Source organism: Rhinoderma darwinii, chromosome 3 (assembly GCF_050947455.1).
Source record: "Rhinoderma darwinii isolate aRhiDar2 chromosome 3, aRhiDar2.hap1, whole genome shotgun sequence".
Classification (NCBI taxonomy): Eukaryota; Metazoa; Chordata; class Amphibia; order Anura; family Rhinodermatidae; genus Rhinoderma; species Rhinoderma darwinii.
In genome coordinates, this window is record NC_134689.1 from 394,874,326 (window position 1) to 394,946,414 (window position 72,089).

At 44.2% G+C, this 72,089-nt stretch overlaps 2 protein-coding genes across 7 annotated transcripts in view; one reads left to right on the forward strand and one right to left on the reverse strand.

The window, feature by feature from the left end:
- Positions 1-184, forward strand: part of PDE4A (phosphodiesterase 4A) — a 473,381-nt gene extending 473,197 nt beyond the window's left edge. For all 5 annotated transcript variants that reach the window (XM_075858970.1, XM_075858971.1, XM_075858969.1 and 2 more), the window contains one exon: positions 1-184. This exon is cut by the window's left edge and continues 1,677 nt beyond it. The gene's annotated coding sequence lies outside the window, so the exon portion shown is untranslated.
- A 23,717-nt stretch (positions 185-23,901) lies between these two features.
- On the reverse strand, positions 23,902-46,888 carry KEAP1 (kelch like ECH associated protein 1). Of its 2 annotated transcripts, XM_075858975.1 has the most exons (6): positions 46,801-46,888; positions 41,338-42,258; positions 34,845-35,527; positions 32,579-32,784; positions 31,503-31,679; positions 23,902-27,824 (listed from the first exon to the last, which is right to left on the reverse strand). In XM_075858975.1, the coding sequence occupies exons 2-6, from the start codon at positions 41,878-41,880 to the stop codon at positions 27,595-27,597; spliced, it is 1,839 nt and encodes a 612-aa protein (XP_075715090.1). In that variant the 5' UTR covers positions 41,881-42,258; positions 46,801-46,888; the 3' UTR covers positions 23,902-27,594. The 2 variants fall into 2 exon arrangements, with proteins under 2 accessions (XP_075715090.1, XP_075715091.1); XM_075858976.1 differs by lacking the exon at positions 31,503-31,679.
- Between the last annotated feature and the right edge of the window lie 25,201 nt (positions 46,889-72,089).

Sequence of the window (72,089 nt, forward strand, 5' to 3'; positions counted from 1 at the left end):
GGGGCGGGATGTAACGTTCTGACCTTCCACCGGCAGTTTTCTGTTTATTGCTTTATTTTAAATGTTTTTTTATGTTATATGTTGTGTTTTTTTTTATATATATATTTGTATTTATTTTTGTTGCCAAAAAGTCTTGCAAATCTGTAAGCTGCATCTATGAAAGATGAATATGTTTTAAAAATCATTTGTGTTGTACCTAATCTTTGCACGCAAAATCGGATACATGGCAGGATCTTGTTAGAACTGATCTTGCAGGAGTTACATTAGCCCTTGGGATGTTCCTCTGCCAGGATAGCAGAAGGTCAATACATTCCTAACTCTGCTGGCTTTCTGTTAGCTCTCAGGCTGCAGAACATCACGTCTCTCTGCTGCCACCTGCTGGTTTAGTGTCTGCACAGAGAGTCTGCTTTGATGATTTGCCATGTGGAAGATGTAGTGTAGGCCGTCAGATTAGGTCATTCAACTGAAGGAGTAGTACAGGATTCTAAAAAAAAAAAAAAGGTCTGCTTTCTTCTGGAAACAGCGCCACACCTGTCCACAGGCTGTGTATGGTATTGTAGCTCAGCACCATAGCAGTGAATTGGTCTGAGCTGCAATATCACAGGTGTGGCACTGTTTTTGGAAAAAGAAGCCATGTTTTTCTAATCCTGTACAACTCCTTTAACCCTTCCTATAGCAATTAGTACTCTTTGCTAGGCTCCACTCTAGTAAAGAGGATGAATGCCCACCTATACCTCTCATCTAAATATTACTTTTTATATGGTCTCTGATTTATGTTGGGCTCTATACGTGACAGAATTATGAAGTAGAAGCCCCCCTTGTTTGTAAAGCCTGGTGGCTTATACGCCTTTATATTGGCTCCAGCACTTATTTCAACCCAATACCCACCAGGCACCATAAAGCCTATATTCACTGGATGCAGCCATGTTGTGGATTGACCCTCCTCCCACTCATAAAGGAATTAGTGACATCACTGAGGTTGGAGGCATGATTTACCTTCTCTACAGGTGGTGGTCTCACTGAATAGACATTCTCTTAAATAATGTCTACCCCAAGATGGCCGCCTCCGATGCATATTTGGATATTTACCCACCTATCTTTAGAAGCAGCTTACAGACCGCAATATGTGTATTTATTTCTTATTACATTTGCCTTAATCCAAAATTTGTTTGCCATAATCTTACAAATCATTTGTTGTGTTTATTTTATGTGAAAGGGCTGTCCGGGGCAAGGGGTGGAGAACTAAAAACAAAAAAGGTTTATTTTTTTATTACCATTTGGCACATTACTGTGTTTTTTTATTTTGTAATAGTTATTTTCTATGTGGCTTGACATAAACTTACATCTTTCCAAAGATTATCATTACAGAACATTGTACGTAGAGACTGAGGCTATGGAGACCTTCTCTGTGCCCGGCATGTTGGGTAATGTGGTTGTACGAGTGCATGTTGTTATTTTGAAAGTAGACGCAGTAGTGGCATCTGGACGGGAGTCACTAATGTCAGATGATATTGTGTGAATGACTGGACCCTCCACCACCCTAGATATGACCTCTAGATCACCCGACATCTTTTGTCCAAATGAATTATCCCCAAAGATCATGGCTATAAAAGGCGCCGATCTCTCACATCATGGCTATAAAAGGCGCCAAGCATTCAGACTTCTTATCTTTTGGCCATGGCCAGTAGTCATGTGACAGATACCGACATGATGTAGAGCCGGCCTGTTGTGCGCCTTTAAGATCTTCAATGAAGAACTTCCACAAACCTGAAAAATTGGCACCCTTATAGCCCAAAGTGGAAAGTTGTTAAAGGGGACTCACCAGATCAGGTTCACCTTAAATTTAGGGCATCTATAGAATGTAGAACCAGTGGGGTGAAAAACACCCACTAAACAGCCCTGCAAAGTACCAATGTCTGGAAAATGTCATGTGTGAGCCCTCAGCCATTCAGCAGAGTTATGAAGGATCACATGACACACTTTGATGCCGCCCTAACTCCTGGCAGGATGGTGGAAGGGCTCACTGACTGGCACTTCGAGGGGGGATTATATAGTGGATGCAGTTATGCCCAATTATTCAACTTTTGATAAAGAATTCTACAAATTCCCCAATATTGTTTTATCTTTTCAGGTTTGCAATAGTTGTCCTTTATTTTAAATCTTATTCAGATGTTTGGGGTTGTCCTCCGTGCAAGTGCAGGCTCCGTGATTCTTTCTCCAAGTAGCAGTTGTCAGTTTCCTGTCATAATTCAGGCGTTTCCTTGGCAAAAAGGTGAGAAATGTAATCATAATAAGAAAGACGGAGCTGACAACTGCAATTGGGTGTAAGATTGTCTGTACGTTCCCTTAGGATGCATCACCTCTTATAAAAATACCTTATATAATATGTTCGAATGAAGGGACTGGCGTTTCAAGGTCACTCTTTTAAGTTTGTCACCACTGGTAGCAGCAAAGACTGTACCTAGACATTAAGACAACAATGCCCCTAGTGGTGAGAGTAAACACTTCTGTTTGGAGTGCAATTACTTTTGAACGAACCATTACCTAGAAATGGCAGTCCGCTCGTTTTAGGGCTCATTCAGACGAGCATGTATCTCGTCCGTGTGACGGCCGTTAAAACAACGGCCGTCACACAGATTCCTGTAATTCAATGGGGTCGTTCACACGACTGTTTCAACGGAGCGTGTGAAGTGTCCGTGAAAAAATAGGACATGTCCTAATTTCTTGCGTTTTCACGCATTCCTCCATAGACAGATTTACTATATCCACAGATTTACTATAGATACGCTGTAGCAAAGCTAGATTCACACGAACGTGGCCAACCTCGGACGTGAAAAACCACCTGTGCGGGACACGTTGTCATGTAGCCTTACTCTACAACAGCGCATCTATAGTGAATCTGTATTTGAGAAAAACAGGTCTTCTAATACCCTTAATTCAGGCGTGTGGAGGTACAAATAATGTAAAGGGTCATTTAGAAGACCACAATGGTCTCTGAGGCAGCATGGCGTTGCCTTGTTTCTCTATATGAAAGGTCTAAGGTTTGCACTTTACACCCTCCTTATACGTTTTAATCTTCAGCCTTTCCTGTGACACTAACCTGTATCGAGGAATAGATCAGCCATGCACCATCCCAGAAGACATGTCCACCATCTCAGCCATCTCAAAGTGTCTTCACCGTCATTTCGCTTGTCGCTCCTTACATTCCAAGTGAGTGAATGTGCATTTAATGACTATGTACGAGTGTGCACAACCACTTCCAGAACTTTGCACGTCTGTGAACCTTGTCCTAAGTGTTTGGGTCGTTCCAGTGTATTACCAAGTGTCCCGCTGTCTCTCGTTGATGTCTACTTGACCCCACCTCATATTTTATCGACAGGTAACCAGAGAATCTTAGCTCATGTATAGATAAATGTGTAGTAGATTATATTACATGGATTGTTTTTGTTTTTCAGTAAAGAGTCTATTTAGACTGATCTAGCAAATTCTAGAAAGGGCTAAGTGATCATAGGATGTCCAAATGTTAGGTGAGACTGATCGGTGGTGGAAGCTTCATCCACCAACCTAAATTCTCAGATATTACTCCATATTGGACCTTAGATCCCCAATAATCGATATAGATTAGTTCAACCACAAGACATGGTCATCTCAGTGACTTCTCTTTTAAAAGGTGGCCATAGTGGATAGTTATCATGGTCAGTGACACATCCATTTGGCACTGTTGCCAGTAAGGAGGTCCAATTCAATCCTGCATCTGGTTAAGATGAGGACACTTGTTGGAGGATCTCCTTGCTTGAATATTGAGCCCTAGAAATCTCCCGATACATCCCTCTCTAAGTCCAGGCCTCCTCGTAGACTTGGGCATAAACATCAGGGAGAGCAGGACAACCTTAAGGCTAAAACTATATAGAAATTGTCATTTATTGTTGCATACCATAGTAGATGCCCGGTCATTCTTGAACCCGTTGCTTCTTTCTATGACTTAATTGATAAAAAACAAAGCTTTGGCAAGCACATCATAACACTTAACGATGAGGGCTACACGTGACCCATGTGAGCGTAGGCTCACTGATATCAATACATTTTTCCCAAAATTCACACGATGGAGATTTTTCCAAAAATAGACGCATCATTAATTGAAGGAACACTACACCTAAAACTATGATCTTAATTCACTGTGCAGGTGAATGCAATCTATTGTTTCCTTTTAGCAGCCATGGCAGACTCAAAAGAGAGGCTGAATGTAGCATTGTTTAATGAGATTACTGATAGGAAGTCTAGAAAAACCCTCTGCGTCTATGGTGACTGCTTTTATATACATGAGTGATAGGTTTAGTGGCCCTTTAAATATTGGGCTACTTGTTAGTACAATAGACTGGAAATTGCGGATGTGTACACAGTGGAATTTTCATGTTCATCTTTACATTCACCAGATACTCTCTACATGATACTTAATAAACAAGGAAGGCCCCATATACTTTCTGGCGCCAAGAGATGTTGAATGGTTTCATGGGGTCTATACATAGAACAAGGTTTCGCAGCAGTTTGTCACAGTCTCCCTTCTTATGATATTTCACTGGTGTCGCTCAGTATTAAATGCTATCCAATATAGCTTATAGAGATCATACGTCCACATCTACTCCATTGTAGTATTATATGTTCATTTTGTGTTACATTGCTCCAGTGTTGTATATCCACTCTCTGGAATTAAACGCTCAACATGGTTTTAATGTTTGTAAGATTAGTCACTTCAGGGGTCAGACATAGACTTTGTGCAAACTGAATAATGGTTACTGAGTTGCAAAAATCCTAATATGATAGTTTTCAAAATTACTAAAAAGTTTCCTTTTGCAGAATAACCAGCTCATTGCTTCAGGGTGTCCTGTCTGCTCTTCTTTAAGGCACTACATTGCAGCCATTTACATATAGACCAGATGCAATTCTTTATCTATGGGCTACACTGGGATGAAATGTTGCTGTGTGACATTATATAATCCCATAAAGATCATTTTATAGCCCCAGTCTAAGCCCTTGGTGTTCATATTTTGTTTGCTATCATTAACAAATAGAAAAAAACATTTATAAGCTTGAAAATACAGCCAGACCTGGGCTGGGGCTTGTGTTGTGCCCATGGCGGTTCCATCATTTGATATCAGGCACTCAACTGACTGACTGGCCAAGCATCAAAAATTGTTGCCCCGCTGTTTTTGAACATACAGGTGGTATGTGGTTCTCCTAAGCTGCTGGGTAATTGCCACTGATTGTCTGATATCTTTTGTCGACTCCTCCTTATAGGATCTAGATTGAAAATTTTGCTGCGGATTTACAATTTCTTCAGAGATATTAGATGTCAGATGAATGATTTTTTTGATTATATGTTTTTGCCTTTCCTCATGATTCGTGTCATTCATGTGTAATATTTGAAGCAATTAGGTGACAAGAAAATGTCCACAAGTGGAGAGGCTGCAACGTCTCCTCCCCATCCAGCGTGGGATATGAAGAGCGTCAAAAATGTGTTTTTGTTAGGAAGAACAGTGAAAAATATAATATGAGGAAATGCCATTTCTGTACACAGTACTGTAGCAATTGTTTTTCTATTTTAGCCATCACTTATTAATTAACTCTTGCAGCCCCGGAGGGACTTTATAACGCAACTTTTTCGAAGGTTTCCCCGGGGCTGTGTGGAGTTTCCCCCCCTGCTCTGCTGGACTGGAGGGGCGGAGCTTACATCTCCTGCATCCAGCAGTGGAGGGGTTAAGCCTCAATTGAATCCTTTAATGGTTCTTGTACAGTTTATTTTTGTTTTGGTTTTTTTATTCCGTTTTGCGAGTGTTTGGTTTAAAATAAATAAATGAACAAAAACAAAATATTAAAAAAAACTATGGAAATATAATGAATTTTTTTTGTACATATGTAATGTTAAGATTGTACATTTCTTCTATGGGCAGGTGCCTCACGTTTGAGAGGTGCTGATACTGTCAATGCTCCTGGTGAGACACATAGCTGCATTCTATGTATATTTATATGGTGTAATATAGACAAATTGAGAATTGTAGAGTCGTTATTTCTGAAATTGTTGTATCACATTGCACTGTCCTCTGTACCTTACCAAATCATGAATTACAGCTTCTGAACTGAATCATAACTACTCCTCGAGTCTCTGTCTCTTCCCCGCAAGTTTCTGCAGCGAACTGTAAAACAGGGCCTATTATGGATGGTTACAAGCGGTAGCTACAGGTGGAGCAGAGGTTGCCTTGGAGAATGCGTGGCCCCTCTTACACAAAGGGCAAGTATACACGTTGTGTAAATACTGCCGTTTTTCCGCAACGGAATTTGCTGTGGAAGATCCACAGCAAATACAGTAGCAGCAAAGTGGATGAGATAAAAAAATCACGTCCACACCCTGTGTAAATACGGAAAAACTGTTCAGAAATTCACTTGCGATGCACAGTTTTATTCCGCAGCATGTCTATTGTATTTGCGTAAACGCTGCTTATTTGTTGCGGGAATTCCCCATTGAATGCAATGCGGAGGTAAAATCCACAACAAATAGCAGTTGTTGCATTTTTTTAGGGCGGGTTCGCAGCGATTCCGCCACAAAAAAAACGCAACTCGGGGGGAAAACAAAATCTCATACTTACCCAGAAGTCTGTTCCTCCCTCCAGCACGGCCTCCTGGGATGACGTTTCGTCCCATGTGACCGCTGCAGCCAATCACAGGCTGTAGCAGCGGTCACATGGGATGAAACGGCCCAGGAGGCCGGCCTGGATGATGTCAGGGCCGACCTACTGGGATGATGCTTCATCCCACGTGACCTAGTGCTGCAGTCTTCCGCAGTGGACATTCCGGGCAAAAAACTGCACCACTGTTTGGTGCGGTTTTTGGCCCGGAATTCCCTGCGGCACACAGGGCGGATACACTGCGTGCTTTTACACAGCGTATCTGCTCCATGTGAACTCGGCCAAAAGGGCAGCAATACCATAATAATGTAATGGGTGGGGTAGGGGCTGTTACAGAGATGGCTACCCTACCAGCAAAGACCCCATAACGTCCTAGAAAGCTGCATCATCTAAACTAGAACAGTAAGGCAGATTTATTAATAGTATCGGAAAGTTATACGGGATAAAACTAGACTGGCTAAAAGTGTGCCAAACTTAGAATGGGGTACGCAGAATGATAAATTTGGCACAACTTCCTAGGCATGTTAGACATTTTTCTCTACCTTTTTATACGACTCGTCTTAACCGTGTCCCTTTTTCTATATCCTTTTTAAAACTGCAAAAAGTATTTAAAAAAACCCGTAATAAAACGAGTGCACGCCATTTTCCTACCTTTTTTTTTGGCGCTTTTTGTTTAGTAAATGTTTCCCAGTCGTAAAAGTAGAGTTTCACCTTTTTCCAAAGCTAAATGCACCAGAATTCAGGCTCCATTTGTGTCCAGAAAAGTGTCTTGTGCCAGATTTATCATGTATCCATCTTTGAGGGTGGTTAGAAGTTAGTGAAGATATATTGCAGTTAATTTTTACTCTTGCTGCCTGGATACCTTCAACAAGCTGCTGTTGACGGATCTGTTATTTTTATTGTGTCTCTAGTACATTATTGTGGCCTTCTGTGAATGGGCTATGTACCTGATTTAACTCTGTATACCCCTTAAGCTTGGCTTATGTGGGCATATGTTTATATGAAATCGTTGATAGAAAAGACATGAGCAACATGTTGAAGCTAGCCTGCTTGGTGATGGTTTCCAGGTAGTAACACTTATTTTTTTTCTGTACTAAAAATAGGTGAGAAGAGCCAGAAAAGGTAATGAATGGAAAAAAATGTGTGTCTGTGTGTGTGTATGTATGTATGTATGTATGTGTATATATATATATATACATACATACACGTTCTGCAGAGTGAGCGTACTGCTGAATATCGCCAGAAAAACCTAATAAAAATCTCATAGTGACATTAGAATTATACGAGTATAGGGGCTGCATATTGTATGTATCAAGTTTAAATACACTCCAAAATGCAGGATCACACAAGTGTATGGTTAAAACTGCACCACTGGATGACCAAGAAACAACTCCACACCGGTGACTACCCCGTGATTCCAGTGTGTACACATTCTGATGAGCATCTAGCAGGCAAAAATAGCAGCTGATATGGGGCCCTTCAACAGAAAGGGCCACAATCACTATTAAAGGAGCTTCAGTGGTGAGGGGAAGATTTCATCCAGCCAAAACCAATATGAATAGGGTCCAGATCTTGAAATCCTGAGCTACATAAGAGTCCATATCTCAGCAGAACAATCCCATATAGGGCTCCAATGATGTTCACTTTTTACTATTTAGATCTTGACATATGTATTTATAATAGATTACTCAAAGTAGTTCATGGGGGGGGGGTATCTAAAATTATAAAAATAGACACTGAACCTACAGGACTCTACGGGGGTAAAACGCAGTGCTGGCACTTGTAATTCTGTTTTTCATCACTGGTGGTGGCAGATACTTTTCATAGACATCAATGTGTCAGACTGTTCATAGTGAAATATCCTCCATAAATGGCATAAAAAAGCTGAACTTCTACACCCAGCCTAAATGATGATTGTTTTAGGGGAACTAAAAGTTACATAGTACGGTTGAAAAAAAGACACATGTCCATCAAGTTCAACCAAGGGATGGGAAAAGGGAAGGGAAAAATGTCTACACATAGGAGCTTATATTTTTTTTATTCTAGGAAATTATCTAAGCCTTTTGTAAAGCCATCTACTATCCCTGCTGTGACCAGCTCCTGCGGTGACTATTCCATAGATTAACAGCTCTCACAGTAAAGAAGGCTTGTCGCCTCTGCAGGTTGAACCTTTTTTTCTCCAGACGGAGGGAGTGCTCCCTTGTCTTTTGAGGGGGTTTTATATGGAACAGGATTTCACTATATTTATTGTATGGGCCATGCATATATTTATATAAGTTAATCATGTCCCCCCTTAGTTGTCTTTTTCAAGGCTAAATAGGTTTAATTCTTTTCATCTTTCCTCATAACTTAGATTCTCCATGCCCCTTATTAGTTTTGTTGCTCTTCTTTGTATTTTTTCCAACTCCAGGGCATCCTTTCTATGAACTGGAGCCCAGAACTGAACTGCATATTCTAGATGAGGCCTCACTAATGCTTTGTAAAGTGGTAATACTATATCCCTGTCCCGCGAGTCCATGCCTCTTTTAATACACGACAATATCTTGCTGGCCTTTGAAGCAGCTGATTGACATTGCATGCTGTTATTTAGTTCATGATTTACAAGTACACCCAGATCCTTCTCAACAAGTGACTCCCCCAGTGTAGCTCCCCCTAGGACATATGATACATGCAGGTTGTTGGTACCTAGATGCATAACTTTACTTTTATCTACATTAAACCTAATTTGCCAAGTGGACGCCCAAACACTTAGTTTGTTTAAATCCGCTTGCAATTCACGAACATCTTCCATAGACTAAACAATACTACATAGCTTGGTGTCATCTGCAAAAATAGAAATAGTGCTATTAATCCCATCCTCTATATCATTAATAAATAAGTTGAATAATAGTGGTCCCAGCACTGAACCCTGGGGTACACCACTTATAACCGGGGACCATTCAGAGTAGGAATCATTGACCACAACTCTCTGGAAACGGTCCTTGAGCCAATTCTCAATCCAATCACAAACTATACTTTCTAAACCTATAGTCCTTAATTTACCCATTAGATGTCTATGAGGGTCGTACGTCACCTTCATATCACTTCTCACATACAGACATAGGCCTCATTTACACGAGCGTAATATACGCGCGTGCGACGCGCATGCTTTTCACGCGTGTCGTACGCACCTATATTACTCTATGGGGCAGTTTAGACGATGCGTGAATTTTGCGCAGCGTGAGTGCGTTGCGTAAAACTCACGACATGTTCTATAATCGTGCGTTTTTCACGCATCACGCACCCATTGAAGTCAATGGGTGCGTGAAAACCACGCATGCCGCACTGAAGCACTTCCGTGCGAACTGCGTGATTCGCGCAAGAGCTGTCAAAAGGATGAATGTAAACAGAAAAGCACCACGTGCTTTTCTGTTTACAAACATCCAAACGGAGTGTCAAATTAGAGATGAGCGCACCGAACTTCACCGGGTTCGGCCGAACTCGTTTTGACCGAACCCGGCAAAAAATGTTCGGGTACGCGACGTCAGGAGACAGTCACTGCCCACGGTGCTGAAAGACTTAAACTGTTTCAGCACCATGGACAGTGACTTTCGATCACAATATACATATACGTGTAAAAAAAAACAGAAGTTCGGACTTACCGATAAGTCCCGGCTTCTTCCTCCAGTCCGACCTCCCGGGATGACAATTAAGTCCAAGTGACAGCTGCAGCCAATCACAGGCCAAGCACAGGCTGCAGCCAATCACAGGCTGCAGCGGTCTCATGGACTGCCGCGTCATCCTGGGAGGTGGGGCCGGATGACAAGAGAGGGACGCGTCACCAAGGCAACGGCCGGGAGACCGGACTGGAGGAAGCAGGAAGTTAATGGTAAGTATGAACGTCTTTTTTTGATTCACAGGTTGGTGTATATTGTGATCGGAACTCACTGTCGAGGGTGCTGAAAGAGTTACTGCCGATCAGTTAGCTCTTTCAGCACCTTGGACAGTGACGGGCGTCGACTAGCCTCATCTCTATGATGGCGGCTGCGCGAAAATCACGCAGCCGCGCATCATACACGGATGACACACGGAGCTGTCAATTGCCTTTTGCGCACGCAAAACGCAGCATTTTTTGCGCGCGCAAAATGCACACGCTCGTGTAAATCTCACATACAGACATACACCACCGCCTTCATATCATCACTTCTCACATACAGACATACACCACCACCTTCATATCACTTCTCACATACAGACCTACATCACCGCCTTCATATTACTTCTCACATACAGATATACACCACCGCCTTCGTATCACTTCTCACATACAGACATACACCACCACCTTCATAGCACTTCTCACATACAGACATACAACACCTTCATATCACTTCTCACATACAGACATACACCATCGCCTTCATATCACTTCTCACATACAGACATACAACACCTTCATATCACTTCTCACATACAGACATACACCACCGCCTTCGTATCACTTCTCACATACAGACATACACCACCGCCTTCGTATCACTTCTCACATACAGACATACACCGCCGCCTTCGTATCACTTCTCACATACAGACATACACCGCCGCCTTCATATAACTTCTCACATACAGACATACACCACCGCCTTCATATCACTTCTCACATACAGACTTACACCACCGCCTTCATATCACTTCTCACATACAGACATACACCACCGCCTTCATATCACTTCTCACATACAGACACACCACCGCCTTCATATCACTTCTCACATACAAACATACACCATCGCCTTCATATCACTTCTCACATACAGACATACAACACCTTCATATCACTTCTCACATACAGACATACACCACCGCCTTCGTATCACTTCTCACATACAGACATACACCACCGCCTTCGTATCACTTCTCACATACAGACATACACCGCCGCCTTCGTATCACTTCTCACATACAGACATACACCGCCGCCTTCATATAACTTCTCACATACAGACATACACCACCGCCTTCATATCACTTCTCACATACAGACTTACACCACCGCCTTCATATCACTTCTCACATACAGACATACACCACCGCCTTCATATCACTTCTCACATACAGACACACCACCGCCTTCATATCACTTCTCACATACAAACATACACCACCACCACCTTTGCTATTTGTCCTGTCTTTCTGAAACCGTGTAAAACCCTGTAGATTCACAGCCCAGTCATGTGAAGAGACCGGCCATGTTTCAGCAACACCAACTATATCTATATGTTCCTCCAGTACCAAGGCCTCCAGCCCCCCCATTTTGCTTGCTAGACTTTTGGCGTTTGTGAACATACACTTTAACTTGCCTTTCAGTTTTTCACTTTCAGTATCAGAAATGCGATTATTAGACATTATTTGGTCATTTTTATTTTCATTGCTGTTTTGTAACAAGAGGATCTCCTGTTGTCCAGTCCTCTCCCCACAGTCTATTTCTCCCCCACCAATATAGTCTGACCCCTCTCTAACCTAACTACCCCTTTATTTTCTACATTGACCTCCATCCTCAGCCCTAGTTTAAATACTCCGCCACCCCAGCTAGAATCCCCACCCTCCAGCACAGCCGACCCCCTTCCATTTAGGTGCAAATCATCTGCAGGATACAGTTTGTATGAAAAGTCAGCCCAGTACTCTAGGAACCCAAAGCCTTCTCCTCTACACCAAGACTTCAGCCATGCATTTAACTCCATGAGCTCCCGCTGTCTTTCCTGTGATGAGCATGGCACAGGCAGTATTCCTGAGAATAAAGTGTCCACCTCTTATCATCATGCCCCTTTTAGGTTCAATATTCTCTCCAGATTAATTTCTAAATATATCTCTAAAGGCTATGTATGCCCTTTGAAATAATTGTATGTATTATTTTATTGTATCTAACGCTGAGACCTGAACCCGTCAGTCCCGTGCCAGCAGGTCCTGTGTGTCTCTGACACGCAGGATGGGGCTATTACCGATCACATCTAAGTTCATAATTTAGATGTGATCGATAACAGTTCGATCCTGCGTGACCCGCTGACACTGAACCCATCAGTCCCGCGGACCTGACAGATTCAGGTCTCAGCGTTGGATACAACTGCTCTGTACACAGGATACAAATTCGCTATATCTCAAAAATAAAAAATAATTGTTAATAAAATTCATATTTAGGAAGTTGCACCAAACACACTGATAGATGTTTTTATTATTAAAAACAAAACAAAAACTATTGTATACTATAACTATACACCATATAGCCTTTAGGGTATGTTCACACAGCTTATTTTCAGCCCTTTTTTGGGTTGTAAATTCCCCCGAAAAACTGAAGAAAATACGGGGGCTGAATGCCTCCAAACATGTGCCCATTGACTTCAATGCGAAAAACGTAGTTCTGTTCCCACGGGGCGTTTTTTACGTGGCCGTTTTTAAAAACGGCGCGTAAAAAAACGCCCCGTGACAAAGAAGTGCATGTCAATTCTTGAGCCATTTTTCATTGGGTCAATTGAAAAACAGTTCCAAAACCGTCCGTAAAAAAAGGCAGCAAAAAACGCTTGATGCATAAAAAAACGGCTGAAAATCAGAGGCTGTTTTCCCTTGAAAACAGCTCCGTATTTTACAGACGTTTTTTGTTAATTGTGTGAACATAGCTTTAAAGTGATCGAAGCCTTGCTTTTCTGAATCCTATCCCCAGCATAGACATAGTTACATGATAACATTTTGGATGCCTGCGGTTACCACTAGAGGGAGCTCACTGCCTACTGGCTTATTATTGAGTTGAATGGCTATAGTGATGCTGCAGGCAGACAAGATTTCATTATGTAACTCTATGGCTGTGTGAAAAAAAAGCAGAGGATTTGGAGCTTTGTAACAGAAAACTGGAGCTCTGACCCCTAAAAAATATTTATTGTGAAATTAATCTAAAGATGATTGACTGTTTTTATAAAAGAGAATAAAATGGGGAAAAAATAGAGCCCGTATCACTTGTATTGTCCAACAAAGTAAAAAAGTGTTCTAGTCATTACACCCATAAATGGCCAAACTTGTGAATTGTATTTGGCCATAAAGTAGTTAATAGGTCATCAGGATAGTGGAGATCTACAGCGCCTTTGTGGTTTTCTGTATCCAGACCTCCAGCGCGGCTCCATACTCACAGCCAGTAGCGTAGCTATAGGGGTCGCGTCGGTCGCAACTGCGACCGGGCCCAGAAGCCAGGGGGGCCCGCAGCCCCCCCGCACCACATCAATGAAAAGTTACTATAGTAACTGGGGCCTATGTAATAAACTACACAGGCCCCTGTTACTATAGTAACTGACAGTACTTACCCTCCTCTTCCTGGAGCGCATCGGAGGTTGCGACGTCACAGCGCTGTGCGCAGCGCATAACGTCACGATGCTATGCGCCGCGCACAGCGTCCCGACAGTTGATGGAGTGAGGACCTGCGGCCGAAGCGGAGTTAAGTTTAATTTTATTGTTTTGCTGATGGGTTGGGGACAGACACCTGGGACCCCCGCCAATTAGCTGTTTTGAAGGGGTTGCAGCCGCTCGTACGAGCGCTACTTCCCCTTCATTCCGGTCACTTTCTCACACTGAATCGCCGACACGGACGTGTCAGTGATTCACAGTGTGAGCAAGTGAGGGAAATGAAGGGGAAGCAGCGCCTGTACGAGCGGCTGCAACCCCTTCAAAACAGCTAATTGGCGGGGGTCCCGGGTGTCTGTCCCCAACCCATCAGCTATTGATGGCCTATACTGAAGATAGGCCATCAATGTTTAGGGACTGGACAACCTTTAAAGCCTACCATGTGTTAGGCTTAGATACAGGGCCCCAGCTTATACTGCATAAGAATACGGTCTGCTGCACCCTGTATCTAAGCCTACATTAGGCTTAGATACAGGGTCCAACAAATCGTATCACACATGCACATGGGCCCTGTATCTAAGGCCCTGTTCACATCACCGCTGCCCTTCCGTTGAGGGGTTCTGTCTGGTTAACCCCTCAACGTAAAGGCAAACGGAAACCTTCGCTTCCGTTTGCATCACCATTGATCTCAATGGTGATGGAAACTTTGCTAATGGTTTCCGTTTGTCACCGTTGTGAACGGGTTTCGTTGTTTTGGCGGAATCAATAGGGCAGTCGATAATGCAAAACAACGGAACCCTGCCACAACGGTTACAAACGGAAATCTAAAGCAACGTTTCCGTCACCATTGAGAACAATGGTGAGGGAAACTAAAGCGGAGGTTTCAGTTTGCCTTTCTGTTGAGGGGTTAACCCGACGGAACCCATCAATGGAAGGGCAGCGGTGATGTGAACAGGCCCTTACTAACGTTTTTTTTAGTGTTTTTTTTACAGGTTCGGTCGTTGGACTATGTCGGATTCGAGGACTACGGTACTTCAATGACGGCTTTTTTATTCTCAATAAAATGGTTAATGAGGGTTGTGTGGGGGTGTTTTATTTCAATAAATCAATTTTTTTTATGTCTTTGTATTTTTTTTTAAACTTTATCGCTGCCAACTTACTAATGGCCGCTGACAGATTGACAGCGTCCATTACTAAGGTGGGGCTTAGTGTTAGCCAGTGAAAAGGCTAACACTAACCCCCATTATTACCCTGGTACCCACCACCACCAGGGGTGCCAGGAAGAGCCTGCTACCATCCAGTACCCAACCATCTGTAGTGAGGGTCGGGCACTGGGGTGACCGTAGTATTAGGCTGGGAAAGGCCAAAAACAGTGGCCCTTCCCACCCTGGTAATGCTAGCCTGCTGCTGCTGCTGCTGCGGTGTTGTATCTGGCTGGTTATGAAAAATGGGGGGGGGGACCCCACGTCATCCTTTTTTTTTATTTATATATATATATATATATATATATATATATATAATTGGACCGCAAGATGTTGGGTTCCCCCATTTTTATAACCAGCCAGATACAACATAGCAGCAGCAGCAGCCTAGCATTCTTAGGGTGGGAAGGGTCACAGTTTTTGGCCTTTCCCAGCCTAATAATACCAGACTGCGGCCGCCCCAGTGCCCCTCTGTCACTACAGATTGTCGAGTACTAGATCATACCCGGCTCTTCCAGGTGGTGCTGGGTACCAGGGTAATAATGGGGATTAGTGTTAACCTCTTCATGTCTAACATTAAGTCCCACCACCTTAGGCCCCATGCACACGACCGTAAAAAACCTCAGTTTTTGCGGCCCGCAAAAATGGACCCATTCACTTTCATTGAACGCGGACACCTTTCCGTAGCGCTACGGATGGGTGTCCGTGCCGTAGAAATGTGCCGGGAATTATGGAGCATGTCCTATTTTTCGGCCTGTGCTCCTATACTTTGTATGGGAGCACGGCCCGAAAATGCGGGTGGCAGTCAGCGGCCGCCCGTGCCCGCAATTGCGGACACGGTCGTGTGCATGGGGCCTTAGTAATGGCCGATGTGAATCAGCCAGCAACAATTACTAGGGCGGTAGTTATAAAGTTTAAACAAATACAAAGACATAGATAAAATATTTTATTGAAATAAAAATTCCACACAACCCTTGTTATCCATTTTATTGAGAAGAGAAAAAACGCAGTTATCGAAGTAGTCCTCGAATCTGAAGTAGTCCAACAACCGAACTTGTAAAAAACCAAACACACAAAAATAATTATTAGGGTATGTGCACACACACTAATTACGTCCGTAATATACGGACGTATTTCGGCCGCAAGTTCCGGACCGAACTCAGTGCAGGGAGCCGGGCTCCTAGCATCATACTTATGTACGATGCTAGGAGTCCCTGCCTCTCTGCAGGACAACTGTCCCGTACTGTAATCATGTTTTCAGTACGTGACAGTTGTCCTGCAGCGAGGCAGGGACTCCTAGCATCGTACATAAGTATGATGCTAGGAGCCCGGCTCCCTGCACTGAGTTCGGTCCGGAACTTGCGGCCGAAATACGTCCGTATATTACGGACGTAATTAGTGTGTGTGCACATACCCTTATTCTTACCTTTCCTGGGTCCAGCGCTGGAGCTGCAATGCAAGTGAGCTGGGCCCTGTATCTAATACAATCATGGGTGATACTGTCTGCTGGGCCCTATATCCTATCCAATCATGTGTGATACTGTCTGCTGAGCTACTGTATCTAATCCTATAATGTGGGGGGGGGGCCCAAGAAGAACCTTTGCATCGGGCCCCTGCTCACAGCGTTGTAGATCATTCACAGTCGCCACTTCTTACTGGATTCTTTTTAGCCATTTTACGGTGGAAATTGCAGATGTAAAGGGAAAGCCGTGGAAAAACAGCGACCTCATCCCTCAGCCTGTGCAGGATGTTTGCTGAAGGTATTTTCGTGCGAGTTTCCTGATTCGTCTTTCCGACATTCTATGGAAAAAAATGTGAAGAGAATTCACTGCTGAACTCTCATAGATTGTGAGAAACACTGTTCCCATGAGTGTATGACGAGCACTGTGTGCCCTTTACACAGCTACCTGGCATCATCACCACTCACCCGGAAGCCCTTCCCACAGCAGTGATAGGTAACTGGTGAGCCCTAACCATGTGGCCCCTGGCCTCCCCTCTTCTATCTGTGCACCGTACAGTGTCTCTCTGTAGTAAAATATATCATGCTCACACCTCAGAGGGTAACATTGGTACCCACACACACAGATTTTACATTCAAAAAGGTGAAAACCGCAGTGAACATCCAGAACAGATTGAGGATTTAGGGTATGTTCACATGCACTAATTACGGACGTAATTCGGGCGTTTTTGCCCCGAATTACGTCCAAAAATAGTGCCTCAATAGCATTGACAAACATCTGCCCATTGAAAGCAATGGGCAGACGTTTGTCTGTTCACATGAGGCGTATATTTACGCGCCGCTGTCAAATGACGGCGTGTAAATAGACGCCCGCGTCAAAGAAGTGACCTGTAACTTCTTTGGGCGTCATTGGAGCCGTTATTCATTGACTCCAATGAATAGCAGCGCCAATTACGTCCGTAATGGACACGGCGTTCAAGCGCCTGCACATGCCGTTACGGCTGAAATTACGGGGATGTTTCCTCCTGAAAACATCCCCGTCATTTCAGCCGTTACGGACGCTGCCGTGTGAACATACCCTTAAAAATCTGGAATTTCTGTGCAGAAAATGTTCAGCAGAATGTAAATGGAATTTTTTTAAACATCATCCACGTGCCTGCAACAGTATTCCACTCGCAAATCAAAACGGAAATTCAGCAACAAATCTACTACATGTGCAGGGGGCCTAAATAGTCACGCGCTAGCCTGTTTTTCGTGTGTGGGCTGCATCAACACTCTAAGGCCTCATGCACACCACCGTAGCCATGTGCACGGCCGTGATTTCCGGGTCGGCCGGAGGCGGAGTGCCACCCACGAGCCGCCCGCAAATCGCGGGCCGTACACATGCCCGTGTCCATTATTTTCTATGAGCCTGTACCGCATAAAGAACGGACATGCTTTATTACAGCCGTGTTCTGCGGTCCAGGCTCATAATGTCCCCTGTAGATAGTGCCAGTTACAATGCCCTCTGTAGATAATGTCCCCTGTAGATAGTGCCAGTAACAATGCCCTCTGTAGATAATGTCCCCTGTAGATAGTGCCAGTTACAATGCCCTCTGTAGATAATGTCCCCTGTAGATAGTGCCAGTTACAATGCCCTCTGTAGATAATGTCCCCTGTTGATAGTGCCAGTTACAATGCCCTACATAGATAACGTCCCCTGTAAGTAGATAATGACCCTGTAGATAGCGCCACTTACAATGTTCTCTGTAGATAATGTCCCCTGCATATTTTATTCCCAACGCTGCCCAGAACAAAAAAAAAACATTCTCACCTGTCCCCGTTCCCGCTTCTTCCTCCAGCGACGCACGACTGGTCAGAGACCAGACGGCGTCATCCAGTGTAATGGCGCAGTCGGCGTGATAACATCATCGCGCCGACTATGTCATTAGTAAAGCGCCGAAGGGGAGGAAGGGAACGGATAGTTCCCTCTCGCTACAGTAAGCAATTGTATCCGCATCTTAAGGATGCGGATATAATTGGGTTAGAGGTCCGCTTCACTCCGGTTCTCTGAACCGGCTGTAAATTTAACAGCCAGTACGGGAGAACCGGGGCAAACTGGGCGCCCTTCCAGCCTCAAGCCCCGGGCACTTGCCCAGATTGCCCTCATTATAATCCGCCCCTGGTCGTCATCCATATTGATTCATTCTTCCCCACTTATATGGTCACCACATCATTTCCCATGATGCTCCTGTCTTTGCAGAGGGGGTGGAGTCCCATTACACGGCACTTGATCTGCTCAGATTCCTATCTAAGTGCAGCAATTGTTGGATCAGTAACATAAAACTTCTGCACCGTAAAGGCTCTTTTACACAGACAAATTATCAGGCAAACGAACATTCATATGAACACACGTTCCTGATCATTGCCATCTAATCGGTTGATCGTATATTTTATGCAGCATTAAATATTATTGTTGATGTCGGCACAGGGAGGCATGCTGCCGACATGATGAGCGCTCGTCCCTATACTAGCTCCTTGTGAAATGAGCAAACGAGCGCCGTTAAACGAGCTGTCTCACTGATCGTTCCTCATCTTCACGGCCCCTTACGCTATATAGTCTCAGTGTATCCTATGTGATGCAGCTCCAGGCTGTCTCCAATGCCCCTTGCTAGTGACATAAAAGGGTTTAAAATGCATGGATGTAACTGAGCTGGGAAGAAACAATTGACTGCTAGAATATTGCTGGTGATTTAGCATTATATATGCCAAAAATAAAACTTGTCGGAGTGATTCGTCACTGTACACATTAATGGCATATCAATAGAATCTGACATGTTTTGTTTATATGGGAGCTGGGACTCCACCGACCTCAGGAATAGGGCCTCGTGAATCCCGTTTGCAGGAGAAAGTTAGCCATAATTTGCTGTCACCTTCCATCATAGTGAAGTGGCGGGGACGGAGCTAGGAGTAATGGGAAGGGGAGTTGCTTTTCAGGGCACGTGCGCCAGGAGCTTGTGGTTTAAGGGCATGACCACACATGGCGGAATTCCTCCGCAACTGTCCGCATCAATGCCGCACAGAATCTGCGTTGCAGATTCTGCAGCGGATCTGCACAAAATGTGCAGAAAATTGATGCGGACTGGCCGCTGCGGACTGCAGGAAAAGTGCTTCTCTTCTCCCTATTCAGTGCAGGATAGAGAGAAGGGACAGCACTTTCCCTAGTGAAAGTCAAAGAAATTCATACTTACCGCCCGTTGTCTTGGTGACGCGTCCCTCTTTCGGCATCCGGCCCGACCTCCCTGGATGACGCTCCAGTCCATGTGACCGCTGCAGCCTGTGCTTGGCCTGTGATTGGCTGCAGCCGTCACTTACACTGAAACGTCATCCTGGGAGGCCGGACTGTAGACAGACGCAGGGAGTTCTCGGTAAGTATGAACTTATATTTTTTTTTACAGATACATGTATATTGAGATCGGTAGTCACTGTCCCGGGTGCAGAAACAGTTACTGCCGATCGCGTAACTCTTTCAGCACCCTGGACAGTGACTATTTACAGACGTCTCCTAGCAACGCTCCCGTCATTACGGGAGCCCCATTGACTTCCTCAGTCTGGCTGTAGACCTAGAAATACATAGGTCCAGCCAGAATGAAGAAATGTCATGGTAGTAAAAACAATACGCTCCGCAGCACACATAAGATCTGCGGACTTCATTGCGGAATTTTGACTCTCCATTGAAGTCAATGGAGAAATTCCGCCATGAGTCCGCAACCAGTCCGCCACTGCTCCGCAACAGACAGAGCATGCTGCGGACACCAAATTCCGCTCCGCAGCCTATGCTCCGCAGCGGAATTGTACGCATCGTGTAAACGAACACTGCTAAATTAAAGTGAAAGTCAATGGAGAAACGGCTCCGCTGCGGATTAACGCTGCGGAGTGTCCGCAGCGGAATTTAAGTGAAATTCCGCTATGTGTGAACCCGCCCTAAACAAGTCACTGCATTGGCCACGGTATTTAGAGACAGAGCTATTTCAGCAAACTAAATCTTTGCCCATGAGAATGAAAGCCCGGCACGACTCAGGAACTGGATAAGCGGAAAATATCAGTCGTTTCCTTATATTCCATAGACTATAATAGAGAGTGAGATCACACGTGCAGTCCACTGCAAATTGTGGGTATGGGACAGTGAATAGGATATGTGCCCCTCCGATGAGGTCAAGGGTTACATAATGTGGTAGATTACTCGCCACTGTTCTGCAGACTCTTCTCCATGGATCCAGTAGTCACAATCCGCACATTGTGGCCGTACACATAAAACAAAGGCACATTGAGGTAAAATAGGAGTACAACTTCCATCATGGCTGACGAGCAAGCACAGACTGGGAGTTGTTCTCCGTTGCTCGTTCACTTTCTATGACCTTCTTTCGTCCCTCTCCGACCTTGCAGCATCTGCCACAATTGTATGAACCTCGCAGAATCTGTACAGGGGCCAGAATTGATCTAATCTTACAGGTAAACCGATGATCAGAATATTTTTTTTACCAGATTCGAATCTTTCATCATTCTGTGTACTTTCTCTTTGAGACGGACAAAACCTGCACTCAAGATCTGGGCAGATAAATAAGAGGAGTCACTTTAGGAAAGATTTTTTTCCCCTTGTTTCTGTTTTTAATGCGGCGGTAAATGAGGCACAAACTTCATAGCTCATTCCTACTCTATGATCAGGAGTCACTGGCACCAGAAATAGGAACTTTTGGGGTAATTTAACGGCTTTTTAAGTTTTCTGGGGTAGAAAAGTTACAAACGGCTCGAAAGTGGCAACAAAAAAGGTGGGACTTAGAGGAAGGGGCGGAGCCAAAGTCTAATGCTTTTACTATAGCAAAGAATCTATGCCAGCTGCTAGCTGGCGTGGATTTCACTCAGTGGCACGCGGAAAGCTTTAGAAGCAACAAATTATTTAATAGGTGGGGGCCTCTTAATAAATGTCCTGCATCTGACCACAACGTCTAACCTATTTTGACTGCTGTATGAAACGATGGTCTTAATAAATTCTCGCTTTGTCCTCATAGCGGCAGGACATCACCTCCTGGGTCACAATGACCAGTACGGCTGTGGCTTTTTTTCTATTCTGCAGACCACAGACTGATCTACCGTCCCAGGTCTACGCCCGATTTATGCATTTTTACTAAGTTTACATTTTAATGATGATTTCGTTATGTGACATCATTCTTCTCTATGGAAGGGGGGGATTATAATTCGTTAGCTTTCTCCCATAGAAAACAGTGGGAACGTTTACTAGCGTTGGGCTAGACATTTGGAATCTAACACTACCCTCTGCTGGTCAAAAAGAAGTACTGCATCCTCCTGGATATTACACACACACACAGTCCATGGATCATTTTCCATCAGACACTAGTGATGCTCGGAGCTTCCATATTGTAGATTAAAATAAGGGATTTTTTTATTTCCAGTTTTTATTATTTCGATGTCATTTCCAGCAAACATTTTCTAAGGCTGGGGTTACACCTTAACATTTGGTAAAGCCAAGGGGGTGTGAATGTGTCAGAGGTAACAGCCATGAACTGCTACAATGTGGAAACCATACTGTAACTGCGAGTATAGAAAGAGCTTTCATTTTTGACTGGAGTTTTTATATTTTGTGTTTCTATTCATAAACGGGTGCAGGACTCGTTAACTAGAACATTTCCATTCACTGACAGCAACCAGATCTTGGTGAGAAACGGAAACACAATGTATATTAGAAAGTTGCAGAACATTTCATTATACATTGATGACATTTACATAAATCCGGTCCAGCCCTTGTCTGGTAGATTTTTATGCTGCTGTATTCAGATGGAAAGGTTTTCTATTCGCTGATGGCTTTGTCTTGGTAATAACCTTAATCTGAGGATTTCATAGGAAGCAATAAAATTCACAAGTGACACCATCTTTTCCCCTGGTGGTGACTCGGCAGCTTCCCACGCGTCGCATGTCACTACTCGGGTGTAACTCCATCCCATACAAAACATCCACTAAAGTTTGAAAGGCCAAAGATGCAAAATCAGAGCCGTATCAATCCCTGTGGGTACCCGAAGAAGAACTTGTGCTGTTGAAGTAGGAAAATAGAAAGTTATAATCCTGGACAGTGCCCATATCATTAAAAAAAAGCCTACGTAAGTCTTATACGGTGCCCAAAAAATGCCAATGCAAAGAAGTTTATGTCCAGGTTCCAAGTAAGAGGTCTTCAGCTGGCCCTACATAGTCGAAAAATGGGGGGTTAAATTATCAATGAGATTTTTTAACAGGTCAATCTATTCTGTAGTAACTGTAGGCTTCGTTGCATTGGTCATGAACATTTTAATCTTACACTGCCATCTACTGGTCAGAAAGAAACTCTGTATCATCCAGAAAAAAAAAAAGTCTACCGATCATTACAGGAATAAAGGCCTGACAATGGAAATTCCAACGCAGATGTGAACCGGGCCTGAATTACAAGTGTTGTGTATTAGGTGCAATGTAAAATGTTGTGTCTAACCTGCATCTGTGCGGATATTTCCTTCCCTCTGCTGCTTTTGGTAAATTCATTTCTGTGACATTATCTTCTGGTTACACTTTGCGGTCTGACCAATCAAATATCTCCCTTTTCTGCTCCTCCCAGATGAGAAACTGCAGCTGCATCCCCCTCCTCCCTCATCTTGTACTTTCTGTATTACACTAGGAGGATTTTGTGGTGACTGAGGAGGTCTGTGAACATTTACATTGGGGGGGGGGGGGGAGATTCAGCTATCTCATTACAGGACATAATGTTTAATATATTCACATGAGCAGCTGATTTATACAAAAGTTTTATTTTTTTGTCTGTGAAACAACCTCGTGTGTACTTGGACATGGAGAAACTTTTTTTTTTTTTTATAGATCCTGCTCCAAGTTTCCTTCTTGCTAATGACAATCTCCTCACCACATCACGTGTTTTGTCTAGCCTGTTCCAGAGTAATAAACCGGACCCGTTGGCTAATAATTCGTCAGGACATAAGCTTGAAGAATATACAGCAGTTACATTACCAACTTTATTATCTGGCCCCCCGACATTCGTTGGAAGCCATAGAATTTTTTCTCCCCCACACTTCAGTCAACTATTATGATCGTGAATTGACCGCGGGGAAAATCAGACGGATTAAATCCCGTAATTGAATATATAAATAAAAACAGGAGATGTCCGTGAAATGACAAGTTTATATTGCAAACTGTGAGATAAATTACAGTTGAACATTGCCAATAAAACAGAGCTGTACAATACAGAAGTGTCGCAGACAGAGCGGGCGTCTGCACTCGTTCTATATACACATCCTATTAAAAGCAGCATCGTGGCCAAAAAAAAAAAAATGTCTGTGTAAAATCAGTCCTATACATCTGTACATTAGATCCACTTATGTATAAACTTGTAGGGTAGAGGAGAGTAGCTACCTTACCGTCAAGTCTCTATAGAGATACTCCGCCATGAGGTTACCGGGAGGCAGTCACATAACTAATATAGGTCACTACGATCTAGGTGGTCAGCGTCTCCAACCGGTCAGGTGATAGGTGCCGATGTATGATAAAGAGCTTCTTTTAAAAAATTCTACAGGTCTGTAAAAAAAATTAAAAAAAAGTTCCATCCATTGGGTTATAGGTAAGAACTTGAATCGAAGCAAAATTATTTTTTCAAAAAGTAACGCCCTTCTGGAGACTTGGTCAGACAATTCTCTGTCTGTGGTCAGCTAAAGACGAGGTCAACGGGACACCTCTCCCAATCCGAGGATCTGACCAAGAATCGAAGAACATTGGGTCGGCCAGTAGGGTCATCCATGAACGGGACACCTCTCCCAATCCTAGGATCTGACCAAGAATCGAAGAACATTGGGTCGGCCAGTAGGGTCATCCATGAACGGGACACCTCTCCCAATCCTAGGATCTGACCTAGAATCGAAGAACATTGGGTCGGCCAGTAGGGTCATCCATGAACTGGACTTGAGGCTCTTTAGGTCTAGATCTAGAGAAGATCAAGTCAAAGCCTTGGGCCGTTGTGTGGGCTTCTCACCCAGTTCCACGTGGTCCCCTAAAACGATCGGAACGGAACATACACATGAGGTTCTCCGGCCAAGACAATCAAGTTCATAATGGAGTCACGTCCCGGGAGAATGAAGTAAAAGGCTTGTCTAGAAGTAAAAAGTTTAGGTAGGACAATAACCCTGCAAGAAAAGGGTTTGCTAGAATTTCACTTTTAATGCTACTGGTCAGGAGGTCCCCTGTGCGCTCATGTTATTGGATTAAAAAATAAAATAAAAAATGTCATATTGTAAATTCCGTTCCATTTTTATTTACCGGATATTATTATACCTGGTCATACAGACCACATAAAACAGCAGGGGACCCGCCGACACGGATCTTTTACTAACAAGGTTCTATTTAAAGGCTCAGACATCATTTGATATAACAAGAGAAAATAAATCAGCCAAAATATATACGGATTCTAAAAACGTATTACATTAGTGCTCGGAGGCTGGAAAAAAAAAAAACCCCGAGCCTCTTCCTCCAGAGGATACAGAATATTAAATACGACATAATATACACAATCTCCATAATATCGAGCATGAATACTTCAATGTTTAATCATCACGTACTTTAGAAAAAAAACCAAAAAAAAACAAACACATGAACATTTTTTGAGGGGTATTTTTAAAGTGCCGCGGTTCTGCAAAAAGTCACTTCCTAAATCTGCTTATAAAATGTCATTCTAGAAAAGAGAACGATCCATTTTTATAGCGCTCAAAAGAATTAAAAAAATAGGAGAATTTTGGAAGAATTACATTTTGTATGAAGAGCTGAATCGATCGTCTTCCAGTTTCCATCATTTCAATTTATTTCTTACTTATTAGAATTTAAAAAAAAAAAATAGAAAAACCAGACTTCCTGGAAAAATAGTTTTGAAAAAATAATTAGAGTAGAAAAACTAAAATTTATCAAGAGAAAATAATGTGTTTGGTTTTTTTTTGCCACAAAAACCCACGTAACTAAAGGCTCTTCTTATACCACGACGGGCAAGTTTCCTTTTGGCCTCCGGTATTCGGTCGGCATTTGCCACGCATAGAGCATCATAGGAACTATTTACCGGATGTTAGGAAAAAGTCTTAAACACATCCCATAATAGTCTATTGGTGATGAACGGCCGGGTTCCAACAGGTCGGATACGCTGTGTAAAAAGTGCGAAGCGTATCCGACAGGAAAAAGCAGCACCTTCCATCCGGAATGACGTTGCAGGCCATGTGATTGGCTGCAGCGGTCACATGGGATGAAACGTCATCCCAGGAGGCCGGACTGCAGGAAGAAGGAGATCGTTCTGGGTAAGTATTATTTTTTTTTCCCCGAGTTGCGTTTTTTGCGGCGGGATCATTGCGATTAAGTGTCGAAACGCTTGGCTTTCTATTGCGAGTTTTGCATTCCCATTGAACTCAAACGGGGAAAACCCGTAACAGAAAATCAACTAAAACGCAGCATAAATTTACATACGGCGGAATTAAATGCCGCACCACAGGTCAATTTATTAACGCTTACGCTGCGTTTTTTTTGGCACGAGATTTTCTAAATCGCGTCCACTTTGCTGCAACTGTAAATGCTGCAGAATTTCCGCACGGAATTTCGTTGCGGAAATTCTGCAACGTTTACGTTTCGTGGGAACTCGGCCTTCGGCATGCGTCACAGACCCCAATCAAATGTATACTGCGGAAGCTTTTCCCAACTTATGAGTCAGTGTCAAAAGGGTCTAACAAAAAACAAAAAAAAAAAGAAAGAGAAAAATAAAGACATTGCGGAAAAAACACACCGAGCGTAAACGCTGCAAAATTACAAATCTCATTCACACGTTGTGTATAAAATGTGCAGAAAAAGCAGCTGGAAATTGAAATTCTGAACGGAATTTCATTCCACAGCGGGTCAATTATTGTTACAAAAACGCTGAATTTCTGCACAGAAAAAAAATCATTGGAAATTCTGCAGTGTTTACGCAACGTGTGAACGTGGCCTTGACGCAATCAAAAGATTAAAATAGCCACACAAAAAAAAAAAAAAAGTCAACCCCAAAACTTCTAGTTTTATGGTTTCCAATATTGGTGAAACTATTCCCACCGTACAATGACGTCACTAGTAGCAAAAGAATGTCCATCCCACTGACACGACACCTATTTTGCGATGCAGGGGACACACCTCGTGTCCCTCCTACCCATAAAAAGAATCATCAAAATGATTACTTTATTTTCTATAACACTGAACATTTTTTAAAGTGTCTTTCCATCAACATTTTTAAAAATCTACAACTTAAAGTCTGAACCATAAGGCTCTGTTCACACGATTACTAAAAAAACGTCTGAAAATACGGAGCTGTTGTCAAGGGAAAACAGCGCCTGACTTTCAGACGTTTTTTAAGCAACAAACGTGTTTTGATGCGTTTTTTTACGCCTGTTTTTGGAGCTGTTTTTCTATAGTCAATGAAAAACGGCTCAAGAAGTGACATGCACTTCTTTTTCGCGGGCGCGTAAAAAAATGGCCCGTCGGAACAGAACGCCGTTTTTTCCCGTTGAAATAAATGGGCAGATGTTTGGAGGCGTTCGGCGTCCCACTGTTCGGATGTTTTTCGGCCCGAGAAACGCCCGAAAAGCCGCAGTGTGAACATACCCTAAGGCAGCCGCACTGGCGCCACATTTTTGAATTTTTTTATAGTTCATCTGGATTATAAAAAAAAAAATAAAAAAAAACTTCATTCAACTTTTTTTGTTTTCCTTAATTACTCAGACAATTTTATACTTGGATGCAGACCGAATCCGCGTATAAATATGTGGTAAAGGTGATGTGGATTTTACTTATAAAGTTGCTCACAACATTATTTGCAGTTTGTGGAAAAGATGCAGTTGCCTCTTTGCAGGTCTGGATTCTCATCTTTTTGCTTCTCTGGAAAGATACTTCCACAATGAATTTTCCGGCAAGGTTCCATAGTGATTGCCACTCCCACACCACTACGCCCCGACATCATACGAGTCACCTCTGTCCATGTATCCTGGGCCGGATCATAACATTCCACACTGTCCAAGAAGGTGTTCCCATCATATCCACCTACAAGAACGGAAAATAGTATCATAGGGGGCAGTATTATAGTAGTTATATTCTTGTACATAGGGAGCAGTATATAGTAGTTATATTCTTGTACATAGGGGGCAGTATTATAGTAGTTACATTCTTGTACATAGAGGGCAGTATTATAGTAGTTATATTCTTGTACATAGGGGGCAGTATTATAGTAGTTATATTCTTGTACATAGGGGGCAGTATTATAGTAGTTATATTCTTGTACACAGGGGGCAGTATTATAGTAGTTATATTCTTGTACACAGGGGGCAGTATTATAGTAGTTATATTCTTGTACATAGGGGGCAGTATTATAGTAGTTATATTCTTGTATATAGGGGCAGTATTATAGTAGTTATATTCTTGTACATAGGGGGCAGTATTATAGTAGTTATATTCTTGTATATAGGGGCAGTATTATAGTAGTTATATTCTTGTATATATGGGGCAGTATTATAGTAGTTATATTCTTGTACATAGGGTCAGTATTATAGTAGTTATATTCTTGTATATAGGAGCAGTATTATAGTAATTATATTCTTGTATATAGGAGCAGTATTATAGTAGTTATATTCTTGTACATAGAGGACAGTATTATAGTAGTTGTATTCTTGTATATAGAGAGCAGTATTATAGTAGTTGTATTCTTGTATATAGGGGCAGTATTATAGTAGTTATATTCTTGTCTATAGGAGCAGTATTATAGTAGTTATATTCTTGTATATAGGAGCAGTATTATAGTAGTTATATTCTTGTATATAGGGGCAGTATCATAGTAGTTATATTCTTGTACATAGAGGACAGTATTATAGTAGTTGTATTCTTGTATATAGAGAGCAGTATTATAGTAGTTGTATTCTTGTATATAGGGAGCAGTATTATAGTAGTTCTATTCTTGTATATAGGGGCAGTATTATAGTAATTATATTCTTGTATATAGGAGCAGTATTATAGTAGTTATATTCTTGTATATAGGGAGCAGTATTATAGTAGTTATATTCTTGTATATAGGAGCAGTATTATAGTAGTTATATTCTTGTATATAGAGAGCAGTATTATAGTAGTTGTATTCTTGCATATAGGGGGCAGTATTATAGTAGTTATATTCTTGCATATAGGGGGCAGTATTATAGTAGTTATATTCTTGTACATAGGGGGCAGTATTATAGTAGTTATATTCTTGTACAAAGGGGGGAGTATAATATATATTCTTGTATATAGGGGGCAGTATTATAGTAGTTATATTCTTGTATATAGGGGGCAGTATTATAGTAGTTATATTCTTGCATATAGGGGGCAGTATTATAGTAGTTATATTCCTGTATATAAGGGCAGTATTATAGTACTTATATTCTTGTACATAGGGGGCAGTATTATAGTAGTTATATTCTTGCATATAGGGGGCAGTATTATAGTAGTTATATTCCTGTATATAAGGGCAGTATTATAGTACTTATATTCTTGTACATAGGGGGCAGTATTATAGTAGTTATATTCTTGTATATAGGAGCAGTATTATAGTAGTTATATTCTTGTATATAGGGGCAGTATTATAGTATTTATATTCTTGTACATAGGAGGCAGTATTATAGTAGTTATATTCTTGTACATAGGGGGCAGTATTATAGTAGTTATATTCCTGTAAATAGGGGGCGGTATTATAGTAGTTATATTCTTGTACATAGGGGGCAGTATTATAGTAGTTATATTCCTGTAAATAGGGGGCGGTATTATAGTAGTTATATTCTTATACATAGGGGGCAATTTAATAGTAGTTATATTCTTGTACATAGGGGGCAGTATTATAGTAGTTATATTCTTGTATATAGGGGGCAGTATTATAGTAGTTATATTCCTGTAAATAGGGGGCGGTATTATAGTAGTTATATTCTTGTACATAGGGGGCAGTACTATAGTAGTTATATTCTTGTATATAGGAGGCAGTAGAATAGTAGTTATATTCTTGTATATAGGGGCAGTATTATAGTAGTTATATTCTTGTATATAGGGGCAGTATTATAGTAGTTATATTCTTGTATATTGGGAGCAGTATTATAGTAGTTATATTCTTGTATATTGGGAGCAGTATTATAGTAGTTATATTCTTGTATATAGGGGCAGTATTATAGTAGTTATGTTCTTGTATATAGGGGGCAATATTATAGTAGTTATATTCTTGTATATAGGGGGCAGTATTATAGTAGTTATATTCTTGTATATAGGGGGCAGTATTATAGTAGTTATATTCTTATTTATAGGGGGCAGTGTTATAGTAGTTATATTCTTGTATATAGGGGCAGTATTATAGTAGTTATATTCTTGTATATAGGGGCAGTATTATAGTAGTTATGTTCTTGTATATAGGGGGCAGTATTATAGTAGTTATTCTTGTATATTGGGGGCAGTATTATAGTAGTTATATTCTTGTATATTGGGGGCAGTATTATAGTAGTTATATTCTTGTATATAGGGGGCAGTATTATAGTAGTTATATTCTTGTATATAGGGGGCAGTATTATAGTAGTTATGTTCTTGTATATAGAGGGCAGTATTATAGTAGTTATATTCTTGTATATAGGGGCAGTATTATAGTAGTTATATTCTTGTATATAGGGGGCAGTATTAGAGTAGTTATATTCTTGTACATAGGGGCAGTATTATAGTAGTTATATTCTTGTACATAGGGGCAGTATTATAGTAGTTATATTCTTGTACAAAGGGGCAGTACTATAGTAGTTATATTCTTGTATATAGGGGCAGTATTATAGTAGTTATATTCTTGTACATAGGGGGCAGTATTATAGTAGTTATATTCTTGTATATAGGAGGCAGTATTATAGTAGTTATATTCTTGTACATAGGGGGCAGTATTATAGTAGTAATATTCTTGTATATAGGAGGCAGTATTATAGTAGTTATATTCTTGTATATAGGAGGCAGTATTATAGTAGTTATATTCTTGTACACAGGGGGCAGTATTATAGTAGTTATATTCTTGTATATAGGGGCAGTATTATAGTAGTTATTTTCCTGTCCATAGAGCATAATAATACAGTAGTTAAAAGGCAGTAAAAGTATTTTACCAAGTTCATGAGTCAATCAACTTTTATAACAGTATAAGAGGGGAGGGGGGAAGTTACAATTGTTCCTAGCATATTTTTGGTTCAAACACGTGTTTGTCAGGGCGATAGTTATGTGAACTTGTTCGATGTATGTGCCGGGAAAGCTTTTGGCGCATACACAGAATAGCCTACATTCAACCGTCTTTTGTTATTTTTTTTTTTAAATTATATTGGACAGCACAGCAGACTGGTTTCCTATACAGTTGGCCACTGGAAAAAAAACACCTATATGGCGCCGTAGTGCCTAATGAGCAAGTTATGCTCGCGTATGGCTATATAGTGGCATACATCATGGGATACTCCCGACACTCATCTGGCCTCAGAAACATACGAAAAGTAGAAGCTTTAACTTCTGACAATATATATTACAGACCTAACGCTCCGTTAATGGAGCTCGAATTGTGTAATTATATAAAACAGGACATCTCCTTTATGTTCGCGGTGAGGATACACTGGCGATAGTGGAAACCATCACACCCACCGGCAGGGAGGAGGACTCCCATTATACGTCACACATTTACATGAATCCAGTCTTGCCAGGTACCTAGAACATAGATCTTTCCTTGGTGAACGGTCACCCCCAGCGCACTCCTCCGATGTGCCATCGGTGCCACAAAGCTCCAGGAGTCACTTTCTACATCGTACTTCTCCACACTGTTCAGCTGGTCTCTCCCATCATAACCTCCCATGGCGTAGACACTCGTATCCACCGCACAGGCCCCTGCGGAGATGAAGTATTAGCACTGACCACAATCATAGAGGTCGCAACTCCAGCAGGAATCATTCCGTGCCGTAAACCAGCGGGCTCCAACCTCTGAGCACTACTACTCCCAGCGTGTCCCGACAGCCAAAGGCGGTGGCCGTCAAGTGGGCTTTATTCTGGTGTGCCATCGGAGAAAATACATAAAAAACACAACATACACCATCCAAATGGTGGGATTATTATCCATTTTATACTAATCGGCGATTGAAAGATAATAATATTGAGTATAAATGTTACACAAATTACAACATTTTATGTGTATGCAGAACAAGGTTTATTTATGGTGGTATTTTATGAAGTTCTATTCGATGAGAGTAGCGACTATTTCATCGGGAAGTCTTACGCACACTCAGTACGTCACGAAAGACGCCGACAGGGCAAAAGCCAGGGTCGGGCAGGAGACTGGCGTGCCATGTGTATTTAACCTTGATCTGCTTGACTATGTTTTTACTTTTGTGAGTACCATTAAATTAAAATAAATCATTGGGAAGTGTCAACAAGCCTGTCGTCAGACACACCCCTAACAGCATAGCCAATGCTCACTTGTTTTCTATCTATATATCAGATGACTGGTTAATAGCCTGGTGTAAAGACTTCACGGCCTAGAGAAAAAATAAAGCACAGGGGCAAGCTCTGCACAGATTTCTCCAGGTAGACTAATGGAGAGATTTCAGCTCTGAATCCAGCAGAATAGGGAGTTCAGCTCTGGAGTAGAATACAGGCTGTAAAGTGGGATCAGTACAAGATAAGTAATGTCATGTATAAACATAGTGACTCCACTTTCTATGTAGTTTAATTCTATACATAAACTGTAACAAAACAAAACAAACGTATTCTAGTAAGAGCACTGAACTCACCGGCCCCGCTCCGCACAACATTCATGGATGCGATGCTCCGCCATTCATCGGTCTCTGGATAATAACACTCTGCCGAGTTCAGTCGGTTTGTTCCATCAAAGCCGCCTACTGCATAGAGGAGCCGGTTCAGTACAGCTACACCGACGCCAATCCGTCGTGTCTTCATCGGAGCTACAAGCTGCCACTCATCTTTCTCTGGGTCATACCTATGGGAATAGGACACAAATACTGAAGGGGCAATTTTTACTCACATTCACAAAAAGTAGAGAACCAATGACAAGATCAATATAACGACAGGTCAGTTTACACAATTTTCCCCCCGAAGATCACACTTAGATCCTAGTGTTCAGGTCCCGAACATGAGGCTCTATAGTCAAGGTCCATTCCACCTAATATATAGTTACACACGGTGATGATTCATCTCTATTAATATCCATTTGTCCTGATCATTAGTAGAAGTTTATTTGCTTGTATTTTTTTAAGGACAATAGAAGCCATATACATCTGTACTGGAATCACTCCCCCTAGTGGGAGCTGTGGCCATTAAGATTTTTTGCATTTGTGTCTGGGGCTACAGGGGACTGCATTTTAGGATTAAACCGCAAGAGCAGCGAACTCTTATTAACTATATTGAGGAAAGACTAAAAAAAATAGGAAGTCGTATTAAGACTTTTCTGACAGACATATATCCCGAGACACAAATGTTGTATCAAGAACAGAACACTTTACCTTATATTGTAACTACTGTATTTCTGGGACTACACGATGCAACCAAATTTTAGACAAATAAATTAAAAAAAACTACGTTCAGACTTTCCTGGCGCTCTATGGTAGTCCAGGGGCTAATGTCAGATTCCATGGTTGTCTAAGGCAGTGCAGAGGTTAATGCCAGCTGACGTACTCGCGCTCTTCATGCAGATTAGATCAGAAGGGGACAGAGATGACCGTGTGGCTCAGATTAAACGGCCGAACAGATCTCTCTATCATCAGACCAAGAACGTCAGCGCTGATCATAAATAACGGTCAGAGACGTCTGTGCCCCTTGACTTTGGACCATAAAAGATGCGCACACTTGTTCTAGGCTTGTAAACAGCACTTCACTTCAGAGAGCTATACAGGGACTAGAGGCGCGCAGAGAGCTATACAGGGACTAGAGGCGCGCAGAGAGCTATACAGGGACGAGAGGCGCACAGAGAGCTATACAGGGACTAGAGGCGCACAGAGAGCTATACAGGGACTAGAGGCACACAGAGAGCTATACAGGGACTAGAGGCGCACAGAGAGCTATACAGGGACTAGAGGCGCACAGAGAGCTATACAGGGACTGGGGTGCACATAGAGCTATACAGGGACTGGGGTGCACATAGAGCTATACAGGGACTGGGGTTTCCTTTCTAAATTTACTTTAGTTTAACCGAAGTTTTTAAAACCAGTTAGAAGCGGAAACATAAGAGGAAATACTGAGGCCGGCACTGCTTGCACACAGGTTTTATTTATAGGATGCTGAATGGCACTGCCAACCCCATCTGGCAGAAGACCATGAAGAGGGGAAACCAGGGGCAGATTAATCAGCGTGGGCGAGACATTAAAATAGACAGTGGCCGTAAACATTAGATATACAGTATGTCTGCAGACACCTGCAATTTCAATAGGGTACAACGACAATCCTATAAAGGACTGCCCGATGAGGAGGAAACTAGGCTCATGTAGTTGGGTCTTCTCCCCCAGCGTATCTGGAGCCGCTTATCTCCACTCCCTCTAGAGGTAATCAGCCAGGTATATGGAGAAGTCTGAGAGGGAAGCGGTTGGCCGATACTTCGAGGCCAACCAATACCTTATAACTATGTCCTGCTTAATGAGGTGGGGTCCAAGCAATGGCACTCCCACCAATCCTGAAAACTAAGGGTCGCTGCTCTCTGTTTTTGGGAAAAAGTGGCCATACATATGTGGGTCACTCACTATTGAAACGAACGGCAGATGCAGAAAAAGACGACTGAGCTCTAGTGATTGGTGCGGATATGCTTAAGGATTGTCTAGACTGTACACAATTGTAACAAACCCTCAGCGGTGTGACTCTAGAGCAATAAAACGTAATTAAAATCAGAATAAAAAGTTTTGCTGCAGGAAGTTTGTCACGTCACAGGGTAAATTACACAGAAGTTATCTTTATATTGAGACGTTTCTTTCACCTTTGGAACGACTTTACAGAATTACCCAAAGTATTGCTTAACCGGTAATCCCCTAATATACAGCAACCAGCATTCACCTTTCCACACTGTTGTGGTGAAGACACCCATGAGATCCTCCAACTGCGTAGATCTGTCCATCTAGGACACCAGAGCCAACCCGGTTCCTGGGGACGCTCATAGGTGCACAAGGCGACCACTGGTTGTTCATTGGATTGTAGCAGTCCATGGCGTTCGAGTCCTCATTGCAGTCAGGGGCATTGTTACGGCCCCCTACTGCATAAAAGAGACCCCCGAGAACACAACCGGCGAGGCCACTCCGCGGCATCTCCAAGGAAGCTAAACTTAGCCATTCTCCCTCCATTGGGTTGTAAGCCTCCAGGAAACTGAGGGACTGCCGGAAGTAGCCTCCAGCCACGTAGATGAACTGAGGAACGTTAGGACTTCTCCCCTGAGGTGTGGTGAGCTTATGGAGAGTGAGATCCTGGAAGATCTGAGCCAAGTAGTCCTGACAGCGAGTGTCTCCGCGCAGGATCTCACAGCGCTGCAGCTGTAGCTGGAGGAAGTTGGGTGTCAGGGAATGGCAGCGCACCGCCTTCAACAGCGCCTGAATATAAGGTCGCCGGCTCTCACAGTCATACTTCACCCAGTTTATGCACGCATGGAAGACCTCCGACTCGCAGCGCACGTTCAGGTCATCCCGGCTGATGAGGTTGACCAGCTGACAGCGGGACAGGTTGAAGAACTCCTCCTGTTTGGACACCTGTGTGACAGCAACAGAAATAATGTGAGATGATGACATCATCAGGAGACAAAAAAAAAAGCAATATATCATATAAAACGTGGTAGATTAGGGAGTGGACCATTCCAGGAGAAGTCTGGTCAAGGCAGGTGGATCGAAGTTTCTGGAGGCCATTCGACATAAGCCCTACCTATCCACAAGCAGGGGTCAGCAACCTCCGTCACTCCAGCTGGTCTAAAACTACAATTCCCAGCATGCCTCGACAGCCTGAGGCTGGAATAATAAAGCCTTCAGTTGTCAGAGCATGCTGGGAGTTGGAGTTTTACAACAGTTGCTGACCCCTGAACAACGACATAATCGTACATCCAAAAAGTGGGAGCATCGAACGTTAAGTCGGCAACTTACAAGATAAGGCTCATAAACAAGAAAGTAGGGATCATAAATGAAAGGATTGAAGAACACTACAGTCTACTGTTCCCTGTTATCAGCCACTTCTGGCAAGGGAGAGGCAGACTGTATGTTGATAGTCAGGAAGCCCAAGGTTTCATTAGGCTGAATTTCAACCCAACCAATCAGATTCACCAGGAGATAAGAGGTGCCCGGATGTGGTAGGCAACTGCTTATCTCCCGCGCCCCAAATCAAATAACGTACATTTCACTGACCCCATGTGTCTATGGCGAGGCCTCTCTATACAGATATAAGGTATTATTTCTCGCAGCTTGCTAAAATCTAGTCTAGACAATCTTTGCTACAATGTATCAGTGCAGGTAAAAATGTATCAGTCTAGGGTCTGTTGTTTCCGTCGCAGAGAATGGTCTAGATTGGACAGAAAGACTGTTTGCATTCACTGACAGCAAGTAAGTTATTGATTTTTTTCATTATACAATGATTAAGCTTTATTGGGCAGATAATAATGCAGAGCAGCGTGACATTGCACCTCTGTCTGTCAGTCTTGCTTTTCCTGGGTAATCGTTACATAAGTGACCCCAGCGAGAGGGCACATTCCTGCCCGGGAGGAGGCGATGACTCAGCAAGACACAAGGACGGGTGACTTACCCAGCAAACATCTCACCTGCCCGGCTGCAAACATGTGAGGGGGATGGGGCAGGAGGCGGAATAACATTAACACATTTATTACAGGGATTCTCCTTCCTCATGTTGTAGTCTAAAACTGCCGGATTATCAGACGTTCCAGATAAAAAGAGGATTTCTTATAATCGTCATTGCTTATCATTGACGACACGCGGCCCATGTGACCATTACTAAGCCCAGAATACAATGGGGTTAAAAACATGGCTTGAAAAACAGCGCCATAGTGTCCGGTCTTCACATGAGCTGCGGTACCAGACGTCACCCATAGAAGAAAGAAGCCATGTTCCTCTAACCTCACACAAAAAAAAAAAAAGTCACAAGGTCACCGACGTCTCCTTTCCTCATTGTGGAAGATTGAAGTTGCGGTACGGACACCTGGAAATTTACCATGACTTGCAGACTGCTTGCTGTTGGTTAATGGAAACATTCTTACCCAGATAATGATCAGGACATGATTTTCTGCTTCTGACATTTTCCATTCACTGACAGACAGCAGAGGTCTTAAATTGGAATACAAAAACCAAATTGTCCTAATCATTATTCAAATAAGAATGTTATATAGAATGTAATAGCGTAAAGAATAATGTTTCCATTCACTAACAGCAGCAGAGATGTTGAAAATAGTACGGAATTGAAACACCTAGAAAATAATAACGTTGCCCAATGAATACGTTTTATTTACAGTAAATCCCTTTATGCAACTTCACATACTCTTAGGCTTTCAATTCCTCACTCCGCTTGCTGTCAGTGAATAAAAACTTTGATTGCATACAGAAGCGGAAGCCATATAAATTCTCACAGCTGGGAGTTTCGTTACACTTGTATCTAGTCTAGACAAGATTAGATGCAAGGGCATGCTTGGAGTTGTAGTTTTGCGCAGGTTGTAGACCACAGAAGGTCCTGGCAGCGGTAACTATCCCGGGAACGGTGCGGAATGTAGTGACACATCATGACCTATATCGCTAGGAGGCATCGGGCACTAGTCACATCCTAGTACACGGGCCCTGATCTGGTTGTGTCTATGTAACCGGCAATTGAGAAAACCAGGACCGGATACAGGAAGGGAGAGGAACCAGACGAAACAAGACGAGTGCGGATCACATTACGCCGCTCCGATAAGAACGTGGCACACTTTCTATTTCCAGTTCTTGGAAAGAAATAAGAGACCAGGTACAGGAGAGAGTTAAACGAACAGTAACCCCCCCCCCCTCCCCCCAGACATAACATGTCCCTACTGCCAAATGCTCTTATTACCCCGCTATTATAGTAACTAACAATACTCATCAATAGCCAAACATAAAGGGGTCCTCTGTATTAATATATACCCAAAGTAAAAGCTATATTGGGCAAAGCTTATACACTGCAGGGAGGGGGAGCATAACTAACACATGGGTTCAGAGACCTCCAAAAATAGAAATGACTGAATGATGTACTGCCGCCTTAGACCCAGCACTAGGCCTAACTCAGAGTATTCGATTACATTTCTTATATTGCACTGATCTTGAGCTGCATTTACAATTCAGCTGGTTGTCATTGGAAACAGTCAACATTCTTGTTGTCAGACAACAAACATGAGGTCTTCTTAATGAAGGGGGACAAATAGATTTTTCTATATCCGCGTACAGTGAATAGTGTAAAGATGAAAATTCCCAGAATACAAATCACCAGAACAATCTCTGTGCAGACAGCGAACCAGCAGGGAATGCTGGGAGAATTCATCTCTGAAGCCTGCAGAAAAGTGAGTGGAGTAGAATACAGGCTGTAACTCAGGATCAGTAATGTAATGTATGTACACAGTGACTCCACCAGCAGAATAGTGAGTGCAGCTCTGGAGTATAATACAGGATGTAACTCAGGATCAGTACAGGAGAAGTAATGTATGTACACAGTGATTCCACCAGCAGAATAGTGAGTGCAGCTCTGTGGTATAATACAGGATATAACTCAGGATAAGTAATGCAATGTATGTACACAGTGATTCCACCAGCAGAATAGCAGAATAGTGAGTACAGCTCTGGAGTATAATACAGGATGTAACTAAGGATCAGTACAGGATAAGTAATGTAATGTATGTACACAGTGACTCCACCAGCAGAATAGTGAGTGCAGCTCTGGAGTATAATACAGGATGTAACTCCGGATCAGTAATGTTATGTATTTACAAAGTGGCTCAACGTTTTAGATTGATTCTATATTTAAGATGGTGTCCAGAGTTGGACATACCTGGCTCGCTATAACTTGGTGGGCACGGGGGCTCACTATTTGTGACCTGGATATCATAATATCACAACACCCCTCCTCATCCGTAGTAACAGTCAACTTGGCTCCTGGGTTGGTCTAATTGGCTGTCAGGGCATGCTGGGAGTGGTAGTTTTGCAACAGCTGGAGAGCCACTGGTTGGAGACAAATGGTGTAAACAAGCAACCTTGACAGGAGAGGACTCTTCTCACCAGGTAACCACTATGAACCCTGGTCACCAATTTAGTTTCTGTTTGTGCTGTGCAAACCTGATTCTGGCTTCGCCGATTGTTTACAGCCCCAAATAGAACCTTTACACTCGCCCGCCCACCCACTGCAAGGCGGGTGCTAATCTACCGAGCTCCTCCAGGCACCTTGTTTCTGACTGCACAGGGGGTGGCTTTCTTTTCTTCTCCCTAACAGTGCCCGTCTTGCCCATGGGCCACGTGCGGTAGTGCAGCTAAGACAAATAGATGGTGTCCTGGATGGTCAACGCCTTTAAAATTTAGAGTCTCTACGCTACGCCTGATGCCTGACTGGTAGACATGGAGACTCCTGCTACACGTCGACGTCTGATCCTTCGCTTATAAACGAGGGAAGAGTTTTCAAAATGATCCACGATATAACAGGAGGGGTCAAAATACTGTAAAAAAAAATTAGCCAGTTACCCCACTACAGTAGCCAAATTGACTTTTTAGTAGCCAGACAAGGACATTCATTGGTATTAATAGAAAAAACTAAATAATAATATAATGCTGCCAATGTAATGTACTGATTTACAGAGCACCCGTGACCTTCAGCCCCATGACCTTCGGCACAGTTAATTCCGGTCAGTCACTGCTGTTCCAGTAATGGTGGGGGACACAAGGTACCCTCTCAAAACTGAGCCGACAGATAAGATCCGGGAAAGCTCAAGTCCCCGAATATGGTGCAATGTAGGGGTTAAAGGAAATGCACAGAACGACAATCTCCGGCCATCAGGCAACATCGATGTCCGACAAGCGACAATGAGAACATTCAGTATAAAATAAACCCACACACCAATGCAACCGAAAAAATGGAGCAGTCACCGAAAGCAACCAATTAGAATCGACTTGGTTGCTTTTGGTTTGGTGACTGCTCCATTTTTCCGCAATCATTTCCCAGAGATCTTTGAAAATGAAAGGAACTACTGGATTGGTTGCTATTGGTAACGCCTCCATTCCCTTGCACTAGTTTTGATAAATCTTCCCGATTGGCTGCTGGGTCATTTATCACACAGCGGAATATAAAAGTCTCTATATACAGGGAATAGCATGCAGTATAGTTTCAGAGGTCCCGGGTTGGCCCCTGCAGTCCATGGTGGGATCTCTATGAGTGGGAAAGGCGCAAGCATTTTCAAAAGGAATGTAAAGCGTGTTTTGTCAATAAAGTTTGTTAAAAAGTGGGACTATTTCCCTACGATGAAGACTCTTCAAATCACCCTACAACGCTGGAAGTCACCATGGCAACCAGAACGAAAACATCCACCGTTCACTTCAGGAGAAAATCTTCCGACACCCCTAACAGGGGCATCCGTCACTCGGAGTATTACGGCATCCGTCTCACACATACATCATGAAAAGCTATTGAACGCGCATGACGTATACATCGAACGGATGCCTGTGACATACGTCACCCATAGGTTCCTATGTAAAAAAAAAAAAAAAAAAAAAAAAAAAAAAAAAAAGGATCGTGTTTTTTTTTTTTTTTTTTTGCAAGATCCGTTGTATGGCATAAAGTGGTCTATGTTATTCTATACCTCAAAAAGTAAGGTATACCGACGTGTACCAACCCGACGGAGGTGATCAGGGCCTTACGCTGCTGGCTGCATTCAGAGCTGCTGATTGGCTGAGAAGAATCATGTGATAAACCCGCTTCCCTGTTTGGCCCTTCGGGGAGGGGGGTGTTTAGTGGGTGTAATTGTACCGACTAATTACCGGCGTCCTTATTTGCACAGGTTTGCCCTATTTGCCAGTAGCTATTCTACCATGGTCACCAACAATGGAATATATTACCAGTCCCTATATCACAAATGAAAGTTCACCCGCTCTGACTTTTTTTCACACGCAGTAGTTAGACCCTTCTGTCTTTGGACTCATGCACACGGAACCGAAATGATAGATGGTATAGACCACATGCTACCCTAGGGGCCAATGCACACGACCGCAATTGTGATCCGGGCTCATTGAAATGAATGCCCATCTTGTGTGTGCATGGTTTGTGATTGCGGATGGCCCGCGGATGACACTGCTGCCCGTCCGTGCCGTAATCACGGGCCGTACACACAGCTGCGGACGTGTGCATGAGGCCTTAAAGTGGTATACAGACTAGAATTAGTTAGGACATCAGGTCTAGGACCTCATGATCAGTGCTAGGACCACCACCGATCCCTAGTGATGGAGGCTCCTTCAGCACCTGGGTCTGGTCAGGGGTGGCCTTGTGAACAGGACAACTTGGGTCATGTTGCATATGGTCTTACCTCTCCAAAGTTCATGTATATATACTCCCGGGCCTTCGCGTGTAGCTCCTGGCAGCCGATCTGCTCAGCAAAACTTGCAATGCCAATGGCGTTGCTTGGGTCCAACTGTAGGATGAGGAAATCACAGCAGGCCTTAACCACACTGTCCATCTGATACATGACTGCCCCGTTCATCACATGGATGACGCACTTCTCCCCCACAGAGATGCTGGCCGTGTAGGCAAACTCCAGAAGCCGTTCCATGACCTTGGGGTGGATGCCTTCAATGGGCACCGTCTCCATGCCACACTCCTTGAGCCCATTGGTAAACATGGCTCTGAAGACAGGGCTGCTCGAAGCCAGGACGATTTTATGGGCCACAAAATCCGCCTGTAGCTCATGGTACTTGACCCGCAGCGTCACGTCACACAGCTGCTGCCCCAGTCTCAGCTCATTCATAATCTGGAACGCCTGATTGGTATGATCCGCCAGCGAGTAATGGAATTGGCGATTGCCATTGCTGTGTGAGGGAGTCACTTCAGCCTGGCACTCGGTGGCATACATCCCCGTCACGCTGCCAACCGCTCTTCAGTTGCACATTATCCGGGGAAGAAGATGAAATTATAATCGTTCTGGGTTTACAAAAATACCGGCATGAAAAATAAAGCAAAACTACAAAGTCCAGAGTAAATTGTCCGGGGGATTACATAGCACTGAAAGGGTTAAAAAAAATGGTTTAACCAAAAAGAGAAGTTACTCCATTGTGTCCATTCCACGGATCAATGCTGAACATTGTAATGGGAAATCCTTATTCCATAGCAAACCCCTTAGAGAGTCTGAGATCGAGAGCGCGTCTGGAACTGTCCATTCACTTATGGCGCTGCAAAATACTGCTCAAGAAAGTCAGAGAATACGCCGCCTAGTTCATTCTTCGTTTGATACCTGTAAGAAAATAATAAGTGGCGTCATTATATTTTATATATACCGCATGCGCCCTGTGCCAACTGCTGTACAGATAAATACAGTCTATTGTCCTTGGTTGTCAGCCAGTTCAGGGTGGTGGGAGGCTGAAGAAAGGGGGGGGGGGGGTGTCCTATCATACAGCGGGTCTTGGCGCTCTCTACTAGAGGACTCTGTGTATTACATGGTCACCCCTCACTACACTTGCCCTGCAGTGAATGTGGATACACCGGTAGTGACCACCAGGGGAGCTGCCACCAGAGAGGGTAGACAACCCCTACGACACATACAAAATGGGTATTCACGTTTACTCAAATAGAGCGCCCTGCGCAGGGCTAGACGGCCGTTCCTCTATCTCACAACCTTCGTACTTTCCCTTTTACACTATTCCTGTGTGAACATAACCTTCTGCGGTGAAGTGTCACTTATCCTGCCGTATTAGCAGCCGCTTATCTTTCCCAGCTTACAAAGTCTCACTCACTTCCTTTGGAATATTACAATATTTTTCTACTACACTCTGAACCGGTCAAAATCTGCTACATCTGAACAGGCTGCAATGTTATACTCGTCTATCGAAGAACGCAGGCCGGTGTCAGGCTCGCCAACCTATATTTACCTAGACTTAGCATTAAAGACAAGTGGTAGTTTAGGTCTATTGCTAAGGAGCAATGTCTTAACCTCTTAATATCCAGGTTATTCTGGGGAATTAAAGGGGTTTTCCCAACGTTTGGAATACCCCTTTAATGATCATATCAATTTTTGGGATTTTTCATATATACTGGTCAAACATATCACATAAAAAGAAAACCTTAAAATAGAAAATACACATTTCTCATCCATGGTGGTCACATTGTCATATTCAGGGCCCTGAATCTGATTGGTGACCGATTTATTATTATTTATGGAAGAAAAAAATACATTTTGTTTTTATAAATTTTTTGGGAGGTCTCCTAAAAGATCAGTAAAGACTTTTGGGGAACATGTATTTTATGGGTTTTTCTTTTTGGACACTACATATTTGCCCATGGCAGCCCCAGTGACAACTGTCACAATCAGTTTTGTCAGACCCAGTGACATGGTCATGTGACCAGCCTCCCAAAAATCACATGATCGCCGTGACCACAGGGCCAATACCTCCACTGTATACACGGCGCTCCTCTGAGCGCTATATAGGTAGTAATGGTAAAATACTGTTTCTACCTTGTCCGATGGCGAGACACCCGATACACGGCTGCACAATCTTCCGTACAGCGGTTATCATATAGCGCCCTAAAAACACGTTGCTGTAAAATAAAGGCCCATTCTTTCAAATACGGAAAAATGCCGCGACTTGAACCACAACTTTCATGGATCTTTTGTAAGGTGGCTTGTGACATTTGAAGTCGCAACGCAGAGAGCTTCGATTTTACCACAATTCTCGTGGGAAAGGTCTTGGAGCCCAAATATCCAGCCTTCGTCATTTTAGCACTTGCGTGTTTTTGCATCAGTATAATTAACCCGAAACCAGGAGTGGATCCTACAGAGAGAAAGATCTGACCCCCGTGTTTTGTTTCCACTCCTAGTTTTGGTTTACAACAAAATGGGTGCATTTTTTAATCAGAATTATGGCCGCAAATCCGGTCCTGAACTTGAGTCTAATAACCCGAACAGCAGCAGAGGGATCTAGGATACGGTTGAAGAGGTTTCGGCTTCTGGAAGTAAACAATGGGCCTCATTTATCAAAACGGTCTAACAGTAAAACGGTGCCTGTTGTCCTAAGCAACCAATCAGAGCTCGGCTTTCAGTTTTTTATAGCAGTTTAAGAAATAAAAGCGGAGCGGTTTAGTTGCTATGGGCAACAAGGACAGTTTTACTGATAGTTTTGATAAATGAGGCCCAGTGTCTGCAGTCACTGACAGCAAGCAGATATCATGAAAATGACGAATTGAAACGCAAAGTATTATTTATACGATACAAAAAAAAAAAAAAAAAAAAAAAAAAAAAAAAAAAAAGGCTTTTTACTCGACCCTTCATATCTATTGGTAGGATCACCCTTCCTCATCCATTACTCTCGTAACTATACAGTGCCTTGCGGAATTATTCACTCCCATGGCGTTTTGTTTTGTTGCATTATAACCTTGAATTTAAATATACATCTAGACACTGGGATTTTTGCCCATCCTGCCAGACAAAACTTCTCCAACTCCTTCGAGGTAGAGGATTGTGTTGGTGTAGAGCGTCTTCCAGTCATGCCACAGATTCTCTATAAGGCATGATTTACACGAGCGTGTGCGTTTTGCGTGCGCAAAAGGTACTTAACAGCTGCGTGTGTCATCAGTGTATGATGCGTGGCTGCGTGATTTTGGCGCAGCCGCCATCATTATGACACTCCGTTTGGCTGTTTGTAAACAGAAAAGCACGTTTGACAGCTGTTGCGCGAATCACGCAGTTCGCACGGAAGTGCTTCCGTGCGGCATGCGTGGTTTTCACGCACCCCTTGACTTCAATGGGTGCGTGATGCGCGAAAAACGGCGAAATATAGAACATGTCGTGAGTTTTACGCAGCGGACTCACGCTGCGCAAAACTCACGGACAGTCTGCACTGGCCCATAGACTTGTAAAGGTCCGTGCGACCCGCGTGAAAAGCACGCGCGTCGCACGGACGTATATCACGGTCGTGTAAATGATGCCTAAGACAGAGGTCAGGACTTTGACTCGGCCATTCCAAGACATTTAGGGCCAGTTCACACTGAGTTCATTGACACGGAAACCACGTCGGAAAACGCGCCAAAAAAAACTCACATTGATTTCAATGGGAGGCGGACGCGTTTTTTTTCCCTGCGAGCCGGCTCGGGAAAAAGCGACATGCCCTATTTTCGGGCGTTTATGTCTCTGACCTCCCATTGACATCAGTGGGAGATGGAGGAGGAGTTTTTCGCTGCGTTTTTGCCGGTCGTAATGCAACAAAACAAGAACACCAAGGGGGTGAATACTTTCACAAGGCACTGTAGATACTGCAGCAGTTCTACCGCACGTGCCATCCACTCCCTGATCCTACAGTACGGAACTTAAGACACGAGTAATGATTCCTTGCACACTCCAATCTTCACTTGTAGAAGTTGTGGTGGAACTCTTCAGTTCGGGCAGAAATAAAATCGCTATAAAAGGATGATCAAGTGCCACCTGACTTATCTCGATCGTTATTGTCTGAACACTACATAAGTAGCGAGGCCGTCCTCTATGAAGCTTCCCCAGGCTAAGAGTTGGAACTACAACAACATGTAGCACTCATATTATAACCGGGGACCATGATGTGACGCATTATGCTCCATATGGTGCCATGTCTATCACCTTGCGTTATCCCCAGTTGCCAGTCTGCCACATGGACATGGCCCTGTCTACTTTGACCCCCGATGTCTGCCATGTTGGCTACTTCAGCTGCCCTGGTACCCCTTTTCCTCTAACCCTATAACTGACTAGGCCAAGACCACACATACCGTCAGTCTGTCTCTCTACCAACAGCCATGGCAATGCCCAGGACCTAACCACCTACCACCAGCCTGCCCTGGTGCTGACCAGGACCTGACCACCAACCAGCCCATGCTTACTGCCTCAGGCAGCACCTAGGACATGACCATCTACTAGCAACCAGTCAATCTACGGCCAGCCAAAGTGCTGCCAAGGACTCGACCTAAATAACACCTGCCTGTCCGGACTACCCCAGCACTACACGGAACCTGAGAGCCATCTACCAGCCAGACCCTTCACTGTCAGCCCTGGCACTACCCAGGATAGGAACTACCCATCTCCTGCAGGACCTGCCCAGCTATCTCCTACCATCCTGCCCCTCCACTGGCACTAACCAGCCATCTCCCACCAGCCTGCCCCTCCACCGCCATCCCTGGCACTAACCAGCCATCTCCCACCAGCCTGCCCCTCCACCGCCATCCCTGGCACTAACCAGCCATCTCCCACCAGCCTGCCCCTCCACCGCCATCCCTGGCACTAACCAGCCATCTCCCACCAGCCTGCCCCTCCACCGCCATCCCTGGCACTAACCAGCCATCTCCCACCAGCCTGCCCCTCCACCACCATCCCTGGCACTAACCAGCCATCTCCCACCAGCCTGCCCCTCCACCACCATCCCTGGCACTAACCAGCCATCTCCCACCAGCCTGCCCCTCCACCACCATCCCTGGCACTAACCAGCCATCTCCCACCAGCCTGCCCCTCCACCCCTGGCACTAACCAGCCATCTCCCACCAGCCTGCCCCTCCACCGCCATCCCTGGCACTAACCAGCTATCTCCCACCAGCCTGCCGTGGCATTGCCCACCTATCTACTACCAAGTCCTTGAATACAGAGTGTTGATCCATATGTTCCAGTCTCGCTATGCTGTACTCTGTATAACGCTTCCGCCCTCTTCTACCACCTCACTATGTAAGAATACTCCCTCCTCTCTCCCCCGCTAATACCCGGCATTATACTACATCTGCCTCCTTGTTGACAGGTCCCTGGCCTGGCTCCGATGCCCCGGATTCTTACCGTCTCCGAGCGCTGTGGTCCTCCGCCCCCGCCATACTCTGAGTAGTCACCGTGACTAAGCAGTAGGACCCAGCAGCGTCACAATAAGGAGAAGGGGCGTGGTTTACACGTTATACGATAGACACATGGGCGGGGCTTCTTCGTCATAACAGAGAGGGGGGCGAGGAAGTGAGAGAAGGGCGCTGGTTGGCTGAGAAGCGCGACACTTAGAACGTTGTGGAAGTGAAAGTTCAGCCTGAGCAGCTGATTCTCACGAGATCGGACTGTAATAATCGCTGGATTGCGTGCACCTAGCGATGGAGAACAGTCCTGTGAAAACACAGGGACAGTCCCATACATGTGATCCAAATCCCTGCTGGGATGTCCCTATGTTGGAACTGATCCTAAAATCGAGGCAAAACAGCGGTATATTCACACAGTGCAGTTTTCTGATGCCGTTTCTGAAACCACAACCAGGGATGGATCGGAATGGAAAGTATGTAGAAAAGATTCGGCTTCTCTTTGTTTTTTAATCCACTCCTGGTTGTGGTTTAAGAAACTGCACTTTGTGAATATACCCAGACCCTAGGGTCCATTCACACGTGGTTTTCGGATGTGGTTAGTCGATGCGGTTCTAACTGCACCTCAATGAGTGAATGGACCCAAAGTCTACAATCTAACTGTATATAAGCTCCCACTCCGGACATTATTACATGATGGATATTTGAAATAAAAGCAGATTTTGAGGCAGGGTCCTCACTAAATCATTTTGCCAAGAGGGCAAACATCCAAAAAGTGACCCCTGTCTACCCATCCATATATTAAGAATGAATTAGTTTTTTGTTTTTTTTCTTAAAGGGGTATTCCCAACTCAGACATTTATGGCTCTGGGACCTGCACCTATCCCGAGAATGGCTTCCCTGACCCCGCCTGATGTGGTGGCCGCTGTCTGCCGTATCTAAGCTGGAACTCAGTGGCTGGGGGTATGGAAACAGCCAAACTCGGCTGTTTCCATACTCCCAGCCACTGATGCCGAATCACCCCCGTTCTTTATTCAACCCCTGTATATAGTTATCCTCCGGGACGTCATTGACCTACATGACAAATTTAAAAGGTCCTTAGTATTTAATTTTCTCTCCACATACAATCCGCATATTGTACTTTTACAAGAGACTCATTTACTTGGTCCCAAATTGCGAGCTCTTGCACCATCTTGGCTCAGGCATGGCTATCATGCTTCTTATTCCAGTTACTCCTGTGGGGTCTCGTTGCTGGTCCACAAATCTTTGCATTGTAAGATTACGTCTGTTAGACGGATCCTAGGGGAGATTCATTGTACTGTTATGTCAGATCCATTTGACATCCTTTATCATAGTGAATATCTATAATCCCCCTCCGACCACTGTCCACTTACTCACTGACATAATGATGCTGGTGACAGAGTTTGGTCCTGCTTCTCTTCTACTCCTCGGGGACTTCAATCTTTTGCGGTGTCCTGAATTAGATAAACTGGGGGGAGTCGCGGGCTGTGGTTCCCCTCTTGCTGACTGGGCCGCAACATATCACTTACGGGAAATTTTGGCGGGCTCGTTCCCCTCATTAGGTAGCTTACTCATGCCATTCACCCGCCTATAGTTCCTTTTCCTGAATTGACTTGGCGTTTGGAGATGATGCCTCTTTAGTATATGTGGTAGATGCACGGTACCTCCCTCGGGCAATCTCGGACCACTCTCCTCTTATGGTCACTCTGGGATTCCCTGAAGTTACCAAACGTAAGATCTGGGGATTGAGTCCCTATGGCTCTCCTGTGCTGAAGTTTTAACGTCCTTAGAAAGAGAAATTACAGGTTTCTGGAACGCTAATTCAGGTTCGGCAGATATCAATCTGGTATGGGATGCCTTGAAAGCATATATTAGAGGGGTGGTTATACCGGCAATCTCCTGGCGTAGAAGGAAACTCACTAAACAACGTACAGTATTGGAGGCGGAACTGGTTGTAGCAGAGGAGGAATATCTCAGGACTAAGGACTCCTCGGCCTTTACTACCGTCTCAGCAAAGCAACGTGAATATACCCTATTATTAAGGCCTTATTCACACGAACGTGTATTACGTCCGTGATACGCGCGTAGAAGTCGCACTGACTTATGTCAGTCAATGGGGCCGTTTTGACAGGTCGTGATTTTCACGCAGCGTATGTCCGCTGCGTAAAACTCACGACATGTCCTATACTTGCCCGTGTTTCACGCAGCACGCACCCATTGAAGTCAATGGGTGCGTGCAAATCGCGCACGGCACACGGAAGCACTTCCGGGTGACGCACGTGATTCGCGCAACAGTTGTTAAAGAAGTGAAGGGAAACATAAAAGCCCCTCCTGCTTTACTAACATATCGTCTACTGTAGGGTCGGGTAACTCCACAGTTGTTGCCTCTTTAGACCTTAAAAAAGCGTTTCGACTCGGTAGGGTGGTCTTATCTGTCGTCTGTACTAGGCAAATTTGGATGTGGACCCAGATTTATCCGATGGGTGCAGTTATTATACTCCCAACCTATGGCAAGTATTAAAACCAATTGTCACATCTCCTCCTCATTTATGCTAGCCCGAGGGACTAGACAAGGTTGCCCACTATCCCCTTCCCTTTTTGCATGAGCCATTGAGCCACTTGCGCTAGCTAGAAGAGCTTCTCCTGATATAAAAGGTTTTGACAGACGGAGGGGAGGAGCGCGCGTCTCTCTACGCGGATGATACGTTACTAATCCTCAACGATCCAGGTCCGGAAACAGGCGATGCTCTCTCTGTTTGATTTACTTACGTCCTTCTCTGGACTTCGTGTCAATTGGTCCAAATCTTCAGTAATGGCGGTAGACAGTGTGGCTTGGGAAATTGCACTTCCGTTCCCACTGCAATGGGCGGACAAAAATACCTATCTAGGCCTAGTGATTAGCTCTGATATTTGTAGTTTAATACCCAATAATACGAGGTAGGTTTAGATAGCACCAGGTGATGAAGTAGAGAGGTGCATGAATAGGGGCCCAACCCACTACCAATAATAGAAAGTGTTACGCACACCAATAGGGGTAAACGTGCAGATAAAAAAAAATTAATTTCTCATACCAGGGTGCAATGTTTCGGTCCAAACACAGACCTTTCTCAAGCACTAGAAATTCATGATAAATAGACATGTGTTATTACCATATAATTGCAGAGTATGCGATAGATCAAATAACATTACAAGACATAAAGTATATACATATATACACACATATACAAGGTGGACATAGCCATACAATGCAGGAAGAAACGGATCAATGCGGTCACAAGTCCCAGTCAATATTGTCTTGTATGGTCCATATGTGAGTAAGATGAGGAAAGGGAAGATGCCATTGCTGAATATGCTGTGTAATCACCAACAAAGGTATATAGCGTGATGTATAGTCTCCCTATACATTAGTACAACCCGCCAGCCAGTCTGGATATATGGAGTTAAGGTATATATGTATTTGTCTGGGACAATCTCAAAACAATCCTACTGCAGTATTTCAGTACAATGTGGTAGAAGGCACGGTCTGAGGGAGGCGCAAACACATATCAGGTGTACTTGAGCAACGTCATATTAGTCAATGCAGTCAGTATGTTGTGGTACAATGTGGGCTATAGTCTGAGGGGGGCATCCAGGTATAAATGAAGATTAGGTACCCATCAAGCAATTGTACATATAAAATGTCTCTAATCTAGATGTACTTACCTTCTATATACTGGTGAGTCGACGTGACGGCGCAAGGAAGTGTGGTTAACCGCTAATGAGGGCGCTGACGCTACCTTGCGCTGCTCCTCATTATTGTGACTTCCGGATATAGTCACGTGTGCACGCCTGCTTCATTCATGACGTCGGCGTGTGAGAGTGGAGTATCGCCAGCACCAGAAGTGACGTCAGTAGGGCAGCGCCATCTTGGAAGAGGGCATATGTAATGTATGTGGTATGCTGAGGTAAGGGCACAATCAGCGAGATGTAAGATGTAGAAGATCTTGGTTTGAACCACCGTGTATGCTGTGTGATATGGCTATTACTGTTCTTAGGGCATCATTCCTGACATCGTCGTGTAGGTGTCGAACCGGTACCGGAAGTGGCATCAGTGGGTCAGCGCCATCTTTGAAGGGGGCGTATGCTTTGTATGTGGTAGGCTAGGGAAAGGGTAGGAAAATTGATATGGGAGATATATACTTCATGACTTCGTCATGTTGTTGTCTCGCCGTTACCGGAAGTGGCGTCAGTGGGGCAGCTCCATCTTTGAAGGTGGCGTATGTAGTGTATGTGGTAGGCTAGGGAAAGGGCAAAAAAACTGATATAACCACACTAGCTGTAATTTATGGCTTAATAAACGTCTAGGGCATATGTAGTGTATGTCATTACGTATGCCCGTATATGTGGTGTAGTGTATGTCCAGGGGCGTAACTAGGAAAGACTGGGCCCCATAGCAAACTTTTGACTGGGGCCCCCCTCCCCTGGGTGTCACACAAACCCCACCTTGTAGATAGTGCCTTTTTTACAGGCCCCCCCTGTAGATAACGCCATACAGCCCCCTGTAGATAATGCCATACAGCCCCCCCTGTAGATAGCGCCATACAGCCCCCTCTGTAGATAGCGCCATACAGCCCCCCCTGTAGATAGCGCCATACAGCCCCCTCTGTAGATAGCGCCATACAGCCCCCTCTGTAGATAGCGCCATACAGCCCCCTCTGTAGATAGCGCCATACAGCCCCCTCTGTAGATAGCGCCATACAGCCCCCTCTGTAGATAGCGCCATACAGCCCCCTCTATAGATAGCGCCATACAGCCCCCTCTGTAGATAGCGACATACAGCCCCCTCTGTAGACAGCGCCATACAGCCCCCTCTGTAGATAACGTCATACAGCCCCCTCTGTAGATAACGCCATACAGCCCCCTTTGTAGAAATCTACAGAGGGGGCTGTATGGCGTTATCTACAGGGGGGACTGTATGGCGTTATCTACAGGGGGGGACTGTATGGCGTTCTCTACAGAGGGGGCTGTATGGCGCTAACGCCATACAGCCCCCCTGTAGATAATGCCATACAGCCCCCCCTGTAGATAGCGCCATACAGCCCCCTCTGTAGATAGCGCCATACAGCCCCCCCTGTAGATAGCGCCATACAGCCCCCTCTGTAGATAGCGCCATACAGCCCCCTCTGTAGATAGCGCCATACAGCCCCCTCTGTAGATAGCGCCATACAGCCCCCTCTGTAGAAAGCGCCATACAGCCCCCTCTGTAGATAGCGCCATACAGCCCCCTCTGTAGATAGCGCCATACAGCCCCCTCTATAGATAGCGCCATACAGCCCCCTCTGTAGATAGCGACATACAGCCCCCTCTGTAGACAGCGCCATACAGCCCCCTCTGTAGATAACGTCATACAGCCCCCTCTGTAGATAACGCCATACAGCCCCCTTTGTAGAAATCTACAGAGGGGGCTGTATGGCGTTATCTACAGGGGGGACTGTATGGCGTTATCTACAGGGGGGGACTGTATGGCGTTCTCTACAGAGGGGGCTGTATGGCGCTAACGCCATACAGCCCCCACTGTAGAGAACGCCATAAGCCCCCACTGTAGAGAACGCCATACAGCCCCCACTGTAGAGAACGCCATACAGCCCCCACTGGAGAGTACACCATACAGCTCCACTGTAGAGAACGCCATACAGCTCCCACTGTAGAGAACGCCATACAGCCCCCACTGTAGAGAACGCCACACAGCCCCCACTGTAGAGAACGCCACACAGCCCCCACTGTAGAGAACGCCATACAGCCCCCACTGTAGAGAACGCCACACAGCCCCCACTGTAGAGAACGCCACACAGCCCCCACTGTAGAGAACGCCATACAGCCCCCCCTGTAGGGAACGCCATACAGCCCCCCCTGTAGGGAACGCCATACAGCCCCCCTGTAGGGAACGCCATACAGCCCCCCCTGTAGGGAACGCCATACAGCCCCCCCCTGTAGGGAACGCCATACAGCCCCCCGCCTGTAGGGAACGCCATACAGCCCCCCCCGTAGGGAACGCCATACAGCGTCCCCAACCCCCCAAAAAAATGCGACCTACAGTGTGTCCTACAAAAGACATGTATCCCCTATCCACAGGATAGGGGATACATGTGTGATTGCTGGCAGCGATAGGGAGAATGGGGGCCCGAAAGTCCCCTGAAATTCTCCATGACTAACCTCTGACTTCCGGCGTCTGCGCAGCTCAATAAAAATGAAAGGAGCGCTGGTCACGCATGCGCACAAGCGCGACCGGCGCTCCATTCATTTCTACGGAGCTGCCGACACAGACCCCGGAAGTCCGAGGTTTGTGATGGAGAACTAAAGGGGACTTTCAGTCCCCCGTTCTCCCTATCGCTGCCAGCGATCACACATGTATCCCCTGTCCTGTGGAGAGGGGATACATGTCTTTTGTTTAATGGCAGAGCGGGGAGATACCTCCCTGCTCTGCCGTACTGATCAGTGGAGTCGCGCTGTAGCAGCCTTAGCGGCAGCTAGCGGAGCCTCCGGCCATGGTGGGGGCCCGTGCCGGCGGGCGACACGGCCCCCTCATGCCGCGGGCCCCGTAGTAGCCACTACGGCTGCTACGGCGGTAGTTACGCCACTGTGTATGTCATTACGTTTCTAAGGTCCCATCCAGAAAAGGATACTATATCGATGTCCGTCATCTGCCAAACCAGTATAGTGAAGTGGTGTATCACGTCTGTTGGTGAGAGGGTACAATCACAATACTGTTAGAACATATACCATGTAAAGAAAAATAAATAAAACAATTGATAAATAGTGAAAAAAAATAATAAAAAATGAAGATGCCTACTGTAATACTATATTAGTATAATCATGTGTGGTCATGGATGTGTTGTTATTTATATCATGCCAGCTAGCTAAAACTGCCAATTTCATATTCCCTATTTAGCCTGTTCGGTTCCATCAGACTCCTCACACTCTGGGTCTGGAAGCGATGGATCGAGTCGTTATCACCAACGCTGGAAGCCTTTTTTAGGCCAACGCCGAGGGAGAAGGCCAAGAAGAGGACGAGGAGGGGTGGTAAACACCACAGAAGAGGGGGCACACCATGACGACCAGATCTCTGGTGAGATGAACACTGACTCGATAGTGGTTAATATATCCTCTAAGTCCCTAGGCTCGGCCCAATTACAGCTCCTTCAGAAAGGCCTATCATTCTGCCCATCATATAGGTACGATCTTTTCCAGCTGGACATGGATCTGAACAGGTTCTTCAGATCATTACGACTTCGGGTGCATTTCTCCAAAGAGGGGGGAACCCAAAGACCGGAAATTATTACCGACCCTACGCCAACGTTGACCATCAGTTCCAGAAGTCTAGATTTGAGGGACAAGAGCTTGTTTTCTCCACCTAAGAACTCCCCTCCTCTCGAAACATTTATTCGGTTTGTCCATCAGGACATCGAGATGTTTCGTCACGACTTCAACCTAGGGTACTATAAGAGTCAAGCCAATTTAAGCAACTTGAACAGGCAGGCTCTCTCTTCATTGATTGAAGACAGAGAACTCATAATCAAAGCAGCTGACAAGGGCGGTGCCCTAGTCGTTATGGATGAAAGTGATTATGTATGTGAAATAAATAGACGTGATGAGACGGTATACAACATCATCGCCCACGACACTACATATCGCATTTCAGAGAAGGGTACTATAGACCTTGATACAGTCATTTACCTTACTAAGCAACACCCAATCACCCCAGTGTTCTATATTCTCCCCAAAATACATGAAAAAGATGGAAAAACCACCAGGCCAACCCATTGTGACCGCCGCAGACTCTATCCTCTCCCCCTTATCTATTTTCTTGGAAAAAATTCTAACCCCACTAATAAAAAAACACCAAATTATTTCTGTTAGATACTTCATCCTTTTCTACCCGTCTTCTACACCACATATACGGGCTTAACACTTTTAATATTCCCAGCCCTTTAACATTCGTAGCCCTGTGGTACCCATTTCTTAGCTATGTATTACGCCATTGTTCATAGCGGTTCCCATATTGCTTGTTCTGCCCTTTCCCTTCCCTAAGTACATACACTACATATGCCCTAGACATTTATTAAGCTGTAAATTACAGCTCGTGTGGTTATATCAGTTTTATTGCCCTTTCCCTAGCCTACTACATACGCCACCTTCAAAGATGGCCCTGCCCCACTGACGCCACTTCCGGTACCGGTGCAGCACCTACACGACGATGTCAGGAATAATGACCTAAGAACAGTAATAGCGATATAACACAACATACAAGGTGGTCCGTACCAAGATCTCCTACATCTTAGGGTATGTACACATGCACTGTTTTCGGACGTAATTCGGGCGTTTTACGCCTCGAATTACGCTTGAAAAACGGCTCCAGAACGCCTACAAACATCTGCCCATTGCTTGCAATCGGTTTTACGATGTTCTGTTCCTAGAAGGTGTAATTTTACGCGTCGCTGTCAAAAGACGGCGCGTAAAAAGACGCCCGCGAAAAACAAGTGCATGTCACTTCTTGGGACGTTTTTGGATTCGTTTTTCATTGACTCCATTGAAAAACAGCTCCAATAACGTCCGTAAAAGACGCCGCGAAAAACGTGACTACTTGCAAAAACGTCTGAAAATCAGGAGCTGTTTTCGCCTGAAAACAGTTCCGTATTTTCAGACGTTTTTGGTCACTGCGTGTGAAAATACCCTTACATCTCGCTGATTGTGCCCTTACCCCAGCATGCTACATACATTACACACGCCCTCTTCCAAGATGGCGCTGCCCTACTGACGTCACTTCTGGTGCTGGCGATACTCCACTCTCACACGCCGACGTCATGAATGAAGCAGGCGTGCACACGTGACTACATCCGGAAGTCACTATAATGAGGAGCACCGCAAGGTAGCGTCAGCGCCCTCATTAGCGGTTAACCACACTTCCTTGCGCCGTCACGTCGACTCACCAGTATATAGAAGGTAAGTACATCTAGATTAGAGACATTTTATATGTACAATTGCTTGATGGGTACCTAATCTTCATTTATACCTGGATGCCCCCTCAGACTATACCCCACATTGTACCACAACATACTGACTGCATTGACTAATATGACGTTGCTCAAGTACACCTGATATGTGTTTGCGCCTCCCTCAGGCCGTGCCTTCTACCACATTGTACTGAAATACTGCAGTAGGATTGTTTTGAGATTGTCCCAGACAAATACATATATACCTTAACTCCATATATCCAGACTGGCTGGCGGGTTGTACTAATGTATAGGGAGACTATACATCACGCTATATACCTATGTTGGTGATTACACAGCATATTCAGCAATGGCATCTTCCCTTTCCTCATCTTACTCACATATGGACCATACAAGACAATATTGACTGGGACTTGTGACCGCATTGATCCGTTTCTTCCTGCATTGTATGGCTATGTCCACCTTGTATATGTGTGTATATATGTATATACTTTATGTCTTGTAATGTTATTTGATCTATCGCATACTCTGCAATTATATGGTAATAACACATGTCTATTTATCATTTCTAGTGCTTGAGAAAGGTCTGTGTTTGGACCGAAACATTGCACCCTGGTATGAGAAATGTCAAAAAAAATTATCTGCAAGTTTACCCCTATTGGTGTGCGCGATACTTTCTACAATTTATACCCAATAACGTCACTCCTTTCACACAGCGTGTCAGGTTCCGTAGCGGAGTAGCAGCTGGCCAGACAACAGTTTATGCAAAAGTTTTCAGCACAACAGTACCTGTAAGAGTCCAGACAGACACGAGGTGTAGCAAACACTTTGGCACAAATAGTACGTGGCACAGATGATGCTTGACGTGGCAGATGGTGCCCGTGGCAGATGATACATGCACGACTCCAACAATAGGCTTAGGCTCAGGAAAAAACACAGCAACATTATACGGGGAGCAGGATACAACTAAGGGACCATTTGCAATATGAACATGGGTAGACAACAACGCTCAGGCAAGGAGAGGAAGGGCATGATCCTTTAAGTAGTCCAGGGTGATTCGGGGATGGGGTAGGGATGCCCTACCCCAAGAGGTAGTAATGTCAGATACTAACTAAAAATAACCCTTTCCTATATTGATTCTAAGACATCTGTCTTCCGCACGCAATGAATGTCCTTATTTAAAGGGGTTTTGTGGGAACCAAAAATTATTAGCAGTGTACTCACTGCAGTACGTGATTACACATTCGCTAATATACATTCCGGTCCCTCGTCGTGCTGATTATAAGATTTTCATAATTTTTATAGCGCTGCCGTGGGACGGTAAGTCTAGTGGCACAGCCGCCTTTGATGACGATACGACTCTTCGTCATGTGACCAGCCCCGCTGTACTCTATGTACAATCAGTAGCAGTAGTACAGAGAGTATATAGAGTACAGCAGGTCGGTCACGTGACGAAGTGTCGTACTGTCATCAAACAAGACTGTGCAACCAGACTTCCGGTCCCCTGGCAGCGCTATTAAAATCTCAGAATCAGCGCGAAGGGGTACCGGAAAGTATATGCCCGAGTGTACTCACATACTGCAGTGAATACACTGCTACTAGTTTTTGGTCCCAACATGACCCCTTTAGGACCCTTCGAAAGAACATATTATGTGCTAGTTCTTTGTATTGACCACACATACAAAGTAGTCTTTTTTCCGAGTTGAACAAGCCCGATTTCTCTAACCTTTCTTTGTAAGAGACACCTCCCATCCCACATAATCTATTCGTCTGCCTTTGAACCCTCTCCATATCTACTATATAATTTTTACAATTTGGATCCCAAAACGAAATGCCTCATTAAAGATGTGGTCTTACAGGCGATTTGTAGAGGGGTAATATTACATTTGAATCACAGGTTTTTATCCCTCTTTTTATACACTCCAAAATCCTATTTGCTTTTGCAGCTGCTGCTTGACATTGAGTGCTGCTCAGCTTATTTATAACCAGAATATCCAGGTCCTTCTCTTGTTCAGTTATGCCCAATTTTATTCAATTTAATATATATGCATTAATTCTATTATTGCGGCCCAGGTGCATTACTTTACATTTATCAACATTAAATTAAATTTGACAAGTTTTTGCCCATGCTGCCAGTTTATCTAGGTCTTTCTGTAATATTTTATAGTCAAACCGAGTTTTAAGTATCCTACAAAGTTTTGTTTCGTCACCTTGCTCTCAATCCCATCCATAAGGTCATTAATAAATAGATTAAAAAGAATTGGGCCTAACACAGATCCTTGTGGTTCCCCCGCTGCCGACTTCGGCCCATTTGAGTAATTACTATTACTAACGATTTTTTGTTTTCTGTCCCTTCACCAGTTCTTTACCCGCGCGTATACATGGTCCCTCAGTCCCTGCCTCTGTAGCTTTAGAACAAGACTGTTGTGTCGTACAGTAACAAATTGCAAAATCCAAATATATCACATCAGTTGCATGAACAAAATCCAGATTTACACTTACCTCCTCATAGAAACCGGCATGTTTTTATGAATCCATGCTGGTTATCAGTTATTAGAATATTCAACAGTATATACTTTTGCAGTTCATCTCTTAGAATAACTTCAAATATTTTACATACCACAGATGTCAAACTTACTGGAGGGTAGCTACTCGGTTCCATCTTCTTAAATATTGGTACATGAGCCGTCCTCTAATCCTGTGGCATTTATCCTGTTACAAGCGAGTCTAAGAAGAGGAGATACAATAATCAGTCCATTATTGAGCTCAACTCCCTTAATACCCGTGGATGTATGCCGTCTGGGCCAGCGGCTTTATCAATATTTAATTTGCTCAGACGCAGCTGTACTTCCTCCCGTGTTCAGTAGGTAATATTGGGTGGAGAACTTTTCTTAGCATCTCCCTGAATATCCGGCACTGGCAGCTCATCGGTGAACGCCGAGGAAAAGCATGTGTTTAATATTTCAGCCCTGCCTTTGCCCTCTACAATTATATTCCCATGGTCATCTTTAAGAGGGCCAATATTGATAGTAATTCTTTCTGGCATTAATATATTTCCCCCAAAAAAATTGGGATTCATTTTAATGACATTAGCAATTTGTTTTTCTGTGGCTAACTTTGCTAACTTGATTTCATTTTTACATTTCCTATTGATTGTTTTTGTAAGCCTGGAATGCTTTTGCTGAACCTTCAGTCTTCAATGTTTTAAATGATTTTTGTCTTCCTCCTATTATATTCACTACTCCCCATTTAGCTTTAGTATCCCTATTTGCCATCACATGATCCCAGTCAACAGAACTTTTTGCTTCCCTCAGTCGATTGAATTTTGCTTTCCTAAAATTCCAGGTTTTTGTAGCCTTGTAGTCCTTTGTTCTGTTTTATTGATTATTATTTTAAAACTTACCATATTATGGTCACTGTTTTCAAAGTGCTCCTGGACGTCCACATCTGATACTGTATCTGGTCTATTAGATAAGACCAGATCTAGCTCATTATCCCATCATTAACCAACTGAGCGAAATAATAGCCTTGAATTGTGGATAAAAACATACAGCTTTTAGCACATCCACTGTCCCAATTAATGTCAGGATAGTGAAAATCCCCCATAATAATGGGGTACTTATTAGCCGCAGCATTTCATTCTCAGCCCATTCGGCTAGGTTTGGTGGCTTATAACAAAGTCCAATTAGTAGTTTACCATTATAGGCTGCTCCATGAATATTTACCCATAAATGACTCCACACTGTCACAGTCTCCCCCAATGTCTTCTTTCAACACTGGTCTCAGGCTACAAACAGACGAACACCTCCTTTTCTATCCCTTCTAAATACGGTGTAGCCCTCCACATTAGTTACCCAGTCATAGCTCTCATCCAGCCAGGTTTCTGTTATGCCCACTACATTGTAATGTAAGTCGGTCATTAGAACCTCCAACTTGTCCATTTTATTGGCAAAACGTCTTGCATTCGCCAACATACAGTTCATCTGTGGCTTGCTAACCCCAGCCACCCCTTAAATCCTCATTAACCCCTGCTGTATTTCTCTACCTATCTCTTCCGGCTTGCGCATCCCCAGCCTCCTTCCCCCAGATCCAAGTTTTCCCCAGCAAAGTTGCACCCTCACCATTTAGGTGCAGTCCGACCCTACTAGCGTTTGTTCACGCAGGGCAGATACGCTGCGTAAAAGTACACAGCGTATCCGCCCTGGAGCCTGCAGGGAATTCCATCTGAAAAACCGCAACAAATTGTGGTGCAGTTTTTCGGCCAGATTGTCCGCTGCAGAAAATAGCAGGTAAAACAAAAAAAAGCCTTCACTTACCCGTAGCCATGGCGACGCGTCCCTCTGACATCCTGCAGGCAGGCCTCCTGGGATGACGTTTCATCCCATGTGACCGTTGTAGCCTGCGATTGGCTGCAGCAGTCACATGGAATGAAACGTCATCCCTGGAGGCTGGGCTGGACGCAGAGAGATCTGGGTAACTTTATTTTTTCCTTTCTGAGCTTTTCTGCAGTAAAAAATCACATCTGCTATTTGTTGTGGCTTTTACCTCCCTATTAATGTCAATAGGGAAAACCCACAACAGAAAACTAGAAATTCCGCAACTTTAATGGACATGCTGCAGATTTTAAAAAAAATGCACCGCAGGTAAATTTCTGAATGTTTTCAGCAGGTTTTTTACGCAGTATGAGGATGAGATTTGTTCAAATCTCATCCACTCTTCTGCTACTGTATTATGCTGCGTATTTTCCGCAACTAAATCCGTTGTGGAAAATCCGCAGTATTTACACTACGTGTGGACTTACCCCTATAGAGCCTGTAGCTGATAGAAAAGTCAGCCTAGTTCTTTATGAACCCAAACCCTTCCTTCCTGCACCAATTTCTAAGCCACTTATTTAACTCCCTAATATCCCGCTGTCTTTCTAGTGCCACCCGTGGCACTGGTAGTATTTCTGAAAACACTACCTTGGAGGTCCTGGACTTCAGCTTCTCACCTAGTTCCCTAAAACCTTTTTTAAGGAACTTCCATCTCCCATTGACTTTGTCGTTGGAACCAATGTGTACCATGACCGCCAGGTCTTTCCCAGCCCCACCCAGCAATCGGTCTATATGATCCGCAATATGCCAAACCAGAACACCCCCGCAGACAACACAATGTTCGGCATTCATGGTCTTGGCAACAGATGACCCCATCTGTCCACCTGATAATAGAATCCCCTACCACCAGCATCTGTCTGATCTTTGCTGCACTCCTATTACCATCCTTCCTACAGCAGTCATTGTCCTGGTTGCTACCCCTTCTTTCCCCTTACTGTTACTCAGCTACTAATCTCGGAATCCTGACAAAAGCAATCATCTGGACAAACACTTTCCATATGAACGATTATTTCACATGGACATAATATAGGGGGGATCCCCTGTTCAGGCCCTTCTCTGTTAGCTAGAGGAGTGAGCAGCCGGAATGAGTTGCTGCAACTTGGCACCACCATGTCGGTCAGGGTTTATACACAGTCGAGTCCCATTATTATGACCAGCAGCTAATATCCAGAGTAACCGCCGTGTGCAGCACGGACCGCAGCTAGACGGGCTGGGAATGACGCAATAAAGTGCTGGTGGGTTGTCTCCGGTATCTGGCGCCGTGCTGACTGCAGTGCATCCCACATTTGCTGGAGGGAGCGTGGGGGAGGATCCATAGAGCGAACAAGACGATCGAGGTCCCACAGATGCTCAATTGGGGTCAAGTCTGGGGAATTAGGGGACCAGGAAAGTACTTGGAAGTCTAGGTCGTGCTCTTCCAACCACTGTCGGACATTTCTAGCCGTGTGACATGTCGCATTGTCTTGCTGGAAGATTCCATCTGCCCCCGGCAAGACAAACAGCATGTATGGGTGGACGTGATCTGCAACGATGGATTCATACCAAAATTGGTTCAGAGTGTCTTCCATATGGATGAGTGGGCCCAGAGAATGCCATGAAAAAATTCCCCAGATCATAACGCTGCCGCTACCAGCTTGTGTTCTTCCAGCAATGGCTGCAGGGTGTTTGTTCTCTGATGTTTCTTGCCTGACACGCCAACGTCCATCCGTTTGATGAAGCAGAAAAACGTGGCTCGTCGAAGAAGGCAACCCGTTGCTGCCAATACTGCCGTGCAAATTCAAGCCTTTTTTTCCGATGCACCTTGTTTAGCATAGGAGCAGTGACCATCCATCTGCTTCGCTACACCTCTCACATGAATGGCACGTGGTGCTCCGCAGTTTCCACATCAGTTATTCCCAATCGCGCTATTTGTCCACTCCTGATACACCACAGCAACACACGAACAGTACACAAACTGTGCTGTTTGAGAAATACTTGCCGGAAAGCCAAGAATCATCCCGTTTTGCAACTCTGATAAATCGCCCCTTTTACCCATGGCAACAATGAGTGATGTGTGTTCAGACAGCCTAACGCACACCTTATATACCCACCAAGCTAGTCCACAACACATCACTTCCTCCATGGGCTACGCGCTGCCGACGTCGAAAGTAGGAGGTTGTCATAATAATGTGACTCGACTGTGTATATACATACAGCAATGCCTTATGCACAGACTCTTTAGAATGGCCTTTAAAGTCCTTGTGGTTTTATATTACATATTATATGCACTGTGTGTGCCATCGTATAGTGCTTCATGATGTACCGTCTGCTCCTGTAGAAGCTCCGCATGCCACTACCGGATATCCCCAGTCAGACAAGCTATCCCTTTGCCCAACTGTGGTCAGCCAGTGCCCCATATAACCTCTCCCTATATCTCCTCCTATTACTCTATAGAACCTCTCCATATATCACCTCCATGTTGTTGGCAGCCCCTCCCTGTGTTCAGTACACTGCACTCATGTTCCTGGAATCTCCCCTGGGCATTACACAAGAGGTGGGTTAAACATCATTTTCACAAACAAGGAAGTTTCTGTGCTAGGAACACAACCTGTCTCTCCACTGTATCGCTGAGTCATTGTGCATTGTTGATTTGCTACCGGTTTTGCAGGAGAAGGAATGTGTCGAAGTGACCAGTGCAGTTCAGTCTTGATTCAGCAAACGTTATTTGGTTACTTTTTTGAAAACTGTTAGAAAGTATTTTCTCTTTTCTGAAAATAGACAATACGCTGAGTTAGGCCCCATGCACACGAACGTAAAAACGCCCGTAATTACGGGCCCATAGACTTCTATTGGACACAGGTACCTTCCCGTTTGCTTACGGGAATGTGCCCGTGCCGTTGAAAAATATAGAACATGTCCTATTTCAGGCCGTAATTACGGCACGGGCAGGCCCATAGAAGTCTATGGGGCTCCCGTAATTATGGGTGGCTACGTGTGTGCACCCGTAATTACGGGAGCATTGCTAGGCGACGTCAGGGGATAGTCACTGTCCAGGGTGCTGAAGGAGTTAACTGATCGGCAGTAACTCATTCAGCACCCGGGACAGTGACTACCGCTGGAGTAGTATTAAAAGTTAACTTATCCAGAACTCCCTGCTTCTTCCTCCAGTCCGGCCTCCCTGGATGACGTTTCATCCCATGTGACCGCTGCAGCCAATCACAGGCTGCAGTGGTCACATGGACTGCCGCGTCATCCAGGGAGGTCGGACTGGATGTCAAAAGAGGGACACGTCACCAAGACAACGGCCGTGGTACGTATGAACTTCTTTTACTCTCAATCGCTGCGGAAACTCTGCCCGAAAGGGCTGCCCCTTCTCTCTATCCAGCACGGATAGAGAGAAGGGGCTGCCGATTAGTGCAGAGAAAACGGGTCCGTAAATACGGGTGGAATACTGGTGACTACGGACCCGTATTTACGGGCACGGGTCCGTACATACTGGTGGAATACCGGTCGAATATTTGTGACAAAGGACTCGTATTTACGCCAGTATTTGCAATATGTGCATGAGGCCTTTATCCTTCTGTTGGAGGTATATATCGTTAGGATTTACTGACGTATACCTCAGACGGAAGGCGCCAACATATACCACTTTATAGGCATACAGTGGCATATGCAGCAAATAGGCTTTCATTGTAAAAAAAAAAAAAAAAAAAAAAGTTTTTGGTTTTTTTTTGTATTCCACCCGGTGTATACCAAAAGAACACTTTTTTTTAGCAAACGCCGGGTGAATGGGGCCTTTTTTATATATATATATATATATATATGTATATATATACACACACACACATACATATGCACGATCACAAACATGATGTGAATAGAGCCTTGAAGGTATTATACTGTACATTTGCAATAATTTTCTTTTATTGCTGCAATGCATCTATAATAAAATATTTTGGAGAATAAACTGCTTGTATTATGCTCCGAAATACGCCGGCAAATAGCTCACCATTGATTTCAATAGAAAATTCACTGTGCAGTTCATCTGAATGAAAAATACCTCGTAAAAATACGCTCCGTAAAAAGAAAGTGACGTAACTTCTTCAAACATTTTACAAACTGATTTTCCATTGACACTACAAAAAACGCTTCAAAATGCCTCAAAATACTCTTCAAAAACACTTGCAAAAATAAAAAACGCTTTGAAAGTCGGCTGCCAAAATGCTTGGATTCAGAGGCGGTTTCTCTTGAAATCGGCATCGAATTTTTCTGCGTTACACATACCCTTAGACTTTCCTTTGCAGTGGGCCCACATTGTGTCTATCTTGTCCTCTCAGTATTATAATAGGCTGTGAAAACCAGAAGAAACCATTTACAAGGGAATCTATTTATGGGATGTGTGATTGGCGTGTTAGATCGATGAGGTCTCAGTTATGTGGCTTAAAAATGGACATTATACAGAACTTTGTTATACACAGGAGCGTTTATTACTCTTGCATGGAACGTGTGATGGTTCTATTAACTCCATTGTTAGATAAAGTGGCATGAATCCTTTAGAGCAGTGATCCCCAACCTTTTTTGCACCGAGGACCAGTTTGACGCAAGAAAATTTTTCCGTGGACCTGCGGGGCGGGTGTTAGAGTTAGTTCACACATTGCGTAAATACGGGGTATACCTGTATTATAATTCCTGTATTATGCTGTGGAGAATCCGCAGCATAATACAGTAGCAGCAAAGTGGATGAGATAAAAACAAGTCACATCCACACGCTGCATAAACACTGAGCGGAAAAAACGCTCAGATATGGACCCGCGGTGAAGAATTGTATTCCGCAGCATGTCAATTGTATTTGCGTAAATGCTGCTTATTTGTTGCGGGTTTTCCCCATTGAATTCAATGGGAAGGTAAAATCCCTTACAAATAGCAGCAGGGGCGTAGCTAAAGGCTCATGGGACCTGGTGCAAGAATTCAGATTGGGCCCGCCTTCCACTCCCCAACACTACCAGGCACCTGCACGCCCCTATGCCCAGCAACCTTGCCCAACAGTCCCCATGGATGCCCCCACAGTATAATGCCCCTATAGCTGCCTCCACGGTATAATGCCCCCCATAGCTTCTCCCACACAGTATAATGCCCCTATAGTATAATGCTCCCCTAGCTGCCCCCTCACAGTATAATGCTTCCCATAGCTTCCCCCACACAGTATAATGCCCCCATAATATAATGCTCCCCATAGCTGCCCCCACACAATATAATGCCCCCATAGCTGCCCCATAATATAATGCTCCCCATAGCTGCCCCACAGTATAATGCCCCGATACAGTATAAGGCCTCCCATACAGTATAAGGCCCCCCCCTTAGCTGCCCCATACAGTAAAATGCTCCCATAGCTGCCACCATATCAGCCCCCTCCAATACCAAGTATAATGCCCCAATATGTGCCTAATAAAAAAAAAATAACATAATTATTTACCTATCCCCGTTCCCACGACAGGTGGAGGATCCTTCTCCTCCGGTCTGTGATATGAGTGACTCGGTGCAGACAGCCACGATGACGTCACAACATCGCGCCTGCCTGCACCGAGCCGCTCACGGCAGAGTGAATGCTGGGACAAAGAGCCCTCACTCTTGCTCCGGCATTCAATTGAACTGTATCTGCATCCTAAGGATGCAGGTGCAGTTGGAACTGGGATCAGCGGCGGTCACATGGGATGAAACATCATCCCAGCAGGCCAGCCTGGATGACGCTAGAGAGTCGGCCTCCTGGGATATTCAATCCCATGTGACCGCCGCTGTAGCCAATCACAGGCTGCAGCAGTCTCCTGGGATGAAACGTCATCCCAGGAGACCTGCTCAGCAGTTTTCCTCAGCGGGCGTTCTAGGCGAAAAACTGCACCACAGTTTGGTGCGGATACCAGATACCGCGGCCCGGTACCAAATGATCCGCGGCCCGGTGGTTGGGGAAGCACTGCTTTAGAGAATACAGATATATTAAATAGCTCGTATGACGAGCATGCCAGGGGCATACCTATAGAGGCAACAGTCGCATTCTGGGACTAAAGATCTTTTTGCCAGGTCAGAGGACACCAGTATTTTAATGACACATGGTAGTTAAGGAGCCCTGTTACAGATTTTGCATCAAACTACACCTCTGAAGCAGGCTATTATCCCACACCCCAACAAGGTATGCAAATATTTTTTGCTTTCATGACTTGCCTAAGTAGAGTCATGTGTTATTGAACATTTTATTTCCCCTTTTTTCCACCCATTCACCCAAGAAAAAAGACACGTGACAACCGAGGTTGGATGTGAAATGGCCACAGCAGCCGTTTATCCATTTACATTGTTTATAAAATGCAATTTAATCCGAAACATTCGGATAACTACTTAGGAATTCAACCAGAGAATTTCTCCTATAGTTCACATGACCCAACATGGGTCAGAATCAGTAAAACCAATCAACATTAACACTAAATCAGAGCTGGGGAATTCCTTGAAGCCATTTTTCCGATATGTTTACCTCGAGTTAGCCATCTGCAACCACCACCAACTATTTACCTCCAGCCGTAAACCAGCTCGGAGGCACCGCTCACCTCTGCAGATGGCTCCAACCACCAGAAGACCACTTCAAAGGGATAACACCCTATGAAGTCTTCAAATAATGTACCTTTTTGAGTGACGCATACCCCTGATGCGACCCCCCCCCCACCATTTCGTACTGACTGACCTCAAGGACTCCCCCCGCCAGCCGCTATGACACCTGGACCTGCTCCTAAAATTGAAAACAACAAGTTACATGAGCAAACAACAGAAACACGAATAAGCATAGACAAACACACGCAAAAAAAGACAAAACATAAGGAACACAACCAAATTAAAGGGCGGGAGGGTGGGAGCTTGTGATTTTACTTGCTCTTCCTCCCGCTGCTTCCGGCTCAATGCCGAAAACAGCGGGAAGAAGAGATACCGTCCCCTAACTCCTCCCTTCCACAACTCCTCCTTATCCTCCCTCCTTCCCTAACTAATTAACCCTTTCCCTCCTATGTCCGTCATGGAGGCTTCCCCCTAAGCCCTCCATGCTGCATCCAGCCTCTTCTTTATTTACAAGAAGGGGTTGTCTGAGAGTATGGATATACTACACTAGGGATGGCAACATTCTGGAAATATAAGAATAATTAAAATGTCCATTAGTCTTTATTAAAAATGTTATCCCTGTCGGCGGCATCACAGTTGTATGAACACATTACGGCCATAGCGACGACTACTTCCATCGTGACGTCACATGCGGTAGTCACATGACGTAAGTTTATTCGTTTCATACTTCCATCATATTGCCAGGATACTGCCCTTGTCTTTAACACCCATGGTTCGGATAAGATCTAAACGCAAATTAAAGTAAAATGGTGGGTGCTATTGAATTTTCTTTTGGGGAGCTGCTCAGAAACATGCCTGCCTATCTCTATGTGCTTTCATAGGGCACATTTCGCAACTGCTTTTTTTGTAAAAGTGCGGTGGAGCGGGTTAGGTAATTCCTAATGCCAATCATCCAAGATGGGAGCGCTAACTGGAAAACAGCATGCGGTTCTGAACGTGTTTGTTTTTTGAGGGCTATTCAGCGGGTGCAATAGCATCTAGTAGATCCTCATATATAAGATTCAAAGACGTCTGTATCACATTTTCTCTTTGGTTGAGGGCTCATCCCCTTTTAGAGCAGGCTTGCGATATATACCACATCCTTGTGTGGTTTTTGTGTTGCACGCAGGCTTCTTTAGAAGAAAAAATAAAAATAAAATAATAAAAAAGAAGAAAACTCCCTTAAAAGGCTTTTATTATCAGGGACATTTATGACATATCCACAGGACGTGTCATAAATGTCAGATAAAGGCAGGTCCCACCTCTGGGACTCGCACCTATCCCTAGAACGGGGCCCCCTAACCCCATCCTTCCAAACTGTGTTCCAACTGAAGCGTGATTTCCGACCATGAAGAAGAAAACAGCAAAGCTCGCTGAGCTACTCTGTTTCCGTAACTCCTATAGTACTGAATGGTAGTTATGGAAACAGCTTAGCATGTGAGCTATGCTGCTTACGTAACTGCCATTCACTACTATGGGAGTTACGGAAACAGCTTAGCTCAGCAAGCTATGCAGACATCGATATTTTCTTGTTTATTTTTTTTGCAAATCTTTTCAGGGTTGCACACCACTTTCTTTCAATAAGGGCTCATTCAGACGAGCGTATATGTAGTCCGTATGATGGCCGTTAAAACAAAGACCGTCACACGGACTCATGTACTTCAATGGGGCCGTTAATACGATCAATGTTTCAACAGAGCGTGTGAAGGGTCTGTGAAAAAAATCGGACAATTCCTATTTTACTCCGTCTTACGAATAACTCCATAGACTCTAGTCTATGGGGGATCCGTGACACGGCGTCCCGCACGGGTGCACCTCGGACGTGAAAAACTGCAGTTTTTCACGTCCGAGGTTAGCTACGCTTGTCTGAATGTAGCCTTAGGGAAACATTGACATCACCTGTGAGGCACAGTTGTCACCGCATCAAGCTTAGTTCAGACTTGGTCATCAATTATACTGTATATCCAGTCATTGTATCTCCAAGGAGTGTTAGTACCTCTGAGAACTTGTTTGTCACATCATAAGATAATTACTGCCGAGGTGATTTAAGGACAAAGCCCCAGGTACACAATACAGCTACACGCAAACACATTCACATTTTACAATAAAAAGACATATAGATGAAAGCAAGTAAGATTAGGGTAACAAAAGGTGGCAGTCCTGTACGGACACCATCACCTGACATGTCACATGTGGTATGAAGCTCCAGGACCGCAGAAAACAATGATCAATTGTCACTTGACCCCTTCAATATCACAAGTTTACATTGACTATGGCTAGTACTACTCTCTTACTGTTATGAATGTCGACTGAATCCATAAGAAAATTCGATATCCTGGAAATCCCCCTTAATTATAAACGTTACGTCTCTCATATTGAAAACTATTTGTTCTGACGCGAACTGCTCTGCAGGCATAAGACTAGCGCTACACATCAACTTAAAATCACATGCGAGTGTGGAATGTGACTTCAATTATTGACTTTATGGGGAAAAAAAATTGTATATTAGGCTATGTTCACATTTGCCTCATGGTTTCCGTTTATAGCTGAAATCGCAACACATTGACAGATCTATCGTATAACAAATACCACTTGTCGGACCCTATTCATTTACAATGGGGTCCATCACTTTGACGGGGGAAAAAAATGGCACTACATAACGTGCTATTCTTCCCAACAAATCTGACAGATGAAGGCTCCGGAAAAAATCCTGATGGCAGTGTGAACAGAGCCTGACTTTTCCACATATGTTTGAACATGAATTTATGGACAACTTTTGTAATTTTTGGGATATTTGCTGGTCCTTGTGGTGCCACATTAGCCGGACCTCCATGAACACGAAAGAATAAGGGCTCATTCACACGAACTGAATAATCGGGCATGTGACAGACATTTTTTAATGGCCGTCACACGACGCAATAAAATCAATGCACTTCTATGGAGCTATTCACACAGCCGTTTCTCTAATGGACCGTGTGAACGGTCCGTGAAAAAATAGGACATGTCCTATTTTTGCCCATTTTCACAGATCCCTCAATAGACTCAAATCTTTGAGGGATCGGAGTTCTCTTTCCGCAGATAGACCGCAAAAAACTTAGTCCATTCGTATGAATAAGCCCTAAGCGTATCTCATCTGGGTTGGTGAGCTGACACTCCGGCGGACCTCCTGGTATTTGCTTACATGCGGGCAGCATGTGACTGCTGCAGCCAATCAGAGTGCCCAGCAGACATGTGTTGTATTCCAGGCATAAACGCCCAGCGATGTGCGCCATGATGCCAGAAATATGATTAGTCACCGCTGGGGCCTCTGATCAGCTACAGTCACAGGATGCTTGCATGTAAACAAACACCTGGCGGATCACCGAAGAGTCAGCGCTGGATCGCCGGGGAAAAGAATAGGTGAGTACCAATTATTTTTTTTAAACTCAGGACATTTGCAGCAGTTAGTAAATTTGAACAACACGCATAACCCCCTTTACATCCCCTGCACACGCTGCAGATTATGTTGCAGAAGTTTCTGCGACTGAAAACCAGTTCCATGTATCTGAATAGGGTTGGTTCTGCAGCAAGCACAAAATATATAACAAAATCTGCAGCGTGCGGGGGGTCTTAACCCCTTCCCGACATCTGCTGTATATATACGGCGCTGTCGGGAAGCGGTTCACACAAACTGAAGTACCATTACGGCGCGGTGATAGTGTGGGCTCAGGAGCGGAACCCGCACCATCACCACCGGGTGTAAGCTGTATATTACAGCTGACACCTTCTGGTAGCGGCCAGGACCAGAGCTCTTCTCCGATCCAGCCGATTAACCCCTCAGATGCTGTGCCCAATAGAGTGCAGCATCTGAGGGGTTTTTACCTGAGCGGCACCCCAGCGACGCATTTGCTGGGTTGCTATGGCAACCGGAAGCCAAATAATGGCCTCCGTGTCTGCCTTGTACGGAAGCCGATGAGGACCCGCCGTAGCGGGCCCTCATCGGCTTGCTGTCAGCGAATAACTGACAGCTCTAGTACACCGCACTACGTATGTAGCGCAGTGTATAAGGGTATGTTCACACGGCCTATTTTCAGCCGTTTTTCGGGGCATAAATGCCCAAACATCTGCCCATTGATTTCAATCGTAAAAACGGCCGCGTAAAAAAGCGCTTCGTAAAAAAGAAGTGCATGTTACTTCTTGAGCTGTTTTTGGAGCCATTTTTCATTGACTTAATAGAAAAACAGCTCCAAAAACTGCCGTAAAAAACGCTAGTTGCTTAAAAAACGGCTGAAAATCAGGAGCTGTTTTCCCTTGAAAACAGCTCCGTATTTTCAGCCGTTTTTTGTTAAGCGTGTAAACGTAGCCTTAGAATAGCGATCGGGGCTTCAGGCCCTCAAGTCCCCTAGTGGGACAAAAAAAAAAAAAGTTTGTAAAAAGTTTTAAAAAATATACGTTTCAAGAAAAAAAAAAAACAACAAACTGCTCTTTTCCCCTATAATAAGTCATATTATTAGAAAAAAAAAAAAACCAACTTCAATAATTAAAAAAAACTATACATAATTGGTATTGTCGCATCCATAACGACCCAAACTATAAAATTATTACATAGTTTATCCCGCATGGAGAACGCTGTAAAAAAAAAATGAAAAACACTAGAATACCTGTTTTTTAGGTCACATCTCCTCCCAAAAAAAGGAATAAAAAGTTATCAAAAAGTAACATTTTCTAGAAAATAGTACCAATAAAAAAAGACAACACATCCCGCAAAAAATTAATAAAAAATCCCTGACACAGCTCTGTCCACGCAAAAATAAAAAAAGTTATGGGTCTTAGAATATGGCCACAGAAAACAAATAATTTTTCTAAAAGTGATTTTATTGTGTAAAAGCTGCAATACATGAAAAAAAACTACGTAAATTCGGTATTGCTGTAGTCGTATCGACCCACAGAATAAAAGTGAGTATGTAATTTATGGCGCAAGGTGAATGCTGAAAAAAAACCACAATAAAAAACGATTCAAGAATTGCTTGTTTTTGGTCATTTCGTCTTCAGAAAAATTGAATAAAAAGTGATCAAAAAGCCGTATGTGTCCCAAAATGGTACAAAAAAAAAAACTACACCCGGACTTGCAAAGACAAGCCAGCACCCTGCACCATCAACCGAAAAATAAAAGTTATGGCACTAGTAATGCGGTGATGAAAAAACATCCCGATGTCCAGTCCGGAGGAAAACATTCCATCTGTTTCAGGGCCATAGTATTTAGGAACTAGGAAGGGAAGGGACATAGCACATCTGCTTTTATACCAGCGCAAAAA

Bases quoted from the DNA above. Each gene is read 5' to 3' on its own strand.
- KEAP1 (XM_075858975.1), bottom strand. From the start codon at position 41,880: ATGTATGCCACCGAGTGCCAGGCTGAAGTGACTCCCTCACACAGCAAT. The intron at 35,528-41,337 runs GTAAGACCATAT...GCTGTCACACAG, and splicing joins TATACATGAACTTTGGAGAG to GTGTCCAAACAGGAGGAGTT. The intron at 27,825-31,502 runs GTACCTGGCAAG...CCGTTCTTGTAG, and splicing joins AGGAAAGATCTATGTTCTAG to GTGGATATGATGGGAACACC.